The sequence below is a fragment of the Lissotriton helveticus genome, chromosome 2_1 (genome assembly GCF_964261635.1).
Source record: "Lissotriton helveticus chromosome 2_1, aLisHel1.1, whole genome shotgun sequence".
Taxonomy (NCBI): domain Eukaryota; kingdom Metazoa; phylum Chordata; class Amphibia; order Caudata; family Salamandridae; genus Lissotriton; species Lissotriton helveticus.
The window spans coordinates 1,697,304,059-1,697,376,147 of NC_136059.1; positions in this window are offsets into that span (position 1 = coordinate 1,697,304,059).

The window sequence follows — 72,089 nt, forward strand, 5'->3', positions numbered from 1 at the left end:
TGTGTCTGCATTTTAAGTATCGTCTCAGGACCCCATATTGTCCGGCATTACATCCCGGGGGAATATTATTGTATGGGATGTCATATGACTAATTTAACAATATGTACTTTTTTTTTAAATTGTAGGTCCTAGAAGGTGGATCACAATGTGACAAATGAGACCCTCCTAAGTACTTTAATTTGCTCTTACTTATCTATTTAAATTACTAGTTTACATTAGTCATATTTTTGTAAAGTGTGCCCTAAAATTCTCCATAATCAGATTACATTTTTTGGTATGTTGTTGATTATTTTAACCTGTTTTCCAAGTTTGCATAATATGTTTCCTTTAATCTATAGCAGTACATAGTGTAATTTAAAGAATCCTCTCCCATTCTTCTCTAATGTTTAGGCCATTTTTAAACATCTGAAATTTGGACATGTAGTATTGTTCTCTCTTTCTTCGTTTAGTATTCAAGTCTCCTCCTCTGTTGTTGAGTCTTACTGCCTCTAAAATGCACCATTTGATTTCATCTTCTTTATGTTTTGCAGCTGCCCAATGATCCACTAAGGGTGCATTAAGGCATTTGGTTCTAATGGCTGACTTATGTTCATTTAGCCTCAGGTGAATTTCTCTTTTTTTTTCCCTTTTCTTCTTTTTTTTTTTATTCAAAAATTCCCCCCCCCCTTTTTTCTGTTACAGCCAATATATTTTTATCATTACATAGTCTTTTAAACCAAATACAGATTTGTGTATTTAAACAATTATATGCAGATTCTTGAAGACTCGCCAATATATGCTTTTTCACATGGGCATTTGATCATATAGATCACGTTTTGCGTTCTGCAATTTACTAGGCTTTGTTGTTTGTGATTTATTCCTTTATATGTTACGCTGGGTCCTTTCATAATCATATTGCAGTTTTTGCAAGTACCACAAAGATAGTTTCCTACAACAATTTTACCATCCAGGGTTCCTGTATGTTTTCTAATGCCCTTATCAGGATAAGTGTGTACTAAACAATTCCTAATTGTTCTATTTCGTCTAAACGCGTAAATGGGTCTTGGTAGTGGGCCTGTGTTATCATTGATCAATAAGTTCCAATTCCTATTCATCAAGTTTTTCACCTTATTGGTTATGTTAGAGAAATTGGTTACACATACCAATTGGTTATCTTCGTTTTGTCTCTTTTGTTTAGGTTCAAACAGACTTTCCTGCGTCAGTTCATGAGGGGATTCGTTATCAGCACCTGCCTCTTACATATGGTATCACATGTAGTTTATTGCTTAGTATGTTTTACAGTAAGGGTCATTATGAATATTATTTCTCGAACTACGATGTGGTGCTTTCAGAGGTTCCAGCTTACAAGCACTTGAATAAGTATGATTACTATAAACAGGAAGAGAGGATAGGTAAATATTTCATACCTACTGTTACATTAGACACAGCTTATGCTCATCGTCACAATTAAGCTTAATAAAAGAGAGGAAAAGTTTAAATGGATCAAAGAGGAGTTAGCCCATAAGGCGAAAGGGAGTTATGGTCCAATAGCTTTGGATTTTGAACAGCGAGGAAAACTTTGCATTAGACAGGTACAGACCTATTATGATAAGATCTTTGTTGGACAGCGTGTAAGTGATCACATCGTCACAATTGAAGCCACTGCAAAGAAGTTTTTTGCAATAAGCAGTACAAGTGGTGCCAAATGTGTATTTTGTGTGTGGGAAGAATGCGTATGTACAATTGCCATTAAATTGGTATGGCACATGTTATGTGGCTGTTGTGTTTGCTAAGATATACCACATTGAAGAATTGAGGGCCTTGGATGGAAAGTTACATCATAGAGAGAAACGAGGTACAAGCGCAGGAGAGATAGTTGGAGATGTATTTGGAGCGCTGATACCAAGTTTGGGAGTGGTCTTGAATGATGTAAAGATTTGAAGATTGTCAACTATTGTGGATAAGTTGCAGGGAATACAGCTCAGTCTTTGTTACTTCTGGATGGAGAGATGGTGTTGATAAGAGCTGTGGTGATGCAGAACCATCTAGCTTTAGATGTATTGCTAACAAAGAGGGCAGAGTCTGTAAAATGCTGAGTGTTCAACAGTGTTGCACTTATATCCCAGATCATAGCAAGGATCAGAGGAAAGATATGTGTAACATCACTGAGAAACATCATGAGATATACGACTCTGCAACAGAAGGAGTTTGGGACAAGGTTGGCAATCAATTCAGCAAGACTGGAGGTTGGTTTGTGGATCTTAGGATGGGTTTCTTGGTAGCATCTTGAAGCCAACTATAATAGTTGTGATTTCTGTGATTCTGTTACTTGGAGTGATAAGGGCCTATAATTGACATAAGGCCAGGCAGGTTGAGAATTCTCATGAGAGGAGAATGGAGGGACTGCAGGACAGTGAGTATGAGAATCTCAAGAGCCTAGCGAGGTTTCAACAGGGAAGACTGGCTATGACTTCTGTTTAGGTTGGTTCTTCCCACAGGGATTTGTAATTGATTGTGATGACACTTGTCATCAGAGGGGGAACTGATAGATCGCGATTGTGCTCTTTAATTTGTAGGGTAGCATGATAATCACGAGCAGTTTGCACCTACATATATTCTTTTATTGTGTTAACATTTGGTCATTAGAATGTGAAATGTAATAACTTGTAAAGTAAGGTGACAGAAGAATTTTGTGTAACGTGTAGACATTAACATTGTAAATGGTGAAGTCTTAATGCTCATCCAACAAGTGATTAATGAGGATCTGATCCACTGATATGTAATGCACTGATTTAAACGTGCCCAATAATAATGTTCATGAATATGCTTGTTTAATGACATTTCATAGTTGTTCGTATGTTGGCCGATTTTCTATAGGCCTCATGTGTATTTTTCCCTTGCTCTCATAATGGAAGCATTCGTAATGTTTGTATGTGTGCAGATCTTTTCTTTCTCACTTTTCTGTTGCAGGTGGAGAAATCCATCCTTGTTAGCTAGAATAACGCTTTTATTTAGGCATTAGGTTTAAGGAGGGGAGGAAACATTTGAATAAGGAGTGCTGATTATGTGAGACAGTGTTCTTTCTCACTGGAGAAGGCCTGGGAATCAAGGTCATTGAGCCAGGGCTGGGTGGATCGAAGCTGCCTGGAAAGTTACCTACAAGGAGGTGTCTAGCTGGGTGGGATGATCGCATGAGGCGAAGATGGGAGTGTACAAGAATTTAGATGATGGAATTAGGGACAGTGCCCGGGAGACTGAGTTAGGAGAAGAGATCTGAAGAAAGGAGAAGAAGGAGCATCTTAGAACGAGCTCGGTAGCTTTATGCTTTATTGCATTCAACGTGAGTGTACTTCTTTGGAAGTCTTCATGCACTGACACCTTTACCTGAACTTGCCTGGGGAAATGCTAAGTAGGGATGTCACGTTAGTAGTAGTGTAGGGTGTCAGAGCCCATTGACATCTCAACCCGACTAGAAATACTGTTAGTGCCATTACCCTGAAAATCCCTCAATACACTAAGAAAAGGTGTTATTTAGATTAGGGAGGTAAAAGAAGAATTCCAAGATGGCCACTGGTAAACAATTCTCAGGGCGGCAGACTAGTGTTTCGCCAAAGGAAACACAATTAGAATGTCTAGGAGCGTCCCCTCTGTAATCTCACACTTAAACCTGAGATTCCAGAGTAATAGGACCTGTTTTCTTGTTGCAGCATGAAAGTTTAGTCAGGGTAGAGCGTTGCGTTGTTGTTCGACATTTAGCTTCACCATAAAAAATAGCTTCCCTGATGTGTTGAAACCGTCAGCAGTTACTCAAGTAAGGTTGTTTATTTTAGACTCAAGCGAGTCTGTGCACAAAGTCCTGTTCCTAGTTTAGCGGCTGTGCAGTGATTGGAGTTCCTTATAGTATCCCAGCGAGACACTGTGAGGTAACGTGTGTCTTGGCAAGCGCATAGAGAGAAAGTGTCTGTCTTTTGCATGCGCGCAATTGTAATTTCGTACTTGACTAAAGTGAATTGACAGCACTTGTGGCTTTCGTTATAGTTATATGGATTTGTTTAGAGATTCTGTGATTGTTTGAAAGAAAGAATGTTAGCGCATTTATTCCTAGTATTTTATTTTTCCTTGGAAGTCTCCTGAACATGCCCTGGGTTATTTGAATTTAATGAGAGGAATAAACATTTAGAACTGGTCATAATAAAACCAGCGACAGTATTTGTACTTACCTGAGTTCAGAGAGAGGCATTCCTTCTTAATTACATTTTCTCAAGGAATCTTAGTTCTGAAAAAGAAGCAACAAAGACACATTAAGTAGGAATAATTCTTGACTAGATCATTCAAAATACCAACAAGGTTTATTAGAGCCAAGAGACAAGAAGGTGCGTGTATGTATAAGAATTCACTGTAAAATACTAAAGAATACTCTAACAGAAATAAGAAAGTAAGTGTTTTTTTGTAAGTATTTTTATTTGCATTTTTAAATATTCAACATACGTTTCATGATTCAGACAACATCATATTTAGAAACAAGTTACCAGCAATGGTGGTAATACATTGAAGGGAGAGGTACCTACAGATCCGATGACGGAACTAGGGAGCAACCCCAGGTGCATCTCTTGCAGTCCATGTACTCAGTGGGTCACACTCCAGTAATTGTCCGACAAATTACTGCCACCTTCAATCAGTGACCATCTTTCTCAAAACATGTCCCACCGCAATTTGTTCACCAGTAATTACATTTTAAAGTTACCATCAACAGTCCTGAATACCAATATAAATTTGCACATTTACTGCAATGCTACTTCATTTGTTTGTACACAAACCTAATTAAAAAGGAAAAATAACAATGTAAACAATAACGAGATAGATGAGCTGAGTGCAGAGGAAGAAGCAGATCATAGCTAGCGTAGCATGCGTTATGGGGAGTCGCGCCGAAGTTGGACCTAGGCATTGTTGGTATTAATGATTTTGCCATCACTAGACTGGGATGGGAATCCGGATGAGATAGAAATGTTCCATCCTCGTTCACACCCTCCACCCATTGTGCCAGCCACTGTAGCTGAGCAGCAAACACATAATACTCAAAGTTGGGTACTACTAAGCCACCCTCAGACACTGGGCTTTGTAACGTTTGAAGAGACGCCCTGTCCTAGAGGTAGGGTAGTCATTACCAAGGGACTATGATCCGATAGGTTACACCCTAAGTATTCTGTGTGTTTAATGGAGCTGTTGAAGGCTGGGGAGCCCAAGAACATGTCTAGGTGTGTCTGTACTTGATGCACTGGTGAAAAGAAAGAGAACTCCCTTTCACTATGATGTTGTAACCTCCAAGTGTCTTCAAGGCCCCAGTGTGTGACCCATGCTCGAAATCCCAAGGATGTGCGGCTTGGCTGAGATCCCTTCAAGGGAGGGTGAGACCGGTCAGCGTCAACGCCAATGTCAACGCCAGCAACACAATTAAAGTCCCCTCAAGTATCTGGTTGCCCCCCAAGCTATCTGCTAACACAGCAAAGAGGGAATCTCTGGAAGCCAATCTGGTCCTGATTAGGAGCGTAATTGTTACCTACGGTGACCACTTGACCCACCAGTCTCCCCGTGGTCAATGCATATTGGCCTCCTGCATTAAGCCACGTCCGCTCTACAGCAAAAGGGATCTGAGGCTTGACCCATATCAGTACCCCCTCTGGCAAAGGCCGAGTAGGTGGTCGCAAAAACCCTGCCTCTCCATCGCGGTTTCAACTTCGCCACTTCCTCACTATTTAGATGGGTTTTCTGAAAGAACGCTATATGGATATCTCTATGCCTCAGATATGAGTAAATATTATAGCACTTCACCATAGAACCCATTCCTCTGAGGTTCCATGTTAGGAACCATATAACATTATGGGCCTCTGCCTTGTCCGTATGGTGTCACCAAGCAGTTCACAGAGTGGGACCCCCGTGTCTTCCCCGGTTTCATACCACTCCACCCCTCTGCAAGCTTCAAAAACCAAACAAACCCAACAAAAGGACCCTTATGATGGTCAACTCCCCAACCCCAGGGCAGTCTGACAAAGGTCAGCCGCCCAAACATTATGTGAAACATGTGATATCAAATGAGGCTCTACCCTAGTAAGGCACTCAACGGGGGGTTAGCAAAGCAAGTTTAAAATAGGACGCTCTCACCAATCAGAGCACACCAGCCCCTTATAGAAGGAAGCAGCTTGAGTCTAGAGCTGCCAACTTCCGGCCAGTGCCACTCTGTAAGCCATAGGACCCTTAGCTCACCAAGGAAATCAAATAATATCGTCTGCCGTATTTGCGGTCACCACTGGTAGCTTCACACTATCACTGTGGAAGGTGTCCATATCATTGTCCACTGTTTCTCTCGAACAGCCGGCCTCGGCCTCTGGAGTAGGACTCCGGCCCTGATTCAGTGCTGCCATAGCCTGTAGTGCTTCAGCTCTCGCTTTCTCTGTCTGCGATGATGAGGGCTTCTTCGAGGTCCCCCTTCCATTCAGCTGCCCCAGAGCCCCTGTCCTGTGGTGTCTCACCCCTGTCTACAACCAGACTCAGGCGTCTTTGGTTCCCCTCCAGCTCTATACACAGGCGGGCCGGGAACATCAGAGAGTACTGGAGACTCTCAGCCCTCAATGCCTTTTAGACCGCCAGGTATGAGGCCCGCTTCCTCTTCACTTCCAGGGAGTAGTCCGGAAAAAGGGAGACCTTACTGTTATCTATGAGTAAGGGGCCTTCTGTTCTTACCTTTTGCAGGAGGAGGTCTCTGTCACGGAAGAGAAGTAACCGGGCCACCACAGGTCTCTGAGGCCTCCCCGGGGCAATGGCTTAGCCAGTACCCTGTGGGCCCTCTCTAGCATGTAAATGGTAGACAAGCCCTCCAGCGCTACTACACTCAGCCAGTGCTCCAAGAAAGACACCATATCACTGCCTTCCATCCCTTCTGGCAGGCCCAGGACTCAGATGTTATTTTTTCTATTGCGCCCCTCTGCATCCTTTGCCCTATGTTCTAATAGGCACACCCTGTCCGTAAGGCCCTCATCTGTTACTCCAATGCCTTCTGCACTGGCGCTAGGCCCGCAACATTATACTCGGTCTCTCCAACAGTTTCCTATGTTCTTCCCGCAACAGGCCGAGTTCCACCGAAACAGTGCTAATGTCCTGGTGGAGGGTAGCCTTCGTGTCCGCCATGGCCTCCAGTATTTCACTAAGTTGTTGCTGCACTGGATCCTCCAGGGGAGGCTGCGATTGCTCCTGGGCACTGTCTTCTGAAACTTGAGGAGTCCCAGTCCGGCGGCCCCCAGGCTTGCCCATGCTGTCAATGTCCCACTAGACCGAGTGTACGGCCCCTCCAGGTGGTGTATAGAGAGGTCAGGGTGACCCATACGCAGGGCCGCTAAGGAGGAAGGACTTGAATGCAGTTTGTGTAGCGATTCTCCAGAAAGGTCCTCTCAGGTCGCCCATTGCTTCACAGGCGGACCTCACTGTATGTAGCAGGCCACAAATTGAAGCATGGCCTCGGGACCAGTATCCCAGCCTGGGTCCTGTCGGGATGTGTTTGTCCACTTCAGCCGTGATCCGTGTTGTCCACCAGGCCATGGACCGATTCCCAGTCTCGGTTTCTCTCCGGGTCACTCCACCAGGCGATCCAATGCGATGCCTGGGACGAGCCCACAACTTCTACCAGGCCCCAGCGAGGCCACCACCAGCCGACTAGGCCCTCTACCTGCAGGCCCCCCTCCAGGCCTCCAGCAGTAACCCAGCTAAGCTCGGATGTCTTCTGAGGGATCTGAGGGGCCTCCCAACTCATAGCAATCAATAGGGCACCATAGAGGGCTCCCCAATGCCAAACTCTAGTCCTGTAGTGATAATAATTGGTCCCTCGGGTGGGGCCCCCCCCCATAGCACTCTAAAGGGGGTCAAGCGCACCACAGGCGAAAATCACCACTGTAGCTCCACTGCACTCCTGCAAAATGCCCCACCGTGCACTAGGGCTCTTGAAATTGTTCTCACAAGGTCCATCATGTTGTGGGGCCACAGCTCACAGCTTTTTCCCGGTCAGAATCTGTCAAGGACCAAAGTCTCTATAAGGGAGCCCTCAGGTCAGACCAACGCCACTCTCCACCTCGAGCACACCAGCAATCCCTGCAGTACAGCCTGGTCCGGCCACGTCCAGTCCTCCTGTGCGTCCACCACTCAGAACAATAGGGGGCTCTGTGGAGGGCAAGGGGGGTCTGCCACTGTGGCCGTCGTCGCTCTGCCAGACCCACCTCTCAGGGGTCTCACCAGCCGCCGCATCCCTACGCTCACCTGTGAATCTCCAGCGGCTCACACGCCGTTTCCGATTGGGCCTCGGGCGCTGCTGTTGACGTCCAGCTCCATCTTACTCTGCCAGGGACCAGGGGAGCAGGCAAGCCTTACAGGCGGAGTCCCAGTGTCAAAAGCCCCGCAGGTAGTGCACCGATGACTCAGGTTTCCCAGCCAGTACAATCTTAGTAGGGGGCCTCACCCTGCCCCGCGCCCGCACCACACGGGGCTCGTCCCTTCGTGCACTGGAGCCTCCCTTTTCTCTGCTGGGAGCCTCCCCGCTGGGCTCCACGATCTGCCGGGACACCAGTAATTGCCCTTCTAGAGCCCATCACCACGCACGGTGGGGCACTCAGGCATCACAGCGTCCATCGCTGTCGCCATTGTTGCGGCCGGTTTTGCGCACTTCCCCACTGCAGAGCACGGTGCCCAACAAGGTCTCCGATCGCCGGAGATCTCTCTCTGGGGGCACCACACGATTTTCGGCCTTCTGAGGGGCAGATGGAGACTTCCAGGTCCACCCCGGCTGCATGATTTTAAAGGATTAAGTGTGGGCTGGTGCAGAGCTTGCAGCTCATGCATCTGCCATGATCCTTGGCCAAGCCACGCCCCCAATAAGAAAGTAAGTGTTATATATTTCCTGCAGGACCTACTAATGTACAGTGCTTAGAGGATAAGAGAAAAGAGCAGGGAATAATCTAATTTAGAGAAAGTAAGAACACTAATTAAAACAAAAGAAAGAACAGAAGAAAGGCAATAGCCAAAAAAACGATAAGTTTGTAATTAGATAAATGTAAAATATTAGGGCAGTTATTGTAGAAGAGTGAGGGTAAATGTTACATGTTTGTTGCAGTATCTCACCAAGTTTCAACACACAGAAGAATTAAGAAAATAGAAGCGTGTCTGAAAACTGAAGAAGACCTGGTGAAAGCTTGGCAGTCTCTTTTCTGTCCTAATAACCTTTCCCCCTTTCCGTTTCTTGTTGTGCCAGTAAATTATTGATGAGGAGGAAATTGGAGTGGGGCATTGGGTTCTGGCATCGATCTGCAACTGTGCAAGTCGATCGAGTGGCCTTCTTGACATAGGGACAGACTAATGCTTTTTACTTACGAACCACCAATGAAGAAGACTCTTGATGTCAGCTCAGTTATCTTCTGCGTCTTGATTCTTGAACTGGTTATCCTCTGTATGCTTTATCATCTGAACTTTGCACATAGGTTTGGCTTTGTATTAGTCCCAATGTACTTTTACGCCATCGTATTGAGGTATATGTATGTACAATTGTTCTTGGCTTTGAAATAAACTTAGAACCTGGAGTCAGTGATTCTTCGGAGTCATGATTTATTGGGACTGTGAAATCTAATTGAATAAGATATTTCTCCACTCCACACTTTTAAGCAGGAACCAATGGTCCCTCTCACAGGGGTTCCTGAGTAAATCTAGAATAGAGTACTAGTCCCTATAAACAGGAACCCCTGTCAAGGCAATTCCGGTTCTTGGGAACTCATTGTCACTTCGATGTATTGCTCCATCAAACATGATAGAGTGGTATGTCAAAATAACTTTGAAAATAAAAAGATGCCCCCCTCATCAAGATAATTATTTCTTTTTTTATGATTTTTTATTAAAGCATAATAATCAAATACTCGACAATTACAGTTCATTGTCGTAGAAAAACAGACAACAAGAAAAAGAACAGTAAAAATCACAATAATGCATTTATTTTTGTTCCCCCTCCCTCTGCACACCATCCCTACCCACCCCCTGGGAGTTGGCCTCACTCTATTATCTTTAGTTTGGGTATAAGTTAATTTTCACTTTGTAGTTTACCCTTTCTTTTCAATCCATCTAGTCAATGGGGCCCAGATTTTCAAACCTTTTGTTCAGGAGCGCAGCCCCCTTCTTATGTAAAGCCTTTTCCAAATTATAGTTTGCTAATAGGCGAGAGAGCCATTGCTGAAACCCGGGGGGATTAGGATCCAGCCAGGTGTTTGCTAGACAGAAGCGAAGGATCGCCATGCCGATAAACACTAATTCTTCATCAGGCTTCCCCTGAATGTCCTGTGCTACCCCGAGTCCTATCAAGGTAGGAGAGAGAGAGAGCAGTCAATTTTTAAAGCCTTCTTGAAGAAACTGGTGATCCGGTGTTTTAAGCTGCCAAGTGCAGTACAGGAGGCAAATATATGACTACGGTTTGCCTGATATAGTGCAAACAGGAGCAGGCAGTTCCTCTCCCCGTCCCCCATTTAGCAATTCTTTTTTGGGTGTAATATAGCGAGAAGCATGATTTATAGTATTGAGCCAGGAGTCGAGCCGGGATTAAAATATTCTGTGCTAATTTGGCTGAGTCAAAAAATAGATCTTCAGGGATTCCGGTCTCTGCTTTACACTTTAACGCCCGATCGTCCATGTCATCTGGCAGTAATAACTTAAAAAAATTGTAAACTACTCCAATAGAGAGATCCCTATTCTTTCTTAGTTTATCTATTATATAGTTATTAGCGAAGCCTATAGGGCCCCACTTTCTTATTTAGAAAATCCAGAATTTGCAAAAATCCCTCCGGTCTAGCTCATACCAATCTTTAAGGTTTTCAAAAGATACCAATCCCGTTGGCGAAAAAAAGGCTCCAAGCTTGGTCAGGCCCGCCTCTCCCCATCTTTTAATGATTGGGCCTTTAAAAATTCCGGGTAAATTGGGGTTATTACAAAGTGGCATGTAGTAATTCAGGCGACCCAAATCAATTAGCTTCTGCACATTTTAAAGCGAACTTTCTTATAGTGATTGTCATTTAAATATCGCCAGACCCAACCCCACGCTTCAGCCCCCATTATAAGTACTAACGGGGTCGGTACCTCTTCTATTGCGTTATCTCCAGGCTTCTCTTGTACAAGAACTAGATTATATAGTAGTGTATTGGCCCAGTAATAAAGTCTAATGTTCGGTAGGGCCAGTCCTCCCCTCTGCTTAGATAATGAGAGATATTGATATGCCCTTCTTGGCTTGGCGTATGACCAGATAAATGGGGAAAATAAATCCTCGATTCCTTTTAGGCAATTAGTGGTAAATTACAGTGGGATTGCATGCAGCAGGTATAAAAACTTAGGAAAGGATAACATTTTGATGACATTACATCTGCCGATAATGGATAGCTGTAAATTAAGTAGTCTCATCAGATATGGTTTCGTTTTAGCAATAAGTGGCTCAACATTATCTTTAACAATATTGTCGAAATGTGCTGAAATATCAACGCTGAAATATGTTGCCTTTTTAACTGCTCGAACATCATTCATTGTTACGTTCCCATTACAGATAATTTGAGTTTTGCTGCGGTTAAGGGAGTACCATGACAGTATCCCAAATCTCGTAGCCTTTACTTCAATTTTGACTTTAGCCGTTCTGGGATTGGGGGTCACTAGAGCAATATCATCAGCGTATGCCAAAACTTTGGTTCTGATAGGCCTTATAGTCCCGTTATATTACAATTGATGTAAAAAGGGGTCTATATAAATAGCAAATAGTAGAGGTGAGCTCGGGCATCCCTGCCGGGTGCCCCGCGTTATTTTGAAAGTGTCTGTAAGCAGGGCCGGACTGGGAACCAAAACCGGCCCTGGCAAAGTGCTCGGCCGGCCCCCCTCCCGGGGAGAGGGGGGCCGGCCGCGCTCTTTGCCGGGGCCGGTTTTCGGCCGATTTCGTTACAGGGCCGTTTTTGCAGCTATGCTGCAAAAACGGCCCTGTAACAAAAACGGCCCCCAGGAGCCCCCAACCGGCCCCCACCCATGCGGCCGACCGGGGAATTGCCCGGTGCCCGCAACGGCCAGTCCGGGCCTGTCTGTAAGTGTTCCATTAATAAAAAGTCTTGCAGTAGGGTGGAAATAAAGCATTTTGAAGGCCCGTAGAATTCCTTCTCAGACTCCGACCCTCGACATGGTCTCACATAATAGCCCAGGAGACCCTATAGAAGGCCTTTTCTGCATCTACCAAAATTAGTGTGATTGGGTCTTTAGAAACATTTGCGGCATCCAGAATTGAAATGACCCTTCTAATGTGGTCCGTCTTCCCCCGCCCTGGTATGAACCCATGTTGTCTGATAGAAATGACTTTATGCATTACAGAGGCCAAGCGAGTAGAAAGAATTTTTGAATAAATCTTGCTATCATTGTTAATCAATGTTATAGGGTGGTAGGAGCCAGGTTCTGACGGTATTTTGTGTTTTTTAAGAAAGACTACAATTATTGCCTGTGTCCAAGATTCCGTCAGCCTTCCACCCTTAAATCCGTGTATAAATAGTTGCGTCAAGCACTCTTTCAGTTGTGTTGCAAATTTCTTACAGAACTTGAGGGGTATGCTATCTAAACCGGTGACATTGCCGCTAGGGAGAGCGTTGATACATAATAATATCTCTATCCATTGCGGAAGTTCATCCAGCTGTAACTGGTCTTCCTGGGAACATTTCTCCTTTGGTATCAGATTAAGATATGTTGCCATATCTCCCACATTTCCTGCTGTATCCTCACGATATAGCTCTTGATAATATGAGTAGAAGTCATTGTGGATTCCTGCTGGGTCTGTGATCATCCCTCTCACAGAATCTTTAATTTTGACTATTATATTCCAACTTGCTTTTTGTCTGGCTCTCGATGCTAGGTGATGCCCAACCTGCTCACTGCACTTATGTGCTTCCCCACGCCATACTGTAAGTTTGTCCGCAGTGCTTTTAGCTATTATCTCCATGATTGCTGATTTAATAGCTATAACTTTTGCCTATGCTTCTGCGGGATCGCCCCCATTCTGGCGCACTGTAATCAATTCCTCTTCTGCTACAGCTAATCTGCCTTGCGTATCATTTATCACAAAGCGCTTTTTTTATTCAGGGATAGTGAGAATCTAAGTGTTACTCCTCGTATTCCTGCTTTTAGCATATCCAAGACCACTTCAATCCCTGCACTCCCTATATTCTCCTTAAGAAATTGGGGGATCTACTCTCTCATATAATCACAATATTCTCCATTGATAAGGAGAGCACGTTCAAAGCTCCATGTAATAGCACACCCGCCCATAAGCCCTTTTCCCTTAAGTTCTACATTTAGAGGGTTATGGTCTGCCAGTATACGGGGGGTTTTCTCAATCGAACAGTAATGTAGAAGAGTGTGAGACACTAATACAAAGTGTAATCTTGCGTGTTTGTTGTGTGGATACTAGAAATAAGTAAAGCCTGGGTTTGTAGGATTCTGACATTTCCAAAGATTGGTGAGCACATGTTCTAAACCTAATTCTCTTAATTCTCGAAACACCTTAGGTTTTCGGCTGCTATATACCTAACCAGTTTCCGAGCTTATGCTCTTATCGGCAGGAAAGTTTATGTTGAAATCACCGCAAATGTTTATTGGCAGTGGCCAGTTATCTAACTCGTTATTGATATGAAGAAACACTGTTGGATCGTCCAAGGTGCTGCCATAAATTGAGCACATAGTGAATAGGTCACTGTTATCCTTACTGCATTCAGTGATTACTTCCTCCCAAGCTGGTCTACTAATGTACGTCTGAATTGTAGTGAACAGTTGGCTGTCCGAAACGCAACCCCATATGTCCATGAATTTTGTGTTGCAGCCCCCAGCAAAGTGTACCCGAGTATTCCCAATAAGTGTGTCTAAGCGCTTTGAATATGTCTTTCCTGCATACAAAATACATCGGGCTTCAATAACTGAAGTCCAGTCACAGTATTCTGCCTTTTTTTTTTAATCAATTCAATTCAATTCAAATAATCTTTATTTCGATCATTAGAGATCATAAAAGATATACAAATGAATACCACCATAAAAACGTTAAAAATGAATTCAGTATTTTAGGAGTCAGAATTCCATGATTACAGTCCAGTTAAGATAAATACGTTTTGGCTTAAAAGTTAATAGTTCGTGCAGCATTAGAGTCCCTTATAATTCTTGCGCGTAATCTCCACATTGCCGTCAAGAATTTCGCCATTACAAACACAGTTGGAGCTGTTAAGTCTGTTTTAAGCACTCTGTAGGCTGGGGCATAAGTTCGAAAGCCCAAGTTTCTTAGGTAGGGGACCAGCCAATAGCTCCTGATTCTACTGTAGGCTCTGCAGAACAGTACTACATGCAGGTCACTTTCCAGCTTATAGTTGCATGCTGGGCAACTGCCCAAATCCAAGTTACCGTCCCAGGATTTGGTAAGGGACCTCAAGGGAAGGCAGCCATATCTCCATTGCAAAAAGATCTTTCTTACATACACTGGCGTCATGGCGTCTAAGACGTACTCAGGGCTGTACGAGTCTTTTACTTTAATAAACGTATCAGTTAGGGAGCCTTCCCGGATTGTACTCATAGATCTCTGGAGCATAAAGCTGTAAAACAGTTCGGAAAGTTCTTCCTCGGGAGCCTTACGGACATTGCTTCCGGGTTACTCCATAGCTCTGGGACTCCGAGGGTCGAACACATGTCCCTGATGTACTTCAGCCATGGGATTTTAGCCACATGAATTAACCTAAGAAGCTCCTGCAATTCTCTTCTGTAATGGGACAGATCATGACTGCTCCACAAGCGTCTCCAATAGGTCAGTGGTTTGAGGCCAAGTTCCTCGGTGATTGGTCGTAATGCCAGGTCCATTCTCAAAGGGAGAAGAGGAGTACTCGGAGGGACCACAGATATTAAATGTGGCTATACGTAGTTTAGTCATTAGCAATAATTAAGGGACTGTGACTAGTGAAAACCCAAAAGCTGCAAACCTTCTTCCTGTTGTGCCAAACCCCTTTCCCCCATGCCCCACCACCCCCTCGCGCTTCCCCTCCCCCTCCTATAACTGAGGTTACCTGGCACAGCCTGCGCCAGGGTAATGGCATTAGAGTAATCAGAATCCCGCACCCCGTTGGTCCTCCCCTCCTCATTTGAGACACCTTCAGTGAAGGAGATAGAACAAAAGAAGCAAAAGAAAGCAAAAGAAAAAAATGTTTTTTTTACCAATTCTGTCTCAAGTTTTTAGACAGCGTTAAATAATGCCTAAAATTGCTCATAACTAACTGTAATAGGGTTCTTGAGCTAGTATGCGCCTTAAAAAAGAAGTAAGGAGATATCAAGAGAGCAGAAGATATAGAATAATAGATTAGCAGGAGTGAACACCCATACTGGCAAAGTTTTCAAGGCAATTGACCACTAATTTTTGTCCCCCTTTCGGCCCGTGATCTGTTGTATACATGCCTGGGCATGTACTTCAGAGATAAAGCTGCGCGTAGTCCCCTTATATACAACCTTTAACCGGGCAGGGTTTTGTAAATACACATCGGCCTTAAGTTGTTGGAGGGGGGCAAAGAGTTGCCTCCGCCTCCATCTACGCTCAACAGTGGCATGAGCGGAATTTGGTCTTGTGAAGAATGTGATTCCATTGACCTCCCTCTTGATTGTTGCTCTAGCCAGATCGTAAAGTAATTGGCGAAGGAGAAAGTTACCAAAGTATAGGAGCATTGCAAGAGGATGCTGAGGAGCAGAAGAGGAACGTGTTGAAGGTGTTAGAGGAAATCTATGTGATCTCTGGATCTCTTTATCCCAGTCCCAGGTGGGTAATTCTGGGAAGGCCCCATTGAGGAGCATGATCATGAAATTCCTGGGATCATTCCCCTCTGCTCCTTCTGTTACACCAAGAATGCTAAGGTTGTTTCGCCGTTGTCTATTCTCCTGTTCCACCACCTTCCACATTAGGTCCTTAACTATGCCCTCATGTGTATCTCCTTGTATCTTCAGGGTGACTTGATCCTTCTCAAGCTTTTCTGTCCGTACTTCGACAGAGGCTAGTCTATTTGCAATTTCAACACAGGTTCTGCCCACCTTCCTCACGGCTCCTTGTAGCTTTTTGGCTGCTAGACGTGATCTCCGATTATCTAGTTTGACCTGTTCCTGAAAGCTCTTGATTGACTATAGTACTACAGAGAGCTCAGGCTCATTCTTGGCCCCGAGTCCTCCATCTTCAGCGTTGCCTGTAATTATGCAGTTTCCCCCTGAGGATCTGGTTAGGGCAGACATATTTGAGAGTTGAAAGGCAGAGTAATCCCATCTGAGGTCCCCAGCACTTCCCCGATCTGGGGTCTCACATCTCTGTCTCCGGTTTCCCTTTTTCCTTTGAAGTTTTTTCTGGCCATGACCTTTTGTAGGTAGATTTGAGTCTGAGCTGCTATTCCAATTATGCCCTTCTCCCTCACTGGAGGCAGATATGCTCATGTCTGAATTTTCTGACTCGTCAGTGAAGGAGTAAAACTTCTCCAGGTTTTCAGGTGTCTTGGGAAATGGGGCGAAGGGATTTATCAGTTCATACCCCCGTTTCTTTTCCAGTTAGTTTGTTGCAAGCCAAGAGTTCACTGCTGGTTGCCCTTTGCTTTCCTCCTGTGTCTTCATCTTGGTTTTGTAAGTCGTCTAGAGAATCTGGCTGGGAGTTTTGCTGCTGATCATTTATGGTCAGTTTAGGCTGGGAGTTGGAGTTGATTGAAGGTCAGGGTCTGTGGTTATCTCCCCCATTGCAATGGGTGCAGCTACAGCGTTAATGACACCAGTTTGTTCATTAGGCTCCTCTTCCCTTTCTTTCTCTCCTCCTGAGCCTGGTGTGTTTTTTCTTCACTTGGGCCAAAGATGTTGGAAATTAACGGCTGACAGTTACTAGAGTCCCTGGAGGTTTGCATCTGTATTTTTTTCGGCATGTCTGTTTTGCCTGTATATCCTTTAATCTTGCCTTTGTCGTTTTTCTCCCCCTTGTCCCCCTTCTCAACCTTCTCTCCCACCTTGCTTTTGGCTCTGCGCGTATCAAGCCGTTTTTGCCGATTTTCGGCGGTCGCGGTGCAGGGCTGTGGTGTGGTATGATAGTTACTGTGGTGTTAGATGGCTGCGTAATTTTAGATTTGAGTGCTCCCCCCCCCTAACTGGCCAACCGTACTTATTTATGGCCAAATCGCTTGTTGCAACAATGTATTCTGCAAGCATAGGAAGCTGGCTGGATACCGGCTTGCCGCTCTGGAAACTGACGAGTGAGAGGAGCTTCCTTCATGGCCGGCAGGGCTCTGCAGGTCGCCTATAGTTTCCTTCTGAGTGACAGCGTGGAATCCCGCCGCAGGGCTGTGAGCGTCAAAGATGTTGGATCCAGGCGAACAGCATCAGGAGTTGACGGGAGTAGAGATTGCTTACACACTTAGCCGATTCTGGTTTCCTCGTGTTGTCAGATGACTGTGAGCAGAATTAGTAAGTATTGAAGCTGCTTCATTAGTTAAAGTTTTGCCAATGCACTCCTCTGCGGTTTGAGGGTATACTGGGGGTTTATTAAGGTTTTTAGGGGTCTGATCGGCGGAGCATCGCGGAAGGTCCATTTCTCAGACACCATCTTGCCCTCCCACCAAGGGAATTATTTCTATGCAAGAAGGGCATTAGACACTTTTCACTGCCCCTTACCGCAAGGGTTTTTCTGGTGGTGACGGTCAGTAAAATCTGACCTATATGTTCGCCCATTTAAATTAGGTTATGAGATTAATTCAAGCAATCCATACATCAGTTTTTTTGCAATACTTATGTGTGTCACCGTAAATGTGACTGGTTTGCACAGACATGGGTCCTGTGCACACTGAGTCACTGAAACCAAGCTCTACCCGGCTGATGAGCCCATTATTAGGGCAGAACTGGTCCTGGGTTGCTTGTGTTCCAGTTAAGGGATGACCTGACTAGGCAGATCTGTCTGGACTGCTTTGATTGGAGCAGGGTCAAGACTGATTTGCATATAGCTGCGTCCAAACGGAAGTAACATTGTTGTGCAAAATAACGATTTATTGGGTTGCAGTTCAGAGAAATTACCAAAGTGATCCATCCATCGCTTTTTTTGCATACTTTAGTGCATGGATACTCACAAACTTTTTCCTGGGGGCAGAAAGGTTTGGTCGCGGATGGGACCAAGGGCCGCACAGATACCATAACGGAGTGGGGATGAGTGGGGGGGGGCATGGGGGCAGGTGTAAGGTGGGTGTGAGGGGAAGGGAAGCATATGTATCTACTGGCTGAATTGAATTGCACAATGTGGAAACCGAAACCCGGGAACAATCCTGGATTTCCAGCTTGAATAAATTGTGTGATCCTGGGCGATTGTTTTAATTTTACTTTCCCTCTTGTTCCTTCATTTTCACATACAAGAGGACTTCAAAATACATGACTTTAGAATGTGCGCTGTACAAACACTTCTTGTGTGTTTCATATGATAAACTATAATGTTCATGTATGATATATTAACTGACTTGCCTCTTAGGGCACTATAGGCTTTGTTGCCAGGATGGTAGGGAAGCATGACTGTTTCTAAATTCATGTTTTAAAACTCTCACCTTTTCAAAAAATACTTCTCAATGCGCTAATAGAATCTGCTTTACTAAAGTGAAAGGTTATTTATGTTAATGAAATACACTTTTTGAATTTTGAAGAGACTTTATCCAGACCCCCCAGGATATAGCGGTATGGATTAGCAAATTTAGCGGCACAAAAATGGAAATTTAGCGGCACAAATATGGAAATTTAGCGGCAATTTTGGGGCATTTTATGTGGCCATTTTTCCTACAACAAACACAGATATCTTAGTTTTTTTAGTTATTTAACAACATGAAGCTATGTATATTTGGTTTACTTACAATGTAGACACTTTGTTTCCCTCGAGCGTGTGCTTCACAATTATGGGCTGCTGCAGTTGTCCGCGGTATGTCCAGACTGCACTTTCTACTAAAAATGGCTTTGCCAATGTTTAAGTCAAATTGACCTTTAGAGAAATATATAGATTTTCAGAAAGGCGAGTACATATAAAAAGCCACTATGGCTTGGTGCGAGTAGTTCATGTAATATAGAGAACAAGGCTAGGGTTCTGTCTGACTAATGAGGCGATTGTTGCAGTTCAGCATTTCTGTGCCGTGGCCAGTGCCTTCTCAGACAGCAGGTGAGTGACAGATTCAAGTAATTAGTAGTAAGGAGAGAGTAGTAACATACATCTGCCCATAGCTGAGGGAGAAGAGATGCTATTTAAATTGAGCAGCATTGACTTTACAGTACAACATGCATGCCACTATTTGGAAGCAAGAAAGAGGGAGATTTTGAAAAAGAAATGGGGAGAAGTATCTTACCCATTGACCTACATTGAAGTGAGGGCAATGTTAGGCAGGGTACAACTGAAATAAAGTCACATTTGGCTTTAACGGTCGTGAGTCTCCTTCCTGAATAATGTGTGTTTGCATCTATTCAGCGCGGACAATTCCCATGAACAGGAGAACAAGAGAACCACAGCAAGAGGAACAGTCAGGAACCCAAGGCTTCTCAGATGGGAAGGCTGGCAGAGACACCACAGGCATTACATGATGGCCATTCAGTAGGTGTAGGGAGTGGTCTAAACTTTGTAGAGTATCACGTGGCATCTGGAAGTGGGGGGGGGGAGAGAGAGAGAGAGAGAGAGAGAGAGAGAGAGAGAGAGAGAGAGAGAGAGAGAGATCCTGACTGCCTGCCTGCCACTACCGTCAGCCGCCATCCGATGCATGCCAGAGCTCACGTAGCCAGGGAGCTTCTATAAGCCCCGGCACTTTGCTGATGCACGCACGTGCGTTTCTCTTTCAGTAATCCATTCTTTAAGGGTCAGCCCTAATGAATTCACTTACAGCGATCATCTCCCTCTGTCAGTCAAAGATGACAGACTCTTTTTTTCTAGCGAGCACTAATCACCCGTCCCATAGAGCGGGTAAGTGCATTCTAGTGGACAATGCATAGGTCCAGACTGCACTCCAGGAAGTATATTCTCAGCCATACCACCTGACCTCGATTTGACCTTGAAAAGTCACCTTCACTGCCTCCCTGTTGATCATCTTTATCGATCACGGAGCTTAGTCACTAACCAGACCCCCCAGGATATAGCGGCTTTTGTAAAAATGCCGCGCGATTTCTACAAAAGTGCCGATTTCGCGGGCACTTTTGTAAAAATCACGGCGTTTTTACGAAAGTGCTGATTTCGCGGCAAACCGCAAAATCGCGAAAATGCGATATCCTGGAGGGTCTGTTTATCATATTTTTTCAGGCTTGCTGAAAGATGTCTTTACAAATGAAGGTGTTCCTAAAGTGTAGTAGTTCAGGAAACCCTAGTTATTAACTCTCTATAGCTGTAATTAAAATTTAAATAAACACTTGCATGTTTGTTTAATATATTTCATTGTTAGAACTTTATTTAAAAAAATCCAATCCCTTTGTAATTCATTAGAAGGCAAAGTTTTACCAAAGTTTTTACAAAACAAGTAACGCAAAAAAAATAACAATGCTACATTATGAAGTTGCTGATGCACTGCCAGGGACAGACTAATTTGCATATAGCCAGGTTCTGAACTGGGATGGTGCAGTGAGCTAAAAAACGGTGATGGATCAAGCCCTGATCTGTTGACTGGGTAGGAGTGTTCTGATTAACTCAGATACTCTGTCCATCACCACCCCCTTTTTGAAATTATTTTGGCCACCATGAGTGTGGAAGGGTATACTCAGACATGAGTCCCTTGCTCACTGCACCATCAGGATTCAAGCAAGCCAGGCCGAAGACGGCTGTAATGCCAGAAACCGGTCCCCGGAAGCTTGTTTCCTTTCCAGTGAAGAATTGGCTTGGCAGTTTGGTCTGCCCTGTTCCCATGATGCACTGGGCCAGGGACAGACTAATTTGCATATAGCCAGGTTCTGAACTGGGATGGTGCAGTGAGCTAAAAAATGGTGATGGATCAAGCCCTGATGATCTGTTGACTGGGTAGGAGTGTTCTGATTAACTCAGATACTCTGTCCATCACCACCCCCTTTTTGAAATTATTTTGGCCACCATGAGTGTGGAAGGGTATACTCAGACATGAGTCCCTTGCTCACTGCACCATCAGGATTCAAGCAAGCCGGGCCGAAGACGGCTGTAATGCCAGAAACCGGTCCCCGGAAGCTTGTTTCCTTTCCAGTGAAGAATTGGCTTGGTAGTTTGGTCTGCCCTGTTCCCATGATGAACTGGGCCAGGGACAGACTAATTTGCATATAGCCAGGTTCTGAACTGGGATGGTGCAGTGAGCTAAAAACCGGTGATGGATCAAGCCCTGATCTGTTGACTGGGTAGGAGTGTTCTGATTAACTCAGATACTCTGTCCATCACCACACCCTTTTTGAAACATTATGAAGTTGCAGCACTTGATAGTTGCGTACATTTAGGGGAAGCTGTTCTGCGTGATGTCAGTACACCCTTTCCCTCTCACACACTCCGAGCCCCACAGGCTTCCTCGGACCCTCCCTTGCCAGTAGTTCCCTGCGCATTAGCAGAGAGAGACACACAGCGAGGGACCGCGGCGGCAAGGGCAAGCACAGATGCATCCAGACCGCTGGATCACCAGGCAGCACACCCTCATTCTGTGGGGTGTGGGGGCGCAGGAGGCAGAGGTGGGACCAGGTAAGCCACAGACACAGCCACAGACTAGGGATCCCTCTGCTAAGAGCTGCAGGCACAGCTCTGCCCGCCTCCACCGGATACAGCCCAGTATCCAGGCCTCTGGAGATGGGCCAGTGAGGTAAGAAATTGCCTCACACTTCCGCCTGGGAATACTCTCCCCACCCCCCCCAATTTTCTTCTAGTCAGAGGAGCTGCTAGTCCAGCTCCGGGGTACAGTTCTGCATGAAGGATGACACCTAGAGCTGTTGCCCTGTTGTTTCATTTTAGACGTTGTTGGATGACAACTCCCAGAATGCACGGTTGGTTATATGAGAACTCAGCACTTGCGGTCCCCAATGGCATGGAATTAACTGTCAATCTAAGTTAGGTGTGCAGTTTGAGATACTGTGCTAGGGAACAGCTCCCTCATGTCTATGGTTGAATGAATGCTGCCCTTATCTACTTACCATGCGCCAAGTACTACACACTAGCAGGGCACGCGCAGGGCTCGCAGCAGGACCTGGTGAAGGCTGATGCTGCTGGTTCCACTTTCATAACTTTCTAGGACTCTCACCTGATGCCATGTTGGTAGAACGTCAGTCCTGGATTTTCTTTTATTATGTTATTTACAGGGTGTGGTAAATGCCTCGCAACTCGTACTCATGCCCCAAGTGGTTGTGTTTTCAAAATTCCAAGCATATTTTGTGTGCTTGGCTGTGATGCCAGGTTGACTGAGGGTTCACACATGATCAGAGGCATTTACCAATCAGGGAATGTTGCTAGTGCAGTTGATTCAATGTAAAGAAACAAATACTCCAGATCGAAGAATGTAATAATTAGGTTGTGAAATGAAAGCTCAGGATTGTAATGTGCCTGTCCTACAAATATAGGGTGGGGTTGTAACAATGTGTGTTGTGTTTTTTGCCTTTGTATAGCATCAACCGTGCCATTGTGTTCTAGCACATTCTTTGGCTTGGCGCTATTTCCTGCGGATGTTGGAATGTTACTGAACTTGACAAACCATTGTTTGAAGCTGTATGTCTTTCGCTAGTGTTAAAGTAAAATGAGTGCTGCCATGTGCAATAGTGCCATGCTTACTGCTGCGATCAGTGCCCTCAATTTGTTTCTTCCCAAAAAAATGAGCTAAAACATATTTCCTGCACCCGTGTTAAAATTATTGCAGCTTCCTGCCGATAAAACGGCGATAATGGGCTTGATAATACGCCCTTGTTAATTCACATAGAAGCCCATGTTAACACCAGAACATGGGCTTCTATGGGAATTAACAAGAGCGTTTTATCAAGCCCATATCGCTGTTTTATCGTCAGTTTCCTGCCGATAAAACGGCGATAATTTTAACACCGGTCCTTGATAATATGCCCCCTGGTGTTTTAGCAGCATAATAACTATGAGTGGTGTAGATTGGTTAACAAGTAGGGTAAATAAATAGATTTTTTCCTGATAATATAGCAAACACAGTAATTCCATAGTTAGTGTACAATATCACTAACACCACAGGACAACGTGCACTTTTTTCTTTAAAAATTATCTCCACTGCAAAAAAAACAAGTGAAACACACTGTCATTTACAACGCCAATAGTTCTAACTTTCACAAATGCGAGACCTATTGCATTGCAAATGCTTGTTTTTCTTTGCAAGATCTCTGGCAGACAACTAAAGCTGCTGTCTCTAGCTAGCCCATAGGCAACCTCATGCTATTAATGGCCATTGAAATGCTCAGCTTCGATAAAGAGCCTATTCGGCATTCCAAAGACCCTCTCAGTATACTTGTTTTTCTCTTATTTTTCATTACGACATGAGTTCGGCAAAAAGCTAAAACAGTCATCAAACAGAATCAAGCAGCTAGGGAATATTTTTTTTAAAAACATACGAGATAAACGAAAGGAAAATGCATCAACATCCCGTCCTTTCCCAAGCATCCTTCATTATTTGCAATTTGCTGCACAAGCCTTTTCCAAAATGACACCACGTCACCTCCCCTCTCGGTGTGGACAGTAATCATTATAATATTCAGAGATGAATCTGGGGTAGGATGCAATTGATTGATAGCATTAAGTCCTTTTTAACGGTATCCCGTTTTGCAGCAGTTCTTAACAAATAATCTATCCGGGGTGCAGACCTCTTTTTATCAGGCGAAGGCAGATTGCCTGCAGGTCTTATCTCTGCAGGCCAGTTAGCTGGAGTGATCGCTTTTCACAATGAAAAGGGGAATCCGACGCTTAGCACATGCCTCACAAGACCCCCTCCTTCCAGGCCCCCTTCCCTTCGCCTCTTCGTCTATACACCCCACCAATCATGGACTCTGCAGCTTAGTTGCAAACAGTCCCGCTTAGCATTGGCAGGCAGCCTAGCTTTCAGACAGTGATGTGACATCAGGTACAACAGGGTTTCCTGAGCAAGGAGAAAGGGGCGGAGAATCAGACAAAAAGGTCCTAAAAAGAGATTGCCCGGCACGAAGTTTGTTAGATCCACTCCAAGCCATTTATAAAGCTGAAAATGTCAACATTTGCTTCCTGACACCGTAGAAAGCGGCCAGGCGAGCTGATGGCAGTAAATAGAAAGGCTCTTATGAGTTGGCGATTTATTATGAGAAAACTACCTGCTGCTCAAGTCATGTTTTTATCCTCAGGCCAGCTATTTTACTGGAAGGCTCGGTCTGGCTGGAGACTTATTTATTTTGGCGCGGAATGGAAGAGCGAGGATATATAAGTTTGCAGAGAGTCACAAAGGCGGTGAAGAGTGATGGGGCTCGTCATTGTGTTCATTGTGGTAACACAAAGCACCGAGCAGCACGCTAGAGTGCTTATTTGAGGACCACTGACAAGAAAGACAAGGCAGTGGGTTACATCTTTAAAATATGGGCCTGCAAGTTGAGCCCCTCTGTGAAAACGCATCACACAGATTGAGGCGGCCACTTTGTTGCCATCAGTGTGAGGGTCGAAGTCTAGGTAAGCGAGAAAGTGGAAAAGGCGAGTAGTCTGCACTATGAGAACACATTACCCTGTGTGACCCCTGACCCTGCTTGCAGGCCAGGTCACACCCCCTAATGCCGAGCAGCACCACCTGTGTGTGCCCGCCCCGCTGCTGACGCTCTCTGAGTATGTTCAAGTATTCTGTGCCCAGGACCATTGTGCTGAATTTTGGTTTGCCTTTTCTGTTTTTCACACTTGCGTATTTTACATCTCTGTATCCTTTGCTTGTAATTTTCCTCCGCTGTAGCCCAGTTTTGTTCCCCCCAACCCCCCTTTTTTGTTTTCTGTCACCGCTCTTTTTCCCACCGCTGACCCCGCGGCCACACCTCCTCGCTGAACCGCTCCCACCTCCCAGCTGCTCCTCCCTCCCTCCCCGACAGTAGAGGTGACCCTGCTTGCAGGCCAGGTCGCACCCCCTACTGCCGAGCAGCACCACCTGTGTGTGCTCGCCCCGCTGCTGACGCTCTCTGCGTGTGTGTTCAAGTCTTCTGTGCCCCAGGACCATTGTGCTGAATTTTGGTTTGCCTTTTCTGTTTTTCACACTTGCGTATTTTATATCTCTGTATCCTTTGCTTGTAATTTTCTTCCGCTGTAGCCCAGTTTTGTTCCCCCCACCCCCCTTTTTAGGTCTCGCCTGTCGATGCGCATGCGCATCGAGCAAGCGAGACTATAGGGGCTCATCCACTCTTTATCCACACTGCAAGGAATCGTGGCGATTCCTTGCAGTGCCCGTGACTTTTAAGGTCAATGCGCATGCGCATTAAGCTTATGCGCATGCGCATTGACCTTAAAAGTCACGGGCGCGTGCATGTCCGTCTTTGTTTACCCGCTCCGCCCCCTCCCGCCGTGTCGCCTTGCCTACTCTCTTCCACAGCCTCCCCCAGCTCCGCCCCCTCACTACTTGATTGCACGGCCGCTAGGCCGTGCCTCCCCTACTCTCCTCCCCCCTCCTCCTCTCCTCCCCTGCCTGCCTGCCGCTAGCCTTGCCTACTCTCTCTCGCACCCTCCCCCAGCTCCGCCCCCTCACTACTTGATTGCACGGCCGCTAGGCCGTGCCTCCCCTACTCTCCTCCCCCCTCCTCCTCTCCTCCCCTGCCTTCCTGCCGCTAGAAAGCATGGGATACTGTGCTGCCTTAACTATTTGCTATGGCCATGTTAAAATCAGAGCCAAGTCGTAAATATACATTTTTCCACACCACTGTTTTTTCGATAAAAACGTGATTATTCACAGTTTACGCTGCTAATCCGTGACCAAACAGACAATATGAAGCTCTGAGTCTATTCTCTTCCTAGCGTGCTGTGACTGCCTCCCCCGCTGTATCCCCTCACCCCCCCCCCCCCCTGCTGTATCCCCTCACCCCTGGTCTCTCCCCACGTCTCTCCGTTGCTCTCCCCTCTGCTGTCGCTCTCTCTCTCGCTCAATCCCCGGCTCTCTTCTTGCCTTGCTGCTGCTCTGCCTCTTTGTGTCTGATCCCAGGCTCACATGTCGGAGCTGGCAGCCCCCGCGGCTAGTTCCTATCTGTGCGACAGCATTTTTTATTTAACACAACCGCCTTTGATGTTTTCAAATATTTATAGCCAGCTTCAGAGCACTGCAGAAGTGTTTCCATTCAGATGGAACGGCTCGGCTCGCTCTCCTCGTGCAGGCCCTCTTAAACTCGGATCCCGCGGGATTTAGTTCACGCGAAATTCTCTCCGTGTCTCGTGCTTTTCTGTCTCTTTAACTTTTACTTTCCTTTCACAGCCTGTCATATGTTGTTGGACTCTCCCAGAAATAGCTAATGGATCGAAATATCAGAATATACAGAAAATCGAAAACTGCGACCAAGAAAAGCTCGTGCTGAGAAGTAAATCTTTAAATCTAAGAAGGACTTTGCGTGCTTTACAAGTGTTTACAGGGGAACAGCGTAGAACTGCACAGTTAATTTGATAGTACAAGCACATGCAATGGATGCACTTATTTCATATCTGTTTAATCCGTTCATTTTAATTCCTTTGGTCGCTTTAGTTCTAGTCATTATTTCTTTGCCTCTCCGATTGCGCTCTTCAATTACCCTCCACGCCCACAATTTATTTTTCTCATTCTCTGTAGTACTCTGCCAATTCTCACAATGTCTACCATTTTTCGAACCCCGCCTCCCCCCTCCCTCCCAGCCTCCACAGTTTCCGCTCTTCCAATATTCTGAATATTTCTGAATTGTTTCGTTTCTCTCCCTGTATGGAAGTGTGAAGTTTAGAAACTACCTGAAAACGTGGTTATTGAAGCAGGCTGTACACTCACCCTCAACCCCTCACTCACCCTCACTCTCACTCATCCTCACTCACCCTCAACCCCTCACCCTCACTCACCCTCAACCCCTCACCCTAACTCACCCTCACCCTCACTCACCCTCAACCCCTCACTCACCCTCTCACCCTCAACCCCTCAACATCAACCCCTCACCCTCACTCACCCTCACCCTCACTCACCCTCACTCACCCTCACCCACCCTCACCCACCCTCACCCTCACTCACCCTCACTCACCCTCACTCACCCTCACTCACCCTCACCCTCACTCACTCTCACCCTCACTCACCCTCACTCTCACTCACCCTCACTCACCCTCACTCACCCTCGCTCTCACTCACCCTCAACCCCTCACCCTCACTCACCCTCAACCCCTCACTCACCCTCACTCACCCTCACCCACCCTCACCCTCACTCACCCTCACTCACCCTCAACCCCTCACCCTCACACAGTGCAATAGGTCTCGGAGCATTTGAGTTAGAGCTTTTAGAAATGTTTATGGCTTTTTTTTTTAATTCTTTAGCATTGGCTACAGGAAACAAAAATGCTAAAGATTTACACAAAAACCCATAAACAATTCTAAAAGCACTAACTCTAATGCTGCGAGACCTATTGCATTTCCAATGCTTGTTATTTTCTGTGACTGCTCTTTTTCCTGCCGCTGACCCCGCGGCCACGCTCCCTCACCGCCCCGCTCCTGCCTCCCAGCTGCTCTCCCTCCCTCCTCGCCTTAAATGGCGGTCACTGCCCGGACGCGCTCTCAGCGCCTGGACCCCGCCCAGTGCCAGAACCCCTGGACCCGGCACACGCCACAACGCCAGAATCCGATACGACACCAACACTCTCCACGCTCTCAACTCCGGCCGAGACCACTGCTGCTTCCAGGCTGCCCGAAACACACCCACGGACCCTTCTCCTGCCACACCTGCAACTTCACATGCAACAGAACCACCAAAACCCGAAGGAATGGACCCAACCACCTCCGCTGCATACTCCTCAACACCCGCTCCGCCCGCAAACACGCCGTCGAGCTCTGGGACCTGCTCGACACCTCCGCCCCAGACGTTGCCTTCCTGACCGAGACCTGGTGGAATGACTCCTCGGCACCTGACATCGCCATAGCCATCCTGGACGGCTACAAGATCTCCTGCAGAGACCACACCAATGGGATGGGAGGAGGAACAGCCATCGTGAACAAGTCCACCCTCCAGACGCCTCCCTCAAATCCGCCGAACACCTTCACTTTCGGATCCACTCCGACCCCAACACCACCCTCAGAGGAACACTCATCTACAGACCTTCTGGACCCCGGGCCCTCTTCAGCGACTCCATCGCTGACCTCGCCAGCACCCACGCACTCGCCTCCACGGACTACATCCTCCTCGGGGACCTGAACTTCCACCTCGAGAACAACAACGACACCAACTCCACTGTCCTGATCGACAACCTCGCCAACCTTAGTCTCCGACAACTCACCGAACCCACCCACGCCGCCGGCCACACGCTCGACCCCGTCTTCTCCACAAGCACCCACGTCGCCTTCAACCACACCACCGAACTCTACTGAACTGACCACCGATGCATCCACTTCACCTTCAAAAAACCAACCACCCACCACAGCACCCAACAGCTGCCTCGTCGCTGCTGAAGCAAAGTTACCGAAGACCAGCTGAACTCCACTCTCGCCCAGAACCCACCCACCGACCCCACCGACACAGACACCGCCGCCCAAAACTTCAGACAGTGGATCGACAACTGCGGCAACACCCTCGCCCCAATCAAGAAACCCTCCATCAACCACCCCAGCAAGAAAGCTGCCTGGTTCACAGAAGAACTCCAGATCTCCAAACTAACGTGCCTGAAGCTGGAGAAGAAATGGCTCCACGACCGTACACCAGACAGCCACGCAGCCCACAAGGACGCCATCTGCAAACATCACCACCTCATCAGAACAGCCAAGAGATCGTCCTTCAAAGCACGACTGGACAACAACGCACACAACAGCAAAGAACTTTTCAACATAGTGATGGAACTCTCCAACCCCAGCGCCAACACCAACGACATCCCGCCCTCGCAAGATCTGTGCGACTCACTGGCCACCTTCTTCCATTGCAAGATCGCTGACATCCACAACATCTTCAACTCCTCATCCGCCCCACCACAACAGACCACACCGCGAATGCCACCTGCACCAACCAGCTGACCTCCTGGTCCCACGTCAACGACGAAGAGACACGCAAGGTCATGAACTCCATCCACTCAGGATCTCCGTCAGACCCCTGCCCACACCACGTTTTCAACAAAGCTGACACAACCATCGCACCCCAACTGCGGAAGATCATCAACATCTCCTTCGATACAGCGACATTCCCGGAAAGCTGGAAGCATGCCGAAATCGACGCTCTCTTCAAGAAGCCCAAGGCGGACCCCAAAGACCTCATGAATTTCCGGCCCATCTCCCTGCTCCCCTTCCCGGTGAAGGTCATTGAGAAAATCGCCAACATGCAGCTGACCCGCCACCTCGAGGACAACAACATCCTAGACCCATCCCAGTCTGGATTCAGACGCAACCACAGCACCGAAACTGCCCTTATTGCCGCCACAGACGACATCAGACGCCAGCTAGACAACGGCGAAACTTCAGCCCTCATCCTCCTGGACCTGTCGGCCGCTTTCGACACGGTCTACCACCACACACTAAGGACACGCCTCCAAGAAGCAGGAATCCAGAAGAAGGCCATGAACTGGACCACATCCTTCCTCTCTGGCAGAACCCAGAGAGTCCGCCTCCCGCCCTTCCGATCCGAAGCCACCGACATAATCTGCGGCGTAACCCAGGGCTCATCCCTCAGCCCGACCCTGTTCAACATCTACATGGCCCCCCTCGCACAAGTGGCCCGCCAGCACGACCTGAACATCATCTCCTACGCTGACGACACCCAGCTCATCCTCCCCCTCACCAAGGACCCGCACACTGCCAAAACCAACCTCCACGAGGGAATGAAGGCCGTCGCCGAGTGGATGAGGAGCAGCCGTCTGAAACTGAACTCGGACAAGACGGAGGTCCTCATCCTAGGTCCCACCCCCTCTGCGTGGGAGGACTCCTGGCGGCCGACCACACTGGGAGCAGCTCCAACACCCACGGACCATGCACGCAACCTAGGATTCATCCTTGACTCCTCCCTCTCCATGTCGATGCAGGTCCACACCATCTTCTCCTCCTGCTACAACACCCTCCGCATGCTTCTCAGGATGTACAAGAGAATCCTGACCGAAATAAGAAGAACAGTGTCCCAAGCCCTCGGCAGCAGCAGGCTGTACTACGGCAATGCACTCTATGCAGGAATCCCGGACAAACACCTGCGACGACTACAACGCATCCAAAACGCCTCAGCCCGACTGATCCTCAACGTCCCCTGCCGAAGCCACATCACCTCCCACCTAAGAGACCTGCACTGGCTCCCCGTCAACAAGAAGATCACCTTCAAACTCCTCACCCACGCACACAAAGCACTCCACAACACCGGACCAGCCTACCTGAACGACAGACTCAACTTCTACACCCCCGCCCGCCAGCTCTGCTCCGCCAGCCTCACCCTTGCCGCCGTCCCACGCATCCAACGAACGACCTCCGGCGGCAGATCCTTCTCCTTCCTCGCCGCCAAAACCTGGAACCCCATCCCTACCCATCTACGGCAGACCCAAGACCTGCTCACCTTCAGAAGGCTACTCAAGACCTGGCTGTTCGAGCAGTAGCAGCACCCCCCACCCCACAGCGCCTTGAGACCCTCACGGGTCAGTAGCTTGCTTTACAAGTTCAATGATTGATTGTACAGTCTTTGCAAGGTTGTCAACACTAGTGGAATTTGATGTTGCCTCTGCTGCACTTTGTCTGCCCTCATAGAGTGACAGGATACCCCCTCCAGCATCCTCAGGACACTTGCATCCCCCCCCATATCAACTAGCCTCAGTGCAAGTGGTCTGCTCTCTGGTTAAGATGAGAGATACTCCACCCAAGCTCACTTGAAATGGGTGCAACCCTACCAAGTTTCGCTGGTCAGTGTGCTTGATGTGCTGCCTAAGTGTAGGGCTTTTCTTTGAATATTCTGGTATTTGTAGAATTCTTTTTTATAAAACAAGACTACATGTCCCAGAATGCAAATGGAAAAAAAACTTGACTGGAGCAGCACATTGCGCTTGAACCTGGGAAACCTGGCAGATACGTGGAGGTGTCAGAAACTTTGGGAGGTCTCTGAGGAGGTGGGCAAGGACTAGGCCACATCCTCTGATAACCAACCTGAAAAATATCCTAAGGGTGGCTTTTGAAGCACCGAGAGTAGATACATATGCAAGCAAGAAGCAGAAAACTGAGTAACTTGTCCACAACACCAATACCAATTTTAGAGATAAACTCTGATCCCTGTACAGGAGCATGTTTACGGATTCTCTGGGATTATAGGCTTTGTGGTTATTTCAGCACGCCTGCATTTTTTTCCAGGTGAATTTTGAAGGTCAGACCTGCTGAAATGTACTTATGGAAAAATCCTTAATAAAAAGATACATATGAAGGATTTGGCAAAGAAAGCAGCAACTTCCAAATATAATTCCACATTTTCAAGGGGAATAATTGAAATAAGGGTCATAAATACCTTACCCTGTATTGTTAGCATGTCATTTGTGTACTAGAAAATGACCCTTGCCATCCCAGCCAGTACACTAGTAATCAAGACCCATGGATAGTTTTGGAAGACCTGAACTTTTTAAAAGGGGAAGGTAGTGCGTCTTCCCCTCCCAAACAAAGGGTTAAATGATTTCTGTTGGGCATGCACTGGGCAGAGATACCATCTGACAATTCCTTGTGGATTGCTAGAACAGGATTAGGTTACTGAATATAGAGGATCATGCGAATGTACATGATTGGATTGTTGGATTGTTGGACATAATAGTGTGGTGCTGAGAAAGAAGAAAACGTACAGACCTGAATTGACATTGTTTTGAGTACTTGTTTGTGAATTGGCCTAGTATTGAGCTTTTATGTGCACTGTTTCCAAGCAGACTGTAAAGTATACTCCGATCGCAGTGAGTGTAGTTATAGAGGTAATTTCTTGACCACCAGGATTTGTATCAATATTGTCCTGTTCTTCCCTGGTTTGTTCTAACTCAAAACTATTTGCAATCTCATCCTCCCACGACCAATTATCAAACATGTCTGTAGGATTTATTTCCCCAACATCCCCCTTTTGTGCTTTTTCAAGATTCCTACATTTGGCAATACGACTCATATGCCAAACCCGATTGTCACTTAGTCTAGCAGAATTCTTTAAACATTTCACTACCTTTAATGGTTTAGAAAATAAACTTTCTCCTTTAGCTATCTTACCACATTTCTTAGTTTTCACCCAATCTCCAACATTGAAATCTTCCATTTTTGTCACATTTTTAGTATCATAATTCTTATTATATATTTGTTGTGCTCTAATGATGTTTTCCTTTACAATTTTTGGTGACCATTCAATATGTCCTGTACTATCCATCCACCCTATGTTATCTCTTGTGAATGGTTCTCTTCCCCTCATTAATACAAAAGGACTATGACCTGTAAGAGAAGGTGTTAACCTATATCCCCATAACCTATTTTTTTAATCTCCACCTCCCAATTCTTTTTATTTTCGCACGCAATTTGAATAGCGCCTTTAATAACACGATTAAATCGCTCCACGGCACCATTACCTGAAGGATGATATACCGATGTTTTAGCATGAAAAATACCATTTCTTTTAAAAAAATCTTCTACCTTTTGGCGCGTAAAATGAGTACCATTTTCAGTTATTATTCTTTTTGGTAAACCTTCTTTGAAGAAGATATCATTTAAAAATGCTATAACAGTATTGGCATCAGCCCTTTCAACAACTTCTAATTCAACCCATTTACTAAAATAATCAATTAAAACAATAATAAACGTATTCTCCCCATTCCTGGTTTGTACTGGACCAACGAAATCTATTGCCAATAAATCCCACTCCATTTCAGGACACTCAACTGGCATCAAATGTGGTTTCAAAGTCTTTAGATTTTTATCCGAATCTGCACATTCCTTGCACTCTCTCACAATCCTCTCTACTTCAATGTCTAGACCTGGCCACCAATATGAACATTTTACCCTTTTCTTCGTTCTTACAATACCAAAATGCCCTTCATGGCATAACTCAATTATTCTTTTTCTCAAACCATTGGGTGGTACAATTCTTCCTCCTCTGTTAATAAATCCAGCCTCACCAATTCCTTTCTCACTTCCCAAAAACTCCTCTCGTCTACAACATCCGGTTTTCTTTCTCCCCAACCTTTAAGAATGTTTCCTTTTCCTTTTTTTAACAACTCATTTTTTTCATATTCTGAAATCCAATCTTTCCTGTCAACAGATTTCAAAGTATCTTCTTCAACTATTGCAACTTGATAATCATCCTAAACACTCTTAGGTACTACCTTAATGGGTAACGGAATCCTACTTAAACAATCTGCGGTCTTTTTCTGCTCACCAGGAACATACTTTATTCTGTAATTAAAATCTTGTAGTCTCATAGTGTAGTGTAGTTCCTATTATCCCAATAGGCTCTGCGCATTGGAATAATACCTTCAATAGTATAGGCCTAGACCAGACGTTAACTAGGTCTACTACTGTCGATATTAGACTTAAAGTTTTGGGTTTGCCAGCTAGCTCAGAGTTCACTAGAAACTTTCTCGAATAGGCAAGGAGGAGTTGAACCTCCCTGGATAGACAAGAAGGGATTTAGTTTCTGACAACCATAGAACATGACAACTTTGCTCTCCCCTAATCAAGAGTGTATCTCGAGAGTCGTGTGAACAAAAGGCAATTTATTTTACTCAGTCAGTACGTGCATTCTTAGTCTCATCAGTTTGTAGAGAAAAGGAAGAGACGGGCGTGTTCAATAAAAGATGTTATTTATTGATCAGTCTCTTTTCTCATACAAGGGAAATGGATCGATATTATTGCAATACTTATGGTTAAGTAAAGTGCATACATTAAAAGCAGAAGTATAAAATAATACTGTAAAAACATTGATATGGTTTCTAGGCCATATGAAGGTTTAAAATGAATAAGATATATTACATACACATATACATTTGACTAATCGTACTCAACTGGTGTTTCTAACTACGCCTACCCCGTGTACCTGACCTAAGTCTAATGCGTGGGCGGGAATAGAAAGTTACAGTTTACGTTAAGTTTGTTTTGCCAAGTGACTGACTAAAGAATTCTCTGTGAGGGGTTATTCAGTTCTGTACCTGGAATCTAGGATGGATGAGGGATGGTATCTCTCGTCTCTGGTCTCGATATCCCAGGCTGCCTGCGAGGGCTACCCGGAAGCGCCGGAGCTGGATTTCTCGGCAGGAGAAATAGGCAGCTGCTCGTTCTCAGCGCGTCAGGAAGGCGGGGCTGCGCCAGCGGGGTCTGCTCTGCTCTGGGCTTCGGCAAGTCTGGCTGCTCCGTTCTCGTCACCACCGCGTGTCTTTGCATAGGGCAATATCGGTAATATTTATACCTTTAAGGTGCCGAGATTGACGTAAGGATGGACATAGATACGTCAATAAGGATGTCATACGACCAGGTCGTTAGCACATTCTTTTGCTGAAGTTCTCGGTGAAATCAAAACAATGGCCGCAGGGTTTTTCCCAAGGTGTCATAGGTTTGATTTGTTTTGAGAACTCCGTATGCCTTATCAGGGGCTGGAGGAATATCGCTTGTCTAATTAGATGGCAAGCGTTATGACCTAATCAGATAACACGCTCCTGTGCCGTAGTGTGGCTTTATCAGATAACGGTTCCTGCATCATGGGGGTTTTCTGCCTCATGGGATGGCTGCTAGTTAACTTGTTAGTTTGTTAACCAGAATAGGGTCAGGAATAGGGGGATCAATACAGAACCTATAGGAATACATCACACCCACTCCACGCTAACTATGGACATATTTACTAATCTATGCATAGTAAAACATACTATAGAGTAATGTGTATACCTTACCACCCCAAAACACATAAAAGCATTTTGAAATTATCAAATACACGGAAAATATGCAGTCATATGTATAGTATGCACTCAAGCTGTAGGAAAATGCTAAAGTAATCACGCATTTGTATACATTATTGCTATTTTGTATATGAAAATTTACACATGAAATGGCTCTTAATACAGAAAAAAAGTTCGAGACCATTTCATCACAGAATAAAATATTTATGAACATACCAGCGGGCAGCTAATGTCTATAAACTATCTAAAATTAGAAATGTTAGTTCTCTAAGAATAGTTCTTACTTTAAGCAGAAGATAGTGTCCCGAAAAATATCCAAATATATTTTGGGGCTGCTGAAAAATATGCTGTCCGTGAACTGGAGGGGAAATTGTTCATGCGACTGTATTATTAAAGTTGAAGGCCAAATTCAGGGAACGCCGTGTACGAGCTTGCTCAAAAGTCTCTATTTCTGCTCCGGTGAGAACATCATATCATTTAGTCTCTCGAAAAAGTTGTCAACAGCTTCCTGGGAGAGTTCCACTAACTCGGAAATAGGTGTAACCATGCATTCGTGCGCATGATTGTCTCCATTGACATTTTGATTTGGATTGCTGACAGAAGGTCGTACCTGATCGATGCTGCTTTCATCTTGAACCTCACTACCCCTTAATCGTAGTGGTGAAGCTTCCACGAATGCCGTCATCAGGATTGGTAGCCGTTGAGGGCAGCACAAAGCATGAGCCTTTGTTGGACTCAACAATGTTTCTGCATCCATTGGCGCATCCGATTGTAGCGTCAGACAGGTGTCTAACACGCATTCTTCTCCGCATAGCAGGCACCTTAATACAGGTAAAACACATCGTTGCCACATTGGTCGAAAGGATAGAAACCAAGTCATGTTCAGGTCTCTAAGCCGGGATAGTCCCAGGATTTTTGATATCCGGTCCCGGTATCCAATGGCTAGGATTGTTTCTTCCCGTGTCGCAGGTGTTTTGTCTGTGACATGGTTTGCCATAACGAAATATAAGGACTAGGAATAGGATTCCTGCAATTAGTCCCAAAATGAGGGGAAGTCCGCCAAAAATCGAATGGACGAAATCTGGAAAAATACCCAGTATGGCTTTGAATGGTGTTAATGCCATCGAAAATACTGTCTTAAATACCTTTGAGACTCCACTGGTATCAGAAATATTTAAGATTTCATTCAGGATTTCTGCGAAATGTATGGGGGAATTAGTTGATAACAATGAATGTATCTCTGCAGTCGTCCTTGCGACTTGGAGATCATACGTTTCTTTTGATGACGTGAGCCTTGTCGGCGTCTGAAGAAGCACTGTTTTCATTCTGCTTAAAGTATCTATTCGAATAGAAGTAATTTTCAAGTTGGGCCATGCCCTTGCCTCCCTGTCTGGAAAGGAGCTGGGGAACAATGAGTGTCCACAGCACTTGACCTTCGCAGTCGTAGTTACGAGATAAGTAGTCCCGGGCATAAGACTACAGCATCTGCGGTCTACAATTAGAATGTAACTCCCATTATAGAGTCTTTGAAAGAATGGTTCAATCTCTGTTGCAGGTGCGCCTTGCTGGTGACATGAAAGGTTATTTGAGTTCCCTTCACAGGCTCCATGCAAACTAATTCCGTTACACAGAAGTGTACCGCTTAGTGACATTGCACAATTATTGCCACTAAGAAACACTTTCTGTCCTTTATTACTGACACATGCATGTGAATAGGGCAAGTTCCATGTTGTTTTAATGTACCCCTTTCCCAGCTTTTCGTACATGCCAGCCTGTATATATTTTTGGCAGTATTGAAACCTGAAGGTTGATATTGGAATATTAATTATCCCATGTATTATCCATTCACTGACAGGTCGTTCTGACATTGTCACTGGTAATCTCTCAAGTTTCTCAATGCTCAGGATTGTATAATCAGCACCCTTCTGGGCCATACTGATTTGTCTATCAGTAAGGTTAAAGATATTGAAAAGTGACGTTGTGTTGATTAAACGCCAAGGCACATAGCCTGAACGCAGATTTTGTAACGTCCAGCCAAGCTGTACAATAGAACGCAATTGGGACTGACCGTGTTGTAATAACAGTAAGTCTTGCGATAATATGTCGATTGCTGAAGACACAATGCTGTCCAAAGAAAAAATTCTGGAGGACAGAGTCATTAATCCATTGTCCACTACAGAAAGTGATTTTTCCAAATTAATACGGTCAATTTCCCGTATCCTTTCTGCTGTCTCAATTTGAGTAACCTTCCAGGCCTCGTTGTATGCTGCATATACAGAGGCTGCTATGAAACGTTTTTGACGCTGTTTGCGCGGTCCCATCATGAAATCACGCAAGTCAGCACCATCAGTAAGTAAAGTTAGGTGTTGCTTAATTTCTGCCAGTGTGGAAGTTTGTAGCCATTGAAGGCATAATTTGCCCACACTGTAGGTGGTTATTATTCCTGGGTGATGTCTTTGGGAATATCTAGGGTCTGGCCTGGTCATTTTGAACCCCTGTGTTTTGTTCAGGAATCTGTCTTGACAGTTATTAGTATCTGTGGGCCAGATCAACCACTTTTTCCAATCTGGATGTGTTCTGTTTTGGTTTAATACATAATTTACGTCTATCTCTTCTTCTGTAGAGCTATTGCTGTTCAATGTTGGTTTTGGAATAGACGGTTTGTTTAAATCTTTGATTTTGGCTAAGCCAAGACAGGTAGTTTGTTGAACAGTGTCATTTAAAAATATAATTTGTTCTGGGATCATGCAGGCTCTAAACAAAGATTCTATACCCTGTACTTGCCATTCTTTTGTGCCCCAAACACTTTTCAATTCAACATATTTGTCCCAATAATCAAAACCAAAAGTATTCATTTGTTCAAAGAATGAGTCTGAATAGATCAATTTTGTGTTTGTTATCATGGTCTTCGTTCCTGTCTTATTTGACAATTTGAAATAAAATGTTTCAGCATTACTTATGTTAAAACCTGAAAAGTATGAATATTTGTCGTAAACGGTTCTTGAGCTTCCTTTTGGAGGGGTTGCACAATGTTCCCATTGATTATAATTTAAAACATTTCTAGGTTGTGCAGATCTATGTAGAAAATGGTTACCATAGTGGTTATAACAGTACATACTATCATAATTTGTAGAACCCTGCAAATAATCATGTTTGGTAAATTTAGCAGACATCACTAAGTCAGACATCATATTGTTTATACTTTCGAAGTCCCAATGATCAGCAAATGAGCTTGGTTTTACAAAGTCACTCAATGAGATCTTAATTTGGTGTGGATATTTCAGGATTTCAACCGGACCATAGATTTCGTAGTCAGTGTTGTCCCATGCTACCCCACCCGGTATAGGATTGGCTGTGAAGTTGACTGAAGAAAGTTCTCTTTTCTCGACGTGTGAAGATGTGTGTGGTTTGAGGATCAAGTTGATTTTCTGACTTGCTGTGTCCATTTTAGCATATTTTCCCTCAATGAAGCGTCCCAAAGTAAGTATCATGATGAGCCAAAGTATGAGGATAAATGCACCAAAACCCACCCAAAATTCGATCCATGGAGAAATTAGATATGTTTCTTTCAGTTGTTTCAAAAGTACTTTAACTTTATCTTTAAAGGTTTTTGTTGATGGCTGTGTTTTTGATTCAGTGAAGCCTTCAGAGGAATCATCGAAGTTTATGAAGTAGCCGGATGCAGTTCTGTCAATTGTTCCAATAGCTTCAGGATTACTGTTTCTTGCATATTCGTTTGTTACTTCATTATAGGTTGGTGTGTCTCTGCTAAATGTTTTTATTTGGGTTTTCAGAGGTCTAAGTTCCATTGCATTGTTGCATAGTCCTTGTTGTTCTTCTGTAGGCGTTTCGAATGTGATTAGCCTCTTTGTTAGTACCTCTGTACTGGTAGCAAACCTTGGTGTTCTGCTACTCATGGGGAGTCCACTTGGCCTACTGTTTGTTATCGGCCACATGATTGTGGTTTTACCAGGTCGATGGATACAACTCGGTTCTCCTTTTTACCAGCAAGCGGCGGTAGTACAACTGATCTTGTCCCGTTGACAGACAAGACAGGAACTGCTTTTCTGTAAGAAGGCCCAAATTCCTTCTTTACCGCGATCTTTTCTCTGACTAGATCCCCGACTTTTGGAATCCAGACAGGTCTTGCTGGGACAGGTGGTGGTTCTTCAGTGGTTGTTGGCTGCTGTTTCAACTTTATGTTGCTCAGGTCTTTTCTTGTTTCGTTTAAGTCCTGTAAAATAGCCAAACGATCTTTGATATCAAAGCTTTTTTCCTTTACCACTGAAGTCTGACTGTCAAGGTCAGAGATTAACATCCTAGTTCCAAATAATAATTCGTACGGACTGAATCCCTTCAGAGAATTTCTTGGCAGGTTATTTAGACTACGCTGGACACTTATTAGATGTTTGACCCACCCAGCTCCCGAACCTAATACCTTTGCCGTTATAGATTGCTTTATGTCACGGTTTTTTCTTTCAACAATTCAGGGTGAAATGGACAAGAGTACCGCAATGTCACGCCCATGCTGACCATGGCCTCCTTATAAGCTCTAGAGCTAAAAGCAGGACCGTGGTCCGAATGCAGCATGCCAATTGCGTATGTGCCGATAAAGACTCGCAAATCTTTTATAACAGTTCTGGCGTCAGCCGTTCGCTGGGGCCACATCCATATGAATCTCGTGCATGAGTCCACTGCAACCAAGATATATTTATAGTTACCATCCCTTTGTAAGGGACCACAGTGGTCTAGGTAAACACAGGCTAATGGTTTATCTGAGATTAGAAGGGGCGTCTGTGCTGGGCGTCTCACTGTTGATACTTTCATTCTTTGACATATTTCACATTCTAAAACATAGTTCCTTGTTTGTCTTCTCATTTGTGGCCACCAGTATCTCTGTTTTAATAATGATACTGTGGCTGAGACGCCAGCATGTATAGAAGCAAGCCCTTCGTGTGCCGCTATTATCAGTCCTAACCTATGTTCCATGTTTGGAATTGCCCTATCCCCCACTCCAGGGATTCGAGCAAAAGGAACATTGTTTGCATCAGTTATGTATGAGTATTTTACTGGAAAGCCTTTCGGGAGTGTTTCTATCGAATCCTTTTCTGTAGCGCTGACAGCCTGTAATATTTCGCTGTCTATTTTTGTTTTTGACCGTGTGATGGCAGCTACGGAAGCCGTTTGCACAGCTGCTTTTGCGGCCTCATCAGCCAATGAATTCCCTGCAACATGAACGCCATCACGTTGATCACTCAGTGTATGTATCACGTGAGTCTTTGGTAGTTCTTTCTGTAAAAGAACTACTTGTTCCCAGAGCATTTTATGCTTGATTGTGCCACCTTTCGCATCCTTGAAACCATTCTGAAGCCAGATCTGCAAGTATTCATTGTAAGATTGAACGCAATAATACGAATCGCACACTATGAGTGTGAGGAATTCTCGATCGGTATTTTCAAGCGCCATCTTGAACGCCAGTAATTCAGCTCGCTGAGCTGTACAATCTCCTAGAGATTGTGTTTTAGTGATAGCTGGTTTAAATTTCCCTTCGTGCCAGCGACCTTTAACGATCGCGCACGCAGCACTGTAGGCTTGTTTACCCCCTACTGCGGGTTGTGCTGATCCGTCTGTGTATATTATACAGCCGTAATGGTCTAGAGGCAGAATTTCGGTCGGCGGAGGACATTCAAATTCATATTGGAGAAATTCTTGTGTTTTTAAGTTAGGATCAAATTCGTATGCCACGTCTGTTGCAGCAAGAGAATTAGCCCATTGTATCCATCTCGGATGGAGCGCTTTAGCATTTGGAATGCTTGCCTTTGTTACCGCCTCCAGGGCTGGTATCGGTGTCACGATTATTATTCGTTTACCTTGTGCCAGGGCTCGTTCTTTTGCTATAGCTGTCTGTGTTGCAGTTAGAATTTTTTCCGTTGGGCTGAATTTCATTTCAGCCTTAGTGTACAAGTGTGATTTGAATGCAATTGGTACCTTTTCTCCCTCATTAGAGGTCAGGTATGTGAATCCGCATCTTCCTGGGATGACTCGAATCACAAGATTGCGTGTGTTATCACGTGTTTCTAATTTTGTTTTAATTAGCATGTCTGTTTGTAAGGATCTCAGAATTTCTGTGTGTATTTGAGTCCAATTGGTTCTTTTAAAATCCGGTTTTATTAGATCATAAAGGGGTTTGACCCTTTCTGCGTAATTTGCAATGTATGTTCTTCCGAAATTTAGGAAGCCTAGAATTGACTGTAGGTTTTTTAGTGTTCTAGGTGCTTGGAGTACGGCACATTTCTCTAGGAAATTGTCAGCCAGGCTTTTGCCTTCACTTGATAATTCATATCCTAGGAACAGGACTGTCAGATGGGCAATTCTGGATTTTTTAAAGTTGAATTTGTAACCCTCTGCTGCGAACCCAAGTATTATGGTGTTCACTCTCTTCAAGTGAGTCTCCAAGTCATCATCTGTTAAGTATATGTCGTCGACATACGATAATGCTTCGTCGTCATATGTTTGTAGTAATTCTGTTACTCTCGCTGAGAATACTCCTGGGCTGTTCTTGTACCCCTGGGCTAACCGACAGAATTGTTTTTGAGTGCCATTTATTGAGAATGCAGACAAATATCTGCTCTCTGGTGCTATGTTTTGACAAAAGAATCCATTAGAGATGTCTAATGTTGTTTTGTATTTTTTGCGCACTATGTTATTCATTAGTGCAGCACTATGCGAGTTTTGCACTGCAAAAGTTTTGCAACATGAGTTAAGGTGTCGGTAATCCAAAACTAGACGATATGAATTGTCTGGTTTGGAGACCGGAAACAAAGGGTTGTTCATTTGTGAGGTGCAAGTTTCAATCACCCCCTGGTATTCTAGCTGATCTAGGATTTCTTTTACCTGTTTTTTAGCTTCTTGCTTAATTGGGTACTGCCTCTGTGCAGTAGGTTGTGATTTTAACTGGATTTTGTGAGGAGGAGAGTCCTCATCCCATCCTACGTGATTTTTATATAAAGCAGGAGCAAGTGTGTATTTTTTATGAATTGGGATATGATTTGAGAAGGCAGGCATAATTATTTCTTCGCCATGAGGGCACTCCCTGACAAACTCTGGTGGCCAGTCCTTTTCAGCTAGAAGGATGTCATAGCCCTTGGAGAGATTATCCCAAAATAGTCCCCTTATTTTTCTAGTCTTATCCCCTTCTATACGTAATGTTATTTCATATATTTTGTGAGGTTTGCTAACTCTGGTGTCTGCAGTTTCCACTTGAAGATATTCATTCGTGTCCACTGTCTCCAGATGATTCATAAGGACTTTGCGAGCTATGCTCACTTCTGCTGCGCTGTCTAGCATTGTCTGAGCCCATTCTCCGTTTTTCAGTTGTGTCCTCAGTATTCTCGTCATTGTTAACTACCTTGATACTGGCTACCTTCTTTTTTGGAAATTGTAATTTCTTTTTTAGCTGAGCAGGTTCCTTGTCTTTGGACTTGGCGTGCTCTTCTCTTTGTTCTGATCGTCCTCTTCTTTCCGATTTCTGCGAGGAAGTCTGAAAAGATTGAGAGGGACGTGTATCAATGTCTTGATATCTATCAGGTTTCTTTATATTATCCCTATTTCTAAGGTTATATCTTTTCCCAGAGGGGTCACTCTGGGGTGACCTGTGTCTTTGGTTCGGAGATTTTTCTCTTCGCCTAGGAGACCTTCCTCTGGACTGGAATTTCTTTTATTTATGATTGGATTGTTTGTTTCCATCCCAGCTCTTTTTTTGTGATGTTGTTATTATTAAAAAATATTTTTTCAGGACTTTCAATCAGTTGTGGTTTTACTGGTATTCCACCTAAACTATCTCTACCTAGTTCCTCATAGGATTTTTCTATGATTCTGGCAATTTCAGCTGGTTGGTCTGCTATATCTGTCTCTTTTAACCTCTGGCGGATCGCCACGTTTGCTGCTTCTCCCTTTATGTTGGCTAATAATATAGCCGAGACCTGCTTGAAGTCTTTCAGTAATTTCATACCAAGAGTTAAAGCGGGTTCTGGACCGTATTCGTCTTGAATTTGTTTTAGCACATCTGGTATTACCGAAATGGATGGAACACCGTGCGTTTTTGTGTAGATGGAAGCAAAGACTGTACCCCAAGTGTCACAGTCCTCCACGTGTGGTGCGATTCCCATTGGAAGACAGATAGTCAGAATCCTGTGTTTTTCTAACGGGGTGGTGTCTGGAAACACAGCCTCGATTTGGGTGATTTTTTGTGCTAACCAGAATGGTATTTGTTCCCGTTTAGCTGGTACTTTACCTAGGCATGATTGAATGTTCTGTGGTGTAATTTTATTTGTGTTCCCCTGGTGAGGGGTCAGCTGTAGAATTTTAATTGATGGCTGAATTGTTGAAGTCCGCATCACATATTGGACTAATTGTCTATGTATTTTTATTAATTGTTTTAGCTGTGTTAACAGCTCTGCTGCAGACATCCCATTGATGTCTGGATGTGGTGTGTATCCGGCTAGGACCGGCCACGTTGCTCCTGGTCTACCTAAAGGACCGAGCCTGGTGATGTGATTATTATGTTTTAGGGCGCCATTAAATAAGAGCAAATGCTCTTGAAATTTAAGTGGTACTTCCACCTCCTCGAAAGGAGTGTACTCTCCAGGAGGTTCCTCTACTTTGTAATAGTGGAAGTACTTTGTTACAGCATTTGCTGCTGGAAAATGTATCCATGAATAGTATACCTCTGTCTGCCGATATTCGTGTGCCTCAATTACGAATATGACTGTACCACCTCTAGGTGTCAGTCCATTTTCTATAAGTTTTAAAGTTATAGATTTCCTTTTAATGACCGGGATGAGTATTATATCCGGGTCTGCGTCTTGCAGTGCAGTATCAGCTGCTGCTATTTCAGTTGCTAATCTAACTGCCTCTCTTTCTCCTTCACTGTCTGACATTGTACCGACAGAAGGTTATTTTGTTTGTTTGCAGATCAGGTTTCTTATGGAAACAAAGATTAGATGCACAATATTTTGGAACGGTTTATCCTTCAACGTTGACTAAACCAAGTACCATACATAGGAGTTTCCTCCTGCGAGGTTTGGCGGATATTACCTTTCACCCACTCCAGACGTCTTTGGAGTATTATGGGAAAAAAGGGGTCTGAGTGAGAAAGCACGACTGAGTTACTCTAAATGTCTTACGTTAGTTTTATCGCCCTTCCAAACGCGTTGGGCGCCATGTAGTGTAGTTCCTATTATCCCAATAGGCTCTGCGCATTGGAATAATACCTTCAATAGTATAGGCCTAGACCAGACGTTAACTAGGTCTACTACTGTCGATATTAGACTTAAAGTTTTGGGTTTGCCAGCTAGCTCAGAGTTCACTAGAAACTTTCTCGAATAGGCAAGGAGGAGTTGAACCTCCCTGGATAGACAAGAAGGGATTTAGTTTCTGACAACCATAGAACATGACAACTTTGCTCTCCCCTAATCAAGAGTGTATCTCGAGAGTCGTGTGAACAAAAGGCAATTTATTTTACTCAGTCAGTACGTGCATTCTTAGTCTCATCAGTTTGTAGAGAAAAGGAAGAGACGGGCGTGTTCAATAAAAGATGTTATTTATTGATCAGTCTCTTTTCTCATACAAGAGAAATGGATCGATATTATTGCAATACTTATGGTTAAGTAAAGTGCATACATTAAAAGCAGAAGTATAAAATAATACTGTAAAAACATTGATATGGTTTCTAGGCCATATGAAGGTTTAAAATGAATAAGATATATTACATACACATATACATTTGACTAATCGTACTCAACTGGTGTTTCTAACTACGCCTACCCCGTGTACCTGACCTAAGTCTAATGCGTGGGCGGGAATAGAAAGTTACAGTTTACGTTAAGTTTGTTTTGCCAAGTGACTGACTAAAGAATTCTCTGTGAGGGGTTATTCAGTTCTGTACCTGGAATCTAGGATGGATGAGGGATGGTATCTCTCGTCTCTGGTCTCGATATCCCAGGCTGCCTGCGAGGGCTACCCGGAAGCGCCGGAGCTGGATTTCTCGGCAGGAGAAATAGGCAGCTGCTCGTTCTCAGCGCGTCAGGAAGGCGGGGCTGCGCCAGCGGGGTCTGCTCTGCTCTGGGCTTCGGCAAGTCTGGCTGCTCCGTTCTCGTCACCACCGCGTGTCTTTGCATAGGGCAATATCGGTAATATTTATACCTTTAAGGTGCCGAGATTGACGTAAGGATGGACATAGATACGTCAATAAGGATGTCATACGACCAGGTCGTTAGCACATTCTTTTGCTGAAGTTCTCGGTGAAATCAAAACAATGGCCGCAGGGTTTTTCCCAAGGTGTCATAGGTTTGATTTGTTTTGAGAACTCCGTATGCCTTATCAGGGGCTGGAGGAACATCGCTTGTCTAATTAGATGGCAAGCGTTATGACCTAATCAGATAACACGCTCCTGTGCCGTAGTGTGGCTTTATCAGATAACGGTTCCTGCATCATGGGGGTTTTCTGCCTCATGGGATGGCTGCTAGTTAACTTGTTAGTTTGTTAACCAGAATAGGGTCAGGAATAGGGGGATCAATACAGAACCTATAGAAATACATCACACCCACTCCACGCTAACTATGGACATATTTACTAATCTATGCATAGTAAAACATACTATAGAGTAATGTGTATACCTTACCACCCCAAAACACATAAAAGCATTTTGAAATTATCAAATACACGGAAAATATGCAGTCATATGTATAGTATGCACTCAAGCTGTAGGAAAATGCTAAAGTAATCACGCATTTGTATACATTATTGCTATTTTGTATATGAAAATTTACACATGAAATGGCTCTTAATACAGAAAAAAAGTTCGAGACCATTTCATCACAGAATAAAATATTTATGAACATACCAGCGGGCAGCTAATGTCTATAAACTATCTAAAATTAGAAATGTTAGTTCTCTAAGAATAGTTCTTACTTTAAGCAGAAGATAGTGTCCCGAAAAATATCCAAATATATTTTGGGGCTGCTGAAAAATATGCTGTCCGTGAACTGGAGGGGAAATTGTTCATGCGACTGTATTATTAAAGTTGAAGGCCAAATTCAGGGAACGCCGTGTACGAGCTTGCTCAAAAGTCTCTATTTCTGCTCCGGTGAGAACATCATATCATTTAGTCTCTCGAAAAAGTTGTCAACAGCTTCCTGGGAGAGTTCCACTAACTCGGAAATAGGTGTAACCATGCATTCGTGCGCATGATTGTCTCCATTGACATTTTGATTTGGATTGCTGACAGAAGGTCGTACCTGATCGATGCTGCTTTCATCTTGAACCTCACTACCCCTTAATCGTAGTGGTGAAGCTTCCACGAATGCCGTCATCAGGATTGGTAGCCGTTGAGGGCAGCACAAAGCATGAGCCTTTGTTGGACTCAACAATGTTTCTGCATCCATTGGCGCATCCGATTGTAGCGTCAGACAGGTGTCTAACACGCATTCTTCTCCGCATAGCAGGCACCTTAATACAGGTAAAACACATCGTTGCCACATTGGTCGAAAGGATAGAAACCAAGTCATGTTCAGGTCTCTAAGCCGGGATAGTCCCAGGATTTTTGATATCCGGTCCCGGTATCCAATGGCTAGGATTGTTTCTTCCCTTGTCGCAGGTGTTTTGTCTGTGACATGGTTTGCCATAACGAAATATAAGGACTAGGAATAGGATTCCTGCAATTAGTCCCAAAATGAGGGGAAGTCCGCCAAAAATCGAATGGACGAAATCTGGAAAAATACCCAGTATGGCTTTGAATGGTGTTAATGCCATCGAAAATACTGTCTTAAATACCTTTGAGACTCCACTGGTATCAGAAATATTTAAGATTTCATTCAGGATTTCTGCGAAATGTATGGGGGAATTAGTTGATAACAATGAATGTATCTCTGCAGTCGTCCTTGCGACTTGGAGATCATACGTTTCTTTTGATGACGTGAGCCTTGTCGGCGTCTGAAGAAGCACTGTTTTCATTCTGCTTAAAGTATCTATTCGAATAGAAGTAATTTTCAAGTTGGGCCATGCCCTTGCCTCCCTGTCTGGAAAGGAGCTGGGGAACAATGAGTGTCCACAGCACTTGACCTTCGCAGTCGTAGTTACGAGATAAGTAGTCCCGGGCATAAGACTACAGCATCTGCGGTCTACAATTAGAATGTAACTCCCATTATAGAGTCTTTGAAAGAATGGTTCAATCTCTGTTGCAGGTGCGCCTTGCTGGTGACATGAAAGGTTATTTGAGTTCCCTTCACAGGCTCCATGCAAACTAATTCCGTTACACCGAAGTGTACCGCTTAGTGACATTGCACAATTATTGCCACTAAGAAACACTTTCTGTCCTTTATTACTGACACATGCATGTGAATAGGGCAAGTTCCATGTTGTTTTAATGTACCCCGTTCCCAGTTTTTCGTACATGCCAGCCTGTATATATTTTTGGCAGTATTGAAACCTGAAGGTTGATATTGGAATATTAATTATCCCATGTATTATCCATTCACTGACAGGTCGTTCTGACATTGTCACTGGTAATCTCTCAAGTTTCTCAATGCTCAGGATTGTATAATCAGCACCCTTCTGGGCCATACTGATTTGTCTATCAGTAAGGTTAAAGATATTGAAAAGTGACGTTGTGTTGATTAAACGCCAAGGCACATAGCCTGAACGCAGATTTTGTAACGTCCAGCCAAGCTGTACAATAGAACGCAATTGGGACTGACCGTGTTGTAATAACAGTAAGTCTTGCGATAATATGTCGATTGCTGAAGACACAATGCTGTCCAAAGAAAAAATTCTGGAGGACAGAGTCATTAATCCATTGTCCACTACAGAAAGTGATTTTTCCAAATTAATACGGTCAATTTCCCGTATCCTTTCTGCTGTCTCAATTTGAGTAACCTTCCAGGCCACGTTGTATGCTGCATATACAGAGGCTGCTATGAAACGTTTTTGACGCTGTTTGCGCGGTCCCATCATGAAATCACGCAAGTCAGCACCATCAGTAAGTAAAGTTAGGTGTTGCTTAATTTCTGCCAGTGTGGAAGTTTGTAGCCATTGAAGGCATAATTTGCCCACACTGTAGGTGGTTATTATTCCTGGGTGATGTCTTTGGGAATATCTAGGGTCTGGCCTGGTCATTTTGAACCCCTGTGTTTTGTTCAGGAATCTGTCTTGACAGTTATTAGTATCTGTGGGCCAGATCAACCACTTTTTCCAATCTGGATGCGTTCTGTTTTGGTTTAATACATAATTTACGTCTATCTCTTCTTCTGTAGAGCTATTGCTGTTCAATGTTGGTTTTGGAATAGACGGTTTGTTTAAATCTTTGATTTTGGCTAAGCCAAGACAGGTAGTTTGTTGAACAGTGTCATTTAAAAATATAATTTGTTCTGGGATCATGCAGGCTCTAAACAAAGATTCTATACCCTGTACTTGCCATTCTTTTGTGCCCCAAACACTTTTCAATTCAACATATTTGTCCCAATAATCAAAACCAAAAGTATTCATTTGTTCAAAGAATGAGTCTGAATAGATCAATTTTGTGTTTGTTATCATGGTCTTCGTTCCTGTCTTATTTGACAATTTGAAATAAAATGTTTCAGCATTACTTATGTTAAAACCTGAAAAGTATGAATATTTGTCGTAAACGGTTCTTGAGCTTCCTTTTGGAGGGGTTGCACAATGTTCCCATTGATTATAATTTAAAACATTTCTAGGTTGTGCAGATCTATGTAGAAAATGGTTACCATAGTGGTTATAACAGTACATACTATCATAATTTGTAGAACCCTGCAAATAATCATGTTTGGTAAATTTAGCAGACATCACTAAGTCAGACATCATATTGTTTATACTTTCGAAGTCCCAATCATCAGCAAATGAGCTTGGTTTTACAAAGTCACTCAATGAGATCTTAATTTGGTGTGGATATTTCAGGATTTCAACCGGACCATAGATTTCGTAGTCAGTGTTGTCCCATGCTACCCCACCCGGTATAGGATTGGCTGTGAAGTTGACTGAAGAAAGTTCTCTTTTCTCGACGTGTGAAGATGTGTGTGGTTTGAGGATCAAGTTGATTTTCTGACTTGCTTTGTCCATTTTAGCATATTTTCCCTCAATGAAGCGTCCCAAAGTAAGTATCATGATGAGCCAAAGTATGAGGATAAATGCACCAAAACCCACCCAAAATTCGATCCATGGAGAAATTAGATATGTTTCTTTCAGTTGTTTCAAAAGTACTTTAACTTTATCTTTAAAGGTTTTTGTTGATGGCTGTGTTTTTGATTCAGTGAAGCCTTCAGAGGAATCATCGAAGTTTATGAAGTAGCCGGATGCAGTTCTGTCAATTGTTCCAATAGCTTCAGGATTACTGTTTCTTGCATATTCGTTTGTTACTTCATTATAGGTTGGTGTGTCTCTGCTAAATGTTTTTATTTGGGTTTTCAGAGGTCTAAGTTCCATTGCATTGTTGCATAGTCCTTGTTGTTCTTCTGTAGGCGTTTCGAATGTGATTAGCCTCTTTGTTAGTACCTCTGTACTGGTAGCAAACCTTGGTGTTCTGCTACTCATGGGGAGTCCACTTGGCCTACTGTTTGTTATCGGCCACATGATTTTGGTTTTACCAGGTCGATGGATACAACTCGGTTCTCCTTTTTACCAGCAAGCGGCGGTAGTACAACTGATCTTGTCCCGTTGACAGACAAGACAGGAACTGCTTTTCTGTAAGAAGGCCCAAATTCCTTCTTTACCGCGATCTTTTCTCTGACTAGATCCCCGACTTTTGGAATCCAGACAGGTCTTGCTGGGACAGGTGGTGGTTCTTCAGTGGTTGTTGGCTGCTGTTTCAACTTTATGTTGCTCAGGTCTTTTCTTGTTTCGTTTAAGTCCTGTAAAATAGCCAAACGATCTTTGATATCAAAGCTTTTTTCCTTTACCACTGAAGTCTGACTGTCAAGGTCAGAGATTAACATCCTAGTTCCAAATAATAATTCGTACGGACTGAATCCCTTCAGAGAATTTCTTGGCAGGTTATTTAGACTACGCTGGACACTTATTAGATGTTTGACCCACCCAGCTCCCGAACCTAATACCTTTGCCGTTATAGATTGCTTTATGTCACGGTTTTTTCTTTCAACAATTCCGTTCCCCTCAGGGTGAAATGGACAAGAGTACCGCAATGTCACGCCCATGCTGACCATGGCCTCCTTATAAGCTCTAGAGCTAAAAGCAGGACCGTGGTCCGAATGCAGCATGCCAATTGCGTATGTGCCGATAAAGACTCGCAAATCTTTTATAACAGTTCTGGCGTCAGCCGTTCGCTGGGGCCACATCCATATGAATCTCGTGCATGAGTCCACTGCAACCAAGATATATTTATAGTTACCATCCCTTTGTAAGGGACCACAGTGGTCTAGGTAAACACAGGCTAATGGTTTATCTGAGATTAGAAGGGGCGTCTGTGCTGGGCGTCTCACTGTTGATACTTTCATTCTTTGACATATTTCACATTCTAAAACATAGTTCCTTGTTTGTCTTCTCATTTGTGGCCACCAGTATCTCTGTTTTAATAATGATACTGTGGCTGAGACGCCAGCATGTATAGAAGCAAGCCCTTCGTGTGCCGCTATTATCAGTCCTAACCTATGTTCCATGTTTGGAATTGCCCTATCCCCCACTCCAGGGATTCGAGCAAAAGGAACATTGTTTGCATCAGTTATGTATGAGTATTTTACTGGAAAGCCTTTCGGGAGTGTTTCTATCGAATCCTTTTCTGTAGCGCTGACAGCCTGTAATATTTCGCTGTCTATTTTTGTTTTTGACCGTGTGATGGCAGCTACGGAAGCCGTTTGCACAGCTGCTTTCGCGGCCTCATCAGCCAATGAATTCCCTGCAACATGAACGCCATCACGTTGATCACTCAGTGTATGTATCACGTGAGTCTTTGGTAGTTCTTTCTGTAAAAGAACTACTTGTTCCCAGAGCATTTTATGCTTGATTGTGCCACCTTTCGCATCCTTGAAACCATTCTGAAGCCAGATCTGCAAGTATTCATTGTAAGATTGAACGCAATAATACGAATCGCACACTATGAGTGTGAGGAATTCTCGATCGGTATTTTCAAGCGCCATCTTGAACGCCAGTAATTCAGCTCGCTGAGCTGTACAATCTCCTAGAGATTGTGTTTTAGTGATAGCTGGTTTAAATTTCCCTTCGTGCCAGCGACCTTTAACGATCGCGCACGCAGCACTGTAGGCTTGTTTACCCCCTACTGCGGGTTGTGCTGATCCGTCTGTGTATATTATACAGCCGTAATGGTCTAGAGGCAGAATTTCGGTCGGCGGAGGACATTCAAATTCATATTGGAGAAATTCTTGTGTTTTTAAGTTAGGATCAAATTCGTATGCCACGTCTGTTGCAGCAAGAGAATTAGCCCATTGTATCCATCTCGGATGGAGCGCTTTAGCATTTGGAATGCTTGCCTTTGTTACCGCCTCCAGGGCTGGTATCGGTGTCACGATTATTATTCGTTTACCTTGTGCCAGGGCTCGTTCTTTTGCTATAGCTGTCTGTGTTGCAGTTAGAATTTTTTCCGTTGGGCTGAATTTCATTTCAGCCTTAGTGTACAAGTGTGATTTGAATGCAATTGGTACCTTTTCTCCCTCATTAGAGGTCAGGTATGTGAATCCGCATCTTCCTGGGATGACTCGAATCACAAGATTGCGTGTGTTATCACGTGTTTCTAATTTTGTTTTAATTAGCATGTCTGTTTGTAAGGATCTCAGAATTTCTGTGTGTATTTGAGTCCAATTGGTTCTTTTAAAATCCGGTTTTATTAGATCATAAAGGGGTTTGACCCTTTCTGCGTAATTTGCAATGTATGTTCTTCCGAAATTTAGGAAGCCTAGAATTGACTGTAGGTTTTTTAGTGTTCTAGGTGCTTGGAGTACGGCACATTTCTCTAGGAAATTGTCAGCCAGGCTTTTGCCTTCACTTGATAATTCATATCCTAGGAACAGGACTGTCAGATGGGCAATTCTGGATTTTTTAAAGTTGAATTTGTAACCCTCTGCTGCGAACCCAAGTATTATGGTGTTCACTCTCTTCAAGTGAGTCTCCAAGTCATCATCTGTTAAGTATATGTCGTCGACATACGATAATGCTTCGTCGTCATATGTTTGTAGTAATTCTGTTACTCTCGCTGAGAATACTCCTGGGCTGTTCTTGTACCCCTGGGCAAACCGACAGAATTGTTTTTGAGTGCCATTTATTGAGAATGCAGACAAATATCTGCTCTCTGGTGCTATGTTTTGACAAAAGAATCCATTAGAGATGTCTAATGTTGTTTTGTATTTTTTGCGCACTATGTTATTCATTAGTGCAGCACTATGCGAGTTTTGCACTGCAAAAGTTTTGCAACATGAGTTAAGGTGTCGGTAATCCAAAACTAGACTATATGAATTGTCTGGTTTGGAGACCGGAAACAAAGGGTTGTTCATTTGTGAGGTGCAAGTTTCAATCACCCCCTGGTATTCTAGCTGATCTAGGATTTCTTTTACCTGTTTTTTAGCTTCTTGCTTAATTGGGTACTGCCTCTGTGCAGTAGGTTGTGATTTTAACTGGATTTTGTGAGGAGGAGAGTCCTCATCCCATCCTACGTGATTTTTATATAAAGCAGGAGCTAGGGCTACTGCCCACTTTCTGGCAAGTGTGTATTTTTTATGAATTGGGATATGATTTGAGAAGGCAGGCATAATTATTTCTTCGCCATGAGGGCACTCCCTGACAAACTCTGGTGGCCAGTCCTTTTCAGCTAGAAGGATGTCATAGCCCTTGGAGAGATTATCCCAAAATAGTCCCCTTATTTTTCTAGTCTTATCCCCTTCTATACGTAATGTTATTTCATATATTTTGTGAGGTTTGCTAACTCTGGTGTCTGCAGTTTCCACTTGAAGATATTCATTCGTGTCCACTGTCTCCAGATGATTCATAAGGACTTTGCGAGCTATGCTCACTTCTGCTGCGCTGTCTAGCATTGTCTGAGCCCATTCTCCGTTTTTCAGTTGTGTCCTCAGTATTCTCGTCATTGTTAACTACCTTGATACTGGCTACCTTCTTTTTTGGAAATTGTAATTTCTTTTTTAGCTGAGCAGGTTCCTTGTCTTTGGACTTGGCGTGCTCTTCTCTTTGTTCTGATCGTCCTCTTCTTTCCGATTTCTGCGAGGAAGTCTGAAAAGATTGAGAGGGACGTGTATCAATGTCTTGATATCTATCAGGTTTCTTTATATTATCCCTATTTCTAAGGTTATATCTTTTCCCAGAGGGGTCACTCTGGGGTGACCTGTGTCTTTGGTTCGGAGATTTTTCTCTTCGCCTAGGAGACCTTCCTCTGGACTGGAATTTCTTTTATTTATGATTGGATTGTTTGTTTCCATCCCAGCTCTTTTTTTGTAATGTTGTTATTATTAAAAAATATTTTTTCAGGACTTTCAATCAGTTGTGGTTTTACTGGTATTCCACCTAAACTATCTCTACCTAGTTCCTCATAGGATTTTTCTATGATTCTGGCAATTTCAGCTGGTTGGTCTGCTATATCTGTCTCTTTTAACCTCTGGCGGATCGCCACGTTTGCTGCTTCTCCCTTTATGTTGGCTAATAATATAGCCGAGACCTGCTTGAAGTCTTTCAGTAATTTCATACCAAGAGTTAAAGCGGGTTCTGGACCGTATTCGTCTTGAATTTGTTTTAGCACATCTGGTATTACCGAAATGGATGGAACACCGTGTGTTTTTGTGTAGATGGAAGCAAAGACTGTACCCCAAGTGTCACAGTCCTCCACGTGTGGTGCGATTCCCATTGGAAGACAGATAGTCAGAATCCTGTGTTTTTCTAACGGGGTGGTGTCTGGAAACACAGCCTCGATTTGGGTGATTTTTTGTGCTAACCAGAATGGTATTTGTTCCCGTTTAGCTGGTACTTTACCTAGGCATGATTGAATGTTCTGTGGTGTAATTTTATTTGTGTTCCCCTGGTGAGGGGTCAGCGGTGGAATTTTAATTGATGGCTGAATTGTTGAAGTCCGCATCACATATTGGACTAATTGTCTATGTATTTTTATTAATTGTTTTAGCTGTGTTAACAGCTCTGCTGCAGACATCCCATTGATGTCTGGATGTGGTGTGTATCCGGCTAGGACCGGCCACGTTGCTCCTGGTCTACCTAAAGGACCGAGCCTGGTGATGTGATTATTATGTTTTAGGGCGCCATTAAATAAGAGCAAATGCTCTTGAAATTTAAGTGGTACTTCCACCTCCTCGAAAGGAGTGTACTCTCCAGGAGGTTCCTCTACTTTGTAATAGTGGAAGTACTTTGTTACAGCATTTGCTGCTGGAAAATGTATCCATGAATAGTATACCTCTGTCTGCCGATATTCGTGTGCCTCAATTACGAATATGACTGTACCACCTCTAGGTGTCAGTCCATTTTCTATAAGTTTTAAAGTTATAGATTTCCTTTTAATGACCGGGATGAGTATTATATCCGGGTCTGCGTCTTGCAGTGCAGTATCAGCTGCTGCTATTTCAGTTGCTAATCTAACTGCCTCTCTTTCTCCTTCACTGTCTGACATTGTACCGACAGAAGGTTATTTTGTTTGTTTGCAGATCAGGTTTCTTATGGAAACAAAGATTAGATGCACAATATTTTGGAACGGTTTATCCTTCAACGTTGACTAAACCAAGTACCATACATAGGAGTTTCCTCCTGCGAGGTTTGGCGGATATTACCTTTCACCCACTCCAGACGTCTTTGGAGTATTATGGGAAAAAAGGGGTCTGAGTGAGAAAGCACGACTGAGTTACTCTAAATGTCTTACGTTAGTTTTATCGCCCTTCCAAACGCGTTGGGCGCCATGTAGTGTAGTTCCTATTATCCCAATAGGCTCTGCGCATTGGAATAATACCTTCAATAGTATAGGCCTAGACCAGACGTTAACTAGGTCTACTACTGTCGATATTAGACTTAAAGTTTTGGGTTTGCCAGCTAGCTCAGAGTTCACTAGAAACTTTCTCGAATAGGCAAGGAGGAGTTGAACCTCCCTGGATAGACAAGAAGGGATTTAGTTTCTGACAACCATAGAACATGACAACTTTGCTCTCCCCTAATCAAGAGTGTATCTCGAGAGTCGTGTGAACAAAAGGCAATTTATTTTACTCAGTCAGTACGTGCATTCTTAGTCTCATCAGTTTGTAGAGAAAAGGAAGAGACGGGCGTGTTCAATAAAAGATGTTATTTATTGATCAGTCTCTTTTCTCATACAAGAGAAATGGATCGATATTATTGCAATACTTATGGTTAAGTAAAGTGCATACATTAAAAGCAGAAGTATAAAATAATACTGTAAAAACATTGATATGGTTTCTAGGCCATATGAAGGTTTAAAATGAATAAGATATATTACATACACATATACATTTGACTAATCGTACTCAACTGGTGTTTCTAACTACGCCTACCCCGTGTACCTGACCTAAGTCTAATGCGTGGGCGGGAATAGAAAGTTACAGTTTACGTTAAGTTTGTTTTGCCAAGTGACTGACTAAAGAATTCTCTGTGAGGGGTTATTCAGTTCTGTACCTGGAATCTAGGATGGATGAGGGATGGTATCTCTCGTCTCTGGTCTCGATATCCCAGGCTGCCTGCGAGGGCTACCCGGAAGCGCCGGAGCTGGATTTCTCGGCAGGAGAAATAGGCAGCTGCTCGTTCTCAGCGCGTCAGGAAGGCGGGGCTGCCCCAGCGGGGTCTGCGCCAGCGGGGTCTGCTCTGCTCTGGGCTTCGGCAAGTCTGGCTGCTCCGTTCTCGTCACCACCGCGTGTCTTTGCATAGGGCAATATCGGTAATATTTATACCTTTAAGGTGCCGAGATTGACGTAAGGATGGACATAGATACGTCAATAAGGATGTCATACGACCAGGTCGTTAGCACATTCTTTTGCTGAAGTTCTCGGTGAAATCAAAACAATGGCCGCAGGGTTTTTCCCAAGGTGTCATAGGTTTGATTTGTTTTGAGAACTCCGTATGCCTTATCAGGGGCTGGAGGAATATCGCTTGTCTAATTAGATGGCAAGCGTTATGACCTAATCAGATAACACGCTCCTGTGCCGTAGTGTGGCTTTATCAGATAACGGTTCCTGCATCATGGGGGTTTTCTGCCTCATGGGATGGCTGCTAGTTAACTTGTTAGTTTGTTAACCAGAATAGGGTCAGGAATAGGGGGATCGATACAGAACCTATAGGAATACATCACAATAGACAGTCTCGCTATCCTTGCCGATGCCTTTAGCATTCCACCAGTGGTTAACAAATTTACCAATGGTTTGTGGTCCGTCCTTACATCAAATTCAATACCCCACAAAAATACTCTAAAATGTTCCATTCCCCACACACAACCAAGTGTTTCTCTTCCTATAACAGAATATAATTCTTCTGTTGGTGTTAAACATCTTGATGCAAAACCTATCACAACATCCTTATTCCCATCTTCACATTGTGTTAAAACTGCACCCAAACCTCTTCCACTTGCATCTACTGTCAAAACACTTCTTGACTCTGGGTCAAATCCTTTGATGGGTGTCGCATTACAAATATCTTCTTTTAAGATATCAAAATTTTCTCTGCATGCACTGTTCCACACAAACTTACATCTTTGTTTAAGTAGTTGTCTTAAATCATATGATTTTTCCGCAAAATTTCTTACAAATTTGGAGTAATACTCCGCAAGTCCTAAAAACTAACGAAGTTCCTCCTTGTTCATCGGTTCCGGTGCTTCTTTCACGGCTTCAACCAATTCTTTCTTTGGTGAAATTCCATCCTTTCCTATATTGTGCCCCAAATATGCAACTCTATCTTTAGCACATTAACATTTCCCATATTCAGCTGTTAACCCTCTCTCCCTCAAAACATTAAATACCTTTTCTGCTCTTTTATCATGTATTTCTCTATTTTCACCCATTATAAGAATGTCATCCTGGAAAAATAATACTTCAGGAATGTCCTTCAGAATTTCGCTCATCAATCTTAGAAAAAACGCTGCCGCGGAGCCTAGTCCAAACGGCATGCGGATATACTGGAAACACCCAAATGGAGTTATAAACAATGTTATCTTTCTACTTTCCTTATGCAATTGTATCTGGTGATATGTGGATGACAAATCCACAGTAGAAAACCATTTCATTCTTTTTGTTCTAGACAACAATTCATTAATCTTTGGTAAAGGATATTTATCAATTTGAATTTTTTTGTTCACACCCCTCAAATCTACACGTAACCTAATCTTTCCATTCGATTTCCTTGCCACAACAATCGGAGACATCCATTCTGACGACTCAATCCGCCCAATCACTCCTGCTGTTTCCAACTTTAATAATTCTTTTTCTAATTCATTCCTCACCACAAAAGGAACATTCCTGACCTTAAAATTAACTGGTACTGCATTCTCCTTAAGTTTAATTCTATGTTTAAACCCCTTGAGCATACCAATCTTTTCCGAGAGTACATCTCTGAGATTTTCGCTTATTTTCTTACTTAAATCATCATCTTCATTAAGTACTAGAACTTGTTCCTTGCTATTAGGATTTAAAATTATCTTCAAACTTCCCTGATCTTTCCAGCCTAAAACACTAGGACCATATTCAGCAACATACATCCTCCCTTCTGCTTTCCTCCCTTTAAACTCAATCGTAACATCTCTACATCCCACCATAGGTATACTCTCTCCCGTAAAAGACATGGGATTTACATCACAAACATTAAGTTCTTCTCCAATCTCTTTTATAAGCTTGTCTTTCCACATTTCTAAATTAACAATAGTGTATGGCGACCCTGAGTCCGCTACTAACACTACCTTCACCCCAGCCACTACTATTTCACACAATGGTTTACTTTTGCCTTTACTTTTTACATCTAAAATTGTATAATTGATCATGAATATCTCATCATCTTCTTGCAATGACCCTTCCTCAGAATCATTTCTCTTTTCTTCAGTAGCATACTTAACTCTCGTTGTTTTGTCTTTCCTATTACAGGCTCTTGCAAAGTGCCCTATCAATCCACATACAGCACATTTTTGATCTCTAGCCCTGCATAGTTTGCTATTAGCTAAATGACTATAACGTCCACATCTATAACAAGCTTAACTTCCTTGAGTTTCTTTTCTCACAGGATTGCTATATTTCTTTTCAATTTTAACTTCTTTAGTTTTCTATTTCTCAAAGTTTTTAACATTCAATTTACTCCCTTTCCTCACAACACAAACTTCTTCCTTCTCCTTTCCTTTTTCTTCATCTAATGCTGCTTTAGCACACCTTACCGATACTTCTAATTTCCTCACTACTGCAAGTACCTTATTTAATGTGCCATCACCCATCGTCCACAATCTTTCCTGAACTCTCTTGTTGTTGGTCAACATAATGATCGGTTCCCTATTCAACTCTTTCTCTAATGTCCCAAAACGACATTGCTCAGCCATCTTTTTTAACACACTCAAATAATTATCAATTTTCTCATTCTGATCTTGTTTCCTCCTGAAAAACCTATATATATCAATGGCAACACAAACAGTCCGTGCATAATATTTTTCTAAATCCTCCAATGCATTTGCATATACATCTACTTCATCATCACTTCTTTCCTTCTTCTGCATTTGATGATATTGTCTAATACCTTCTGGTCCAAGTGAATGTAATAATATGCCTTTTTTTTATCTCCGGTGTCATGTTGTCATTGTTTATGGTGACCATATAATTAATGAAATAAGCTTTCCACTCTTGCCATTTGATACGTGGTTTTCCTGGTTCCGGTAAAAATGGGATGGGCGGTGTTAATGTGAAAGTTTGTGCTGCAAACATTTTCTTTTACTCTTCTCTGTCTTTTTTAATTAAAACATTTAATAAAACTCTATACCCCTTGAAACTCTTCTGTGTGCTAAACAATAATTGTCTTTCCTTTTCTCTCTTTTTTTATAAAGGTGTGCATATCAACGATATGCAAATTGTATTCTCACAATATTTCTTCACTGTTGTCGCACTCACCGCTGCACTTTATTAACTTGTACTGCTGTTTCAACCATATATATTGCCGATCAACGCGCTCGCTGTTGCACTCACATTAAAGAATATGTCGCCAGTAAACGTGACTCTTCCCTTCACTGCTCACACTCACCGCTTAATTAACTGAAGCGCTAAAGATAACACGTTCCTTCTGCTCCCGCTGCTGCGCTCACAGTGGGGATTGTGCCACGAAAACGTCCTCAAAATGGTTGCAATGTAATTCAATACAAATGAAATTTCCTTTCTTAAAATGGCCGCCCAACGTGTGACCTCACCTCGTTATGCGTCGCGTTTCAGAGGCAGGCAAGTACTTTCTCGCTTTCTACTACCTAAAGCCTCTCACACTGATGCTTCAGCTTCGATCATCACCACATCACAGCTGCTGCCTCGCGCACTTCTCTATTTTATTTCTCAGTGTATGTTCTGACCGATCTCTAAAAATGTCAGTTTGTTTATCCTTGGAAGCTTGTTATTTTATGAGAAGCAAGGACTCTCAGTCACCACCTCCACCATGTTGTTTTATATCATGAGTGGGTTCTTTGTATCACAATCTTTAGTGCCCTGACATGTTTCATCGAGATTTCTTTCATTACATGACTATTCTGCATAAGAGACATGCAATGAAATAAACACAAAAAGAAGTGCAGCATTACAGTTAATGAATATGGTGATCATATACTGTTTTCCTCTGCCAAAAATGTACCTGTTTCTCTTCAGTGTACTTACAGCAAACATAGTGCCCACACTTGAAGAATTTCTTTGGTTGTTTGTGGATTCCCATGCCATTGTTCAGGAGCACAATATCACTGAGTGTCACATTGATTTAAAAGATCCTTTAAGCTGGCACTTATGTTGAAAGCTGTAGATGGATTCTTAGACTCATAAGCCTTTATGTTCTCATGAAGCATTAGTAAGGCCAATGTTTTTTTTCATAATCAACAGATATGGTTGCTTCTGGCATTATACTTTGTTACAAATTTTACTTCACCATCATTCTTAGATTTCTTACAGAGCTTATTTTTTCCGGCATATCTACGCTCATTTACTATTTGGATTTATCATTTTATCACGTACTTATTTTATAAATTTATTATAACATCTTCGGCGGAATCTCTCTCTGACTACTACTTATTTTTTCATATTCTTCTGCCTCACTGATAAGCTGTATTTTTCTTTAAAAATTTCTCCTAATGGGAAATTATTTGCTTGTTGTTTGGTATGCCCATATCTTGCATGTGAAGCACAATTCAATGAAGTAGATCCCTACAGAGTTGTTTGTCTTCCAGGAATTCAGTGTTCTGTCTGATTGGTTTGATATGTATTCTGTGTTTGCTCCTAAAGTTAGAACAAGTAGAAAGCCCCCTCTAGTCAGGGCAAGGGAGTTACATGCTGAAGGTAACCCCTTCCCACCCCCTTGGTAGCTTGGCACGAGCAGTCAGGCTTATCCCAGAGGCAATGTGTAAAGTGTATGCGTAACACACACACACACACACACAGCAGCAACATCCTAGGCACACCACAAAATTAACTCCACACAAGGTTATACAAAAATAGCCTTTGTATTATCCAGGACACATTAGAATACTAAACACACAATATACACTGTGCCAACTGGCAATAGCTAATATTTACAGGGGATTATGTACACATGATAGGCCCAGTCAGGCAACTGTCAGAACCTTTTAGAAAGCACTAGTAACAAGTAGGTAATAACTCAACCAGTCACTACTGGTAGAGTAACGACTTCAGAAAACACAACCAGTTACTACTGGTAAAATACTGTGCACAGCATTATATCACCTTAGCAACATAAACACATGATGCATAAATCCCATTAGATCAGGCACAATCAGCAGCACAGATACAGTATGCAATAAATCACATTATGCAATAGGCATCACAAGGATAAACACATTATGCAATAATCATGGGGCCTAACACACTGAAACTGACCCCAGGCCAACTGCCCTTTCACTGGGGCTCAAATGCCCTATGTCCAAAATGTCAGGGCGCAGCTGCTAATGCAGAGAAGCAAAGTGTGCAAGGCGCTGGGGCAGAGTAGTATATTTTACTCCTTCATCTCAAGAACCAAAATGATAATGGAACTGGCACCAACTGTGCCTCCGGGGTCCCCACTGGGGTGCAGCTGTGAGGCAAAATAAAACAGGCCAAATGGGCGCCGGCACCTCAGGGCCCTGGGGAGCATCCAAGTGGCTCCAGTCACCTACAATATACCTTGGGGGAACCCCATACTGGGACTCTCAAACATAAACCTCCCCCATGAAAATGGCGCTGGCACTACAATGCTGCAAGTCCCCCACTGGGACTCTTCAAAACAAATGTGCCCAACATTGCAGCTGCCGGCGCTGGTGTGGTGCAGCTGTGAAAAAAGGCCTCAGCCCCACTCTAGGACTCTTCAAAACAAATGTGCACCCTTGGAAAATGAGCACAGGCACCATGGTGCCTCCAGGAGACTGGAATCAGCCTGAAATCAGCTCCTGTCTGCCCCCTCTCAACGGGATCTGCAGGCTCCTCAGGGATTCTCCTGCGCAGGTCCCAGCCACGGATAATGTGCCTCAGCGGGCAGGTAAGCTGCCTGGCTTCTGGGCCATGGAGGTTCTTGTCTTTGCAGAGAAGTGCGGGGTGGGCACCCACTTCAAATACAGGCAATTGTGGAGTGGGCATCCGCTTTTCTAAATGAGCACACAAGTGGGATGGGCACCCACCAGTAGACACCAAATGCGGGGTGGGCACCCGCTCCAAAGCGGCATAAACGCGGGGTGGGTACCCGCTTTTCAAAAGGAACTCAGGGAACTCGGGGGAATCCCTCCACCGGGGTTCCCTCCAACAATCTTAGCAGCAGCATGCTGCATGCCACCCACGCTCCTCCCATCTGGGGAGTAGATATAGCGGTCTCTAGAATATAAGTAAAGCACTCACACGGCCAGGGGGCCCAGGCAGGCCAGCACACAGGGACCCTCCAGCAGGGAGGCAGTCCCTCATGGTGGGTTCTCCTGGAGCCCAGCAGCAGCAACAAGCCCCCAGTCACAAGAACAGCACAACCTTTCATGGGGGTCACAGCCCCTATATTTATATGACATATTTGCTTTGTCTGTCCTTGCATGAGGCTTGGGGGAACCAGTCCCAACTGGTTCTGGTGGGTTTTGGAGCATCTGTTTACAGGGATCCTCTTCCCCTTTGTCAGGTGGGGGCTTGGTGATCAGACACACCACAGGGGGCAGAGCCAGCATTGAACAGGCTAGGCACAGACCTATTCAAGGACCAGGGACTTCTCCTCCCATTACTCCAAATGCAGATGTCCCATTCAGCTTAGCGCGGACTCACCCAGCCCAGGCTCTCAATTAACAGTTCGTGCCATTGCCGGTTCAGTCCCAGTTAAATACGCCCAATTCCACGCCCCCCAATGGGCTGCTCTAATGAGAAACTGCGGGGCATGCTGGGTACTGCAGTCCCGGAAATGTTCAGTGCCCCAATATACTGCCGGTAACGAAATTAGAAGCCCACAGATGGCCTCCGCAGACAAGTGATGCCCACATCCTTGATGGTGTTGCCCAAACAGGACTCGAAAAATACCTTCCAAAGGGCCCCCTCTTCTCTAGGGTGGTACAGGCTTGGCAGCGGGGCACGCCGCCAAAATATCAAGCTCCAAGTTTGCCCTAAGGGGGGGCGTGGAATTGGGCATATTTAACTGGGACTGAACCGGCAATGGCACGAACTGTTAATTGAGAGCCTCTGAGGAAGAAAGGACACTTTTGAAATGCGTCAGGCTGAATCTCAAAATAACAGCTGCTTAAGGAATCTGCAGGCAATTTTGATGTCCTAACCTAATAAAGTACGCTTCACGACGGAGTTTGAGTGCGGCTCTTTGCTTAGGGCAATAGGGCAAGAATTGCTCGTAGGTGTTGTAAGATCCTGACGTGCACCTGTTGTTTAGTACTGCCAATATATTTGAGGCCACAGGTGCACGCCAGGACATACACAGCGAATTCCGTTTTACAGGTATGATTACCAATAATCGGAATTTCTTTCAAACTGAAAGGGGTACAGTAGTGGGTCTTATTGACACCAAACTTGCATGCTCTGCAACTGGAGAATTTGCGAAACCCTGCTGCAGGTTGCAGCCAAATGGTTTTTTGTTTTAGTTCTGGACTGGTTTGATCTAGAAATGCCCCCATGTTGCGTGCTCTGCGAAAGGTCACCATTGGTTTGGGTGGCAATATGGCCCCTAGGACATTGTCCGTGAGGACAATAGGCCAATTCTTGTTGATAATCTTTCTGATCTTACTTTCCTGATCACTAAAGGCCGTGATGAATCTGGGACAGACATTGGACCTTTCATCTGTAGTCTGGTTCTGTTCTTCAGTAACATTACCGGTAGAATCAACAGGGAAGAGACTTGCTCGGGTTCTGGAACTAGCTTTAGCCAAAGCTTGGTCAAACATAACGTTTGAATACCCCAGGTCTTTTAGCCGGTCTCGTAATTCCCTCACACATCTTTCAAAGTCATCAGCAGAACTGCAGATTCTTTTTAATCGTAAGATTTCTCCAAAGGGAATGCTATTGATGGTATGCTTGGGGTGGAGACTAGAGGCATGTAGAGTGGTGTTACCTGCGGTAGGCTTCCTAAATAGTGTGGTTTGTATTTTACTAGAGTCATCTATATACACTTTGACATCTAGAAACTCTACCTGTTTCGCACTAATATGAGATGTAAATTTCAGCTGAGAGAGAAGGAGGCTCCCATCGCAACACCCCTTAATTGTCTCCACACTTCTTTTCCAAATGCAAAACAGTTATTGTTGAGGCACCAGTCCATTAAACTTAGTACAACTTTGTTATGTTCATAATATTCCACAGGTCGCAGACTCAAAAAATGTCTTGCAGCGTTGAGGCCACTCTCATGGGCTATACTGGTGTACAAGGACTCCACGTCCAACGTTATTAATAAAATGTCGTCCTGCCACTCAACTACTTCTATTTTCTTCAGGAAGTCACTAGTGTCCCGGACAAAACTGGGCAAGTTCTTTACTAAATCATGTAAGAAGAAATCTATATATTGTCCAACTTTTTCTCCCACACTGTTGATGGCCGAAATTATCGGTCTTCCAGGTATGGGCATGATTACTTTATGGACTTTTGGTATTAGGTAAAAAACTGGTAGTACTGGGAACTCATTGTGCATAAATTTAAACTCATCCCCCGAAATGAGGTCCTCCCTATGCCATTTTGACAGGAGTTTGTTTAGAGTTTCACTGGCCTTAGAGTATTCCTTGTTGTTAGATTTTCTATAACACTCGGTATCGTGTAATTGTCTGTAGGCCTCTGTAGTATAGTCAGCTTTAGGCCATATCACAATGTTCCAGCCTTTATCTGCAGTTTTTACCACAATATTGGTGTTGGTACTGAGTTTCTTCATTAGTGCAAAGTAGTTAGCCCGTTGTTGATTAAAAGCTTGCCTTTTACAGTTGTTTGTTTTCTTGTAGAGCGTTTTTATTTCTGTGGTGATACAGTCATGGAATGTATCCAGCGCATCTTTGGCCATTAAAGGGACAAAATCTGACTTGCCTTCGAATGGAGTCACTCCTGCTCCCTTTTGTGCTATGTTTATTTTGCTTAATCTCCTTTGGGTACTTATATCCACATCAGGACCCATCGGTTGTGAGTCAGTTGCCTGATTTAAGTCATGCATAACGAGCAAAGTTGGGACATCTGCAGCCAACACCTGAGGTTCCACATTAGAGATGCTCATAGTGGGTATATTTGAACTGGTCTTCAATTGTTGTAGAGTAAAGAATTTTTTGAGTTTCAGCTTTCGTATGAAGCAGAAAACATCAACTCTCGTCGGGGCATATTTGAAGGGTTGTGCAGGACAGAAGTTAAAGCCGAGAGAAAGTAATTGCTGTTCCGCTTTAGTTAAGATGACATCAGAGAGGTTAATAACAGAGTTTTTGTTTACTGCTTCCTCTTCTGCCATGTTTGTTTTTTCTTTTTCTGTACGTTTTTGTTTTTGTCTCCTTCGTCTCTCTCGTCTCTTTTTGTTCCTTCGTTTGTTGCTGCATTCCTTTGCCGTGGTCGTAAAGTTTGAAGTCTTTCCGCGACTAAAAAATCCAATTCTTCCTCTAGGTTTAAAATAGTTTCAGGTTGTTCATATATTAATGAGCCATTGCTAGAGACACTCGATAGGGTGTTGCAATCCACACTAGATATATCATCATCTTTACTCCCACTTTCCCTTACAGTGGCAGTTGCTAGGGGAGTCTGATGTTTGTTTCCCTTCTCGCTATATTGTTGGCTTTTAATGTTGTTATATTTGCGTGCAAATGTAAAAATTTGTCAGTTTGCATAATCGGCTTGATCACGCGCAAATTTGCTCACTTTCCTGGTTTTAATTTTATCCTCATGTTTTTTAAGTCTGTCCATCATTGACTCTTTTAGTTTCTTAGTGTTCTCAGTTTCAGTAATTTTGTCAATTTCTTCCTGAATTTTTTCAATTGTTTTCAGAATCTCTGCTCGGTCACTAGCTGCATATTTTATTAATATATGAACAAGGTTCATCGATGCAGCCAAATTCTTCTGCCCCCATTTTTTTAGCATTTGTGGATTGGGTTTTTCAAAGCTCGGAGCGAGCATAATCCGTAAACCTCTAGGAACCCGTCCAGCAGCATCATACTTTGTCAGGGAGTAATGCTCTCACCACTTAGTGATTTCGAGGCGCCTTTGTCTTTCGAGGTCCTTGTATAGGGTTTTAATATTCGTCTCTTCCCGTACCGCTATGCTTGTAGGGGCTTTTTTAGTAATATTTCCCGAAGCAGAAATTTGATCGAACAGTTCCTCAGCTTCCTCTTCCCTCGCACGGAAAGCTTCCACAGAAATGCCTTCCCCCAGCTGTACCTTCTCTTAGTAGATGTCTTTAAATGAACCGCCCTTAGATTTTCCTTGCAGCGTTCGTTAAGTGTCGATCCCACACCAGGTGAAACCTCCCCACCTTTGCACTGCCAATTTAAGACTCACCGCGTCGGTATAACATCATACGATAACCGAAGTCCTCCGACCCCGCTATTGGTTGCTGTTTTCGTCGTACGCTGTTAGATACTATCCGGCTGCAAGAGGGGGTGTATGCTAGAATTCCGCACAGGATCCGGCAAAAAAGTAGCTTGAGAGCAGACGCCACATCAGAGGAGGGGGTCCGTAACCGAAAGCAAGCTCACTTCCGTAATTACATACACGAAACTCCACCACGCCACTTCCAATCCCCATTCGGATCAGCAAAGCGATAACCAGGAGACGGACCACTGGATCAGGTTACAGGTTCTTTATTTCAGTTCAGCTGGTAAAAGTGCATAACGTGTTTCGGGCTAAGCAAGCCCTTGCTCACATGCAATTACTGTTTGTAACTTTTTTAATTTTATACTGCTAGGTGGCCCGCCTACACCCGCCCTCTAACCAGGTAATGTGACCATGAACATGGACAACATACTATACATTGTAGTTCTTGCTGCGCAAATACGCAAAATTAACAGTATAAATAGCTGTACAAAAGAAAAATCAAGTATTTAAAATTATATATATATATATATATATATATCCTACTGGCGGTCGCAAGTAGGTAGATATAGTTAGGACCTATTTTCCACAGGAAATCCGCAACATTCTATTTGGAATAACTTGGGCGCCGGTTAATGAATCTTTGTGAAGTTTTCAAAACTGGTGGGGCGCTCCGGTCCGCTCCTATCCTGAAAGTCTCGGGGTGATTCGTGAAGTGGGGGCCGAGAAAAAAGGGGGTCCCAAAACGTGTTTTCCCCTTGCAATTTTCCATAGGTACCGTTCATCGCGGCTACAGCCCGAATACCTGAACGGAATGACACCAAATTTGGCAAAGTTGTAGTCCTCAGTTCAGACTTGTGCCTTTTGCTTAAATGGTGTATATCCGTTCAGTAGTTCCTGAGAAAATGACATTTAAAAGTACATATATATCTATGGCCTCGGAGGATCCGCGGACCCTGCCGTGCACGAGCTTCATCCAAAACAGGACGTGTTGGCAGCCATCTTGTGCCTCGGTAGACCCAAGGCACAAGAAACCTGGAAAAACCCACGAAAAACGTGAAAAGGGGGCAGGGTAGAAACACCCTGACCCTCTAGGCCTGTTCAGGAGGTCCCACAAGGACCTCCAAGGCCCCCCAATTTATTTTTTTTAATCGGCAAAATCCGCGCAGGATGCGCGGATCCTACCGATCCCAAAAAAACCGAAGCGCGGGCTCCCGTGCTTCAAATCTAATTAGCCCCCGGGGGGCCAAATCCCGGGGGCATGAGGAAAAAAGTGTGGGGGGCCAAATCCCCCCCACACTGCCCCAGAGACCGCCACCCCCCGGGGCTTTAGCATAATATATGCAGGGGGCACACAACCCCCGCAGCCCCGGGAACCGCCACCCCGGGGCTTATTAGTATCATTTTTGAGGGCCTCTAAGGACCCTGAGCCCCGGGGACCACCACCCCCTGTTGCTCAATGTAATTAACAATGCAGGGGGCACAATGCCCCCCCACACTGCCCCAGGGACCGCCACCCCCGGGCCTATTTTTGATTTTAATTAAATAAAATAAAACCTGTGTGGGGGGCTTGAACCCCCCACACGCCTGGGGACTGCCACCTCCCGGGGATTTGTAGATGGTGGGAGGGGGGCCATGCGGCCCCCCTCCTGGAGCCTTGTGATGGCCCTGGGGACTGCCACCCTCCAGGGCCGGCTCCTGCAGTGTCCCAGGGTGGCCACCCTCGGGACACTGTAGTTTGCTATGGCAGGGTGGAAGCCGCATATCAAACTGCTTTGCTATTTGGAAGACACCTGCTCTCTCTTCCAAATAGCAAAGCAGATTGCTTTTCCACAGGGGGAGCAGCATGTTAGCTGCTCCCCATGTGGAAAAGCAATACCGGCTCCCGCAGGACGCGGCGAGTCGGCTGGGACCGTGGGGGGATTGAGGACCCCCCCACAGCCCCCAACGAAGAGGGACAGCCATGGGGATGGGGTCCCCGGGCCATAAGTGGCCACAGGAGGGGGGCAAGGAAGCCCCCCTCCCCCAATTTTTTTCTTTTTACAAAAGCCTATGCCCCGGGGATGGGGTCTCCGGGGCAGATTATGGCCTTGGGACGGGGGCCACATGGCCCCCTTCCCAATTTTTTCATTTAAAAAACAAAATTGGGGGCAGGTCCTGGGGGATGGGGTCCCCAGGGCCCAAAAATAGAAAAAGAAGGGGGGCTACACAGCCCCCATTCTTAATTTTTTTTTTTTAAACGGGATCATGGCCAGAGGCCACACCCCCTCATTGCACCACTCTGCAAACGCGCCCCCTGGCACGTTTGCAGAGGGGGAACATATTCCCCTTGAATACTGGGGGTCCCATGGGGCCAACTAGCCCACCAGGGACCTCCAGTAGGCGCCAGGGGGCTGCACTGCAGAGAGGTGTTCTGCAACGCAGCTCTGTGGCGCTTACTGGAGGTAGCTGGTGGGCTAGTTGCACACCAGGGACCCTCTGTATTCAAGGGGAGTTAAACCCCCGACTTAAAATGCGCCACGGGGCACGTTTGCACACTGGTGAAGGAAGGGGGCGGGGCCTGAGTTCACATGTGTTCAAACCCACCCTGTGGCACGGTTTAAGTTGGGGAATTAATTCCTTGTCAATCCTGAGGGTCCCTGGGGTCCAACTAGCCCACCAGGTACCTCCAGTAAGCGCCACAGAGCTGCCTTGCAGAGTGTTGTAAAAACGGCCTTGGCCTCTGAACACCTCTCTGCAACGCAGCCTCCTGGCGCATACTGGAGGTCCCTGGTGGGCCCCCAGGGACCCACAGGATTGAGGAGGAATTAATTCTCTAACTTAAACGAGCCCCAGGGCGTGTTTGCAGACATATCACCTCAGGCCACGCCCCTGTGGCGCGTTTTAATTTGGGGAATTAATTCTCTTTCAATACTGAGGGTCCCTGAGGGCCAAATAGCCCAACAGGTATCTCCAGTATGCGCCAGGGAGCTGCGTTGCAGGAAGGTGTTGAGACTTAATCTCTCAACTTAGAACGGTGAAAGGATGCGTTTACACAGTGGTGAAGGGAGGGGACGAGGCCTGACGTGATGTGTGCAAACACGCCCTGTGGCGCGTTTTAAGTTGGGGAAAAAATTCCACTTCAAACCTGAGGGACCGTGGGGGTCAAGTAGCCCACCAGGTGCTTCCAGGAAGCGCCACTGCGCTGCGTTGCAGAGAGGTGATGCAGGCCGTTCCCCTTTTTACATCTCTATGCTAAGCAGCTCTGTGGTGCTTACTGGATGTACTACGAATTCCGATTTACTCACCTGTTATCAGGAGAGACCTCAGTGCTGCATCTTTGAGCCCAGTACTGATCCTGAAAAGTAATTCTAACCATACTTACCAGTAACTTGAATTTCCTTCCATCAGCTAAGATTTACTGGTTTCACTTGGAAATTCTTCTAAGTGTGGAGTTTTGGAACTTTTAAATATTCACCTAAAATCATCCGAACAACGAATTCCGATTTACTCACCTGTTATCCGGAGAGACCTCAGTGCTGCATCTTTGAGCCCAGCACTGACCCTGAAAAGTAATTCTAACCGTACTTACCAGTAACTTGTATTTCCTTCCATAGGAATCCATTGTCTGGTTTTCACCAGAAAAGTTTCTATTTTCACAAACTACAAATATTCCTAAAAAATTGTCTGTATGACTTAAACGCATTCTTTCAACTGTTTACAGCAGATGCACCAGTGGTGGATCCAGGATCCACCACCAAGCAAGAAACAGTAACGATAACACTACTTACCTGCTAAATAAATTTCCTTCCATAGGGTAACATTGCCTGCTTTCACTTGGAAATTCTTTTAAGTGTGGAGTTTTGGAACTTTAAAATATTCCTATAAAACCAGCAGAACTACGAATTCCGATTTACTCACCGGTTACCAGGAGAGACCTCAGTGCTGCATCTTTGAGCCCAGTACTAATCCTGAAAAGTAATTCTAACCATACTTAGCAGTAACTTGAATTTCCTTCCTTAGGCTAACATTGACTGGTTTCACTTGGAAATTCTTCTAAGTGTGGAGTTTTGGAACTTTAAAATATTCACCTAAAATCATCCGAACAACAAATTCGAATTTACTCACCTATAATCAGGAGAGAACCCAGTGCTGCATCTTTCAGCCCAGCACTGACCCTGAAAAGTAATTCTAACCGTACTTGCCAGTAACTTGTATTTCCTTCCATAGGAATCCATATCTGGTTTTCACCAGAAAAGTTTCGAAGTGTTGATTTTCACAAACTACAAATATTCCGTAAAAATCCCCTGTATGACTTAGACGCATTCTTTCAACTGTTTACAGGAGATGCATCAGTGCTGGATCCAGGATCCACCACTGAGTAAGAAAAAGTAAAGATAACACTACTTACCTGCTTAGTGTATTTTCTCCCATAAGATAACATTGGTAATTCTATGCGAAAAAGTTTCTAAGTGTCAACTTTTAAAATACAATAATATTCCTTAAACATCACTGTAGTAACCAAAATGCTTTTACTCAACTGTTTACAGGAGATGTCCAAGGACTGAATCTAGGATCTAGTCCTGTGGTTAAAAAAGTAATCCATAAAGTAACTAATTGCATTTAACTAGAAATTCACATTGAGCTCAAAGTTGCATTGTGTTTGAAATTGTATTGCCCATTGCAACAACAGTAACTACTGTGCTTAAAAGTCTATTGCCTATTTACAAAGTATTTAAACTAAAGTAATTCATTCTGAGAAGGTAACATTTGTAATGTAATGTATAATGTAATTATAATGTAATTTAAAAAATAAAATATCTAAAAATAAATCGTTTAAAAAAATGTAGTAAATCAGTATCAAAAAAATAAATATAACAATTAATACATATAAAAATTGTCATTTACAAAACCTTTGAAATTCACTGAAAAAACCATAGGTTGCAGACATGTTATAGTTAGGAATTAGCATTTAAAAAACCTTTGAAATTCACTGAAAAAAACATAGGTTTGCGGCCTGATATAGTTTGTAATTAGAATTTAAAAACCATGTCATGAATGATGTAATATGTGACATCATCAGCAGTGGATTGCGGGCGCGCGAATTATAGTTAGCACAACTAACTATATTGGAGGAATTTCAATGGTTTTGTACGAGTGAAATGTCCAGCTAACTATAACACCCCTAAAACCTATGGGTTTTCAGTGAATTTCAAAGGTTTTTAAAATGCTAATTCCTAACTATAACACCCCTAAAACCTATGATTGTTTTCAGTGAATTTCAAAGGTTTTTTAAATGCTAATTCCTAACTATAACAGGCCTCAAACCTATGTTTTTTTCAGCGAATATATACATACACACACACACATTACCTACTGGCGGTTGCCAGTAGGTAGCTATAGTAAGGACCAAGTTTCCATAGGAAGAGCATTTTTTGTTTTGCTTATAACTTTGGCATTGTTTGATGAATCTTCATGACATTTTCCAAACTTTCTTTGTTCATATCAGCTCCTATGTTGAATGTTTGGGGGGGATTCGTCAAGTGGGGCCGAGAGAAAAGGGGGGTCCCAAAACGTGTTTTCTCCATGCAACTTCCATAGGAAACTTTAGACAAGGCTACAGGTCAAATGGGTGAACGGAATTACTTCAAATTTGACAGGGAGAAGGGTCTTGGTCTAGAAAGCACGCTTCTGTTTATTTGGTGTAAATCCGTTGAGTACTTTTGTAGAAATATCGAAATCTACAGATATCGATATTTGGGAATTCTGCCATCTGATTGGCTGGGGCGTTACAAGCACGTGCTTGCGGCTTATTGGTTGCGAGCGCTGCGAGCGGTTGCAGCTAGGAAGTGTTGGCCGCC